The sequence below is a fragment of the Castanea sativa genome, chromosome 8 (assembly GCF_040712315.1).
Source record: "Castanea sativa cultivar Marrone di Chiusa Pesio chromosome 8, ASM4071231v1".
Taxonomy (NCBI): domain Eukaryota; kingdom Viridiplantae; phylum Streptophyta; class Magnoliopsida; order Fagales; family Fagaceae; genus Castanea; species Castanea sativa.
In genome coordinates, this window is record NC_134020.1 from 47,038,670 (window position 1) to 47,100,121 (window position 61,452).

At 33.2% G+C, this 61,452-nt stretch overlaps 4 protein-coding genes and 1 long non-coding RNA gene across 6 annotated transcripts; 2 read left to right on the plus strand and 3 right to left on the minus strand.

The window, feature by feature from the left end:
- Window positions 1-5,527: 5,527 nt before the first annotated feature.
- LOC142608415 (ruBisCO large subunit-binding protein subunit beta, chloroplastic) lies at window positions 5,528-11,203 on the minus strand. The gene is made up of 15 exons (XM_075780188.1): window positions 11,050-11,203; window positions 9,628-9,878; window positions 9,395-9,520; window positions 8,961-9,098; window positions 8,633-8,728; window positions 8,268-8,510; window positions 7,890-8,124; window positions 7,599-7,768; window positions 7,436-7,513; window positions 7,263-7,334; window positions 7,059-7,163; window positions 6,807-6,899; window positions 6,628-6,720; window positions 5,972-6,095; window positions 5,528-5,866 (listed from the first exon to the last, which is right to left on the minus strand). Exons 2-15 carry the CDS (start codon window positions 9,862-9,864, stop codon window positions 5,853-5,855), a joined length of 1,824 nt encoding a protein of 607 aa, XP_075636303.1. The 5' UTR covers window positions 9,865-9,878; window positions 11,050-11,203; the 3' UTR covers window positions 5,528-5,852.
- A 10,112-nt stretch (window positions 11,204-21,315) lies between these two features.
- On the minus strand, window positions 21,316-23,387 carry LOC142608030 (uncharacterized). The gene is made up of 3 exons (XR_012839412.1): window positions 23,215-23,387; window positions 22,089-22,220; window positions 21,316-21,759 (listed from the first exon to the last, which is right to left on the minus strand). It is a non-coding gene; the product is annotated as an uncharacterized LOC142608030 (long non-coding RNA).
- Window positions 23,388-33,034: 9,647 nt separating this feature from the next.
- LOC142608254 (putative serine/threonine-protein kinase PBL16) lies at window positions 33,035-37,127 on the minus strand. The gene is made up of 6 exons (XM_075779994.1): window positions 36,710-37,127; window positions 35,607-35,902; window positions 35,352-35,487; window positions 34,573-34,709; window positions 33,865-33,988; window positions 33,035-33,642 (listed from the first exon to the last, which is right to left on the minus strand). The coding sequence occupies exons 1-6, from the start codon at window positions 36,771-36,773 to the stop codon at window positions 33,254-33,256; spliced, it is 1,146 nt and encodes a 381-aa protein (XP_075636109.1). The 5' UTR covers window positions 36,774-37,127; the 3' UTR covers window positions 33,035-33,253.
- A 4,846-nt stretch (window positions 37,128-41,973) lies between these two features.
- LOC142607213 (subtilisin-like protease SBT3.18) lies at window positions 41,974-47,821 on the plus strand. Its single transcript, XM_075778639.1, has 10 exons — window positions 41,974-42,054; window positions 42,166-42,257; window positions 42,369-42,466; window positions 42,618-42,770; window positions 43,232-43,920; window positions 44,740-44,807; window positions 45,119-45,370; window positions 45,551-45,665; window positions 46,010-46,223; window positions 47,099-47,821. Exons 1-10 carry the CDS (start codon window positions 41,974-41,976, stop codon window positions 47,701-47,703), a joined length of 2,367 nt encoding a protein of 788 aa, XP_075634754.1. The 3' UTR covers window positions 47,704-47,821.
- Window positions 47,822-53,976: 6,155 nt separating this feature from the next.
- On the plus strand, window positions 53,977-59,083 carry LOC142607319 (YTH domain-containing protein ECT4-like). 2 transcript variants are annotated; one of them, XM_075778764.1, is made up of 9 exons: window positions 53,977-54,245; window positions 55,020-55,093; window positions 55,312-55,471; window positions 55,655-55,725; window positions 55,925-56,515; window positions 56,999-57,583; window positions 57,672-57,884; window positions 57,965-58,111; window positions 58,321-59,083. In XM_075778764.1, the coding sequence occupies exons 1-9, from the start codon at window positions 54,203-54,205 to the stop codon at window positions 58,561-58,563; spliced, it is 2,127 nt and encodes a 708-aa protein (XP_075634879.1). In that variant the 5' UTR covers window positions 53,977-54,202; the 3' UTR covers window positions 58,564-59,083. The 2 variants fall into 2 exon arrangements, with proteins under 2 accessions (XP_075634879.1, XP_075634878.1); XM_075778763.1 differs by having other exon boundaries at window positions 53,996-54,245; window positions 55,017-55,093.
- The last annotated feature ends 2,369 nt before the right edge of the window (window positions 59,084-61,452 follow it).

The window sequence follows — 61,452 nt, forward strand, 5'->3', positions numbered from 1 at the left end:
GACATATAGTTTATCTTGGTGCTGCTTTTCTCCATATTCTAAGCTTTTAAAGATAGAAAAGTAGGAGCAAATTTTAGTTACTACTGTGCAACGTAAAGAAAGCAGGCTCAAAGAGTCAAGACTCAAGACACAAGAATGCACATTAACATTGTTATGCTTATGCATCTAGAAATTAAATGGCATTAAGGGTCTGTTTGGCAGCACAGTTATAACACATTTTCACACATTTTAAATAATATTACACATATTTTTACATAGTTTTTCACCCATACGTATATCACAAACACCCAAACAACATAACTCAAACTACTCTCTCAAACACCCCCTAAGTTTTAAATGGTTTAAGGTCTAAAGGGACTGACATGATCATCTCAATAAGTTTAAATGCTTATTAACTTCACTCAGGAGACGATGACACAATAGTCAGGTTCATCATGTCTGACAAAATCAGAGAGAGAGAGAGAGAGAGAGAGAGAGAGAGAGAGAGCAAATTACATTTTAATTGCACAAGTTGAATGTTTTAGCTTAGCTAGTTTCAAATTGAATCCTAATCTTTTAAAATCTTACTATCATTATCAGTTTAAACCCCTATCAAATCCAAAAACAAACCACCGCATCATACTCAAAAGGTTCAAAATTTATGTTGACTTGATTTTACAATTCCAGAACTCAATTTGAAACTAACAAAACTATAAAATTTAACTTGTACCTATCTATCTTAAACTTCCACATTTAATTTGAAACTTTTGGAATTAAATAGTTTAGTTTAAAAAATTTTAAGTTGTAAGATTTATTTTGAAACCAAACCACCTTAAATCATAGGATTTAAAATATAATTGATTAAAAATAAAACCAATCAAACTACCTAGACAGTTGGGACATGCATTTATTACCTGGCAGATCACACAAGCTTAGAAATTAGAATAACAATTACAAATAGCAGCACATATCAACCAATCAATATTCAATATGTAGTGGGTTCTAGTTAACTCAACTGGTAAAGTTTCTGATGGTTGTATAAGAGATCTGAGGTTCAATCCCCGCCTACACTAAAAACTGATTGGTATCTTGGTCTGATAATAAAGAGCTATTATCAAGAGCGGAAGTCATAGGTTAAAACTCTCAAAAAAAAAATTCAATATGTACATGTAAACAGAAACCTCACGTGGGAGAGCATGAAGTTCTGTCAAGTGGCACATTCGTTGAGCCTCTCTCATTTACACTTTCACCTCATCAAAGTTTACATTTATATAAAACTTTTAGTTCATTAAATGTGTCAATAAAGTAAATACACATTAATTCTCTATAAGTATACACTAATTTATATACACTCACGCGCTCACGCCCGTACTCAGAGGTTCTTCTATTTTTTAGGTAATTTCAAAAACCAGAAAAAGTGTTAGCAATCTAAAATCACATTAAATATTAAGTTCTTAGACCAAAACAAAGAAGAATAATATATAAGTACCTGCACACATAAATAGAGAGAGTCTTGTTGACTTTGTCTGTGAGGCTCTCAAATCGAATCTTATCCAATACCTACACATATAAATGCAAAACCAATCGGTCTTAATTCTCATCCAAGTGGCTTAATTCCTTTAATAAAAATACTGTAAATTCCACACACAAAAAACCCAAAAAAAGAGTTTGTGTTTAATTCGAGGCCAAAATAAAAAGAAACAGCATTTACCAATATCCTTTTTCAAGCAACCAATTCAAGCACAAATCCTCCTATTTAAAATCTTGAAGTCAACCACGATAATAAGCCACTGTACCCTTGCAAAAGATAGAACCTGAAAAGTTGTTGGAGCCTCTGACAGTAATTATCTTCAATCTGAAGAAAAATAAAGAATGATGTAGAGCTAAACTAAATGTCTTTAATCTGAAGAAGAATGAGAGATAGAAAGTGAGATAGAAACTAACAGTGTACGTGAGTTTGAAGGTCTTAAAGTGTATGAGTTTTAATTTATATATTTATCTCCGTTGGTTGAAAACTTGTAAGTGAATATGATAAGGGTATTTTAGGCAATGTTTTAGTGAGAGTTAGATTCTTACCAGATTTTCCTTTAATTTTGTCTCTACTTAAACATTTTTTGGACTAAAAAAATGAATAATCCAAACAGAGAAAGCCCCCTTAAATAATAGTGTGTGTATATATATATATATATAAGAAAGAAAAAACATCATGTCAGAGACCATGTCATTCTGTCATATGGCACTTTGTAACAGTAATTTTTCTTTTAGCTTTACACCTCAACTTCTTTACATATTTTGGATTATAATAAAATTCTATTAATAGGATATCATTATTTTCACTAAATATTTAACTTACCACTATCATATTTCAATAACATAAATGTGACATCATAAATTTTAGATGATACTTCCATAAGCCAACTAAACATTTATAAGAAATTACAAATTTTTTATGCCTAACTCCAAGCCAATGTAGAAACTAAAATTATGATTAAAAATTTCAACAAAAAAATAAATGATTAAACAAACAATCAATTTATTACACCACATTTTTTTTCGAGAATATATTACACCACATAATAACTAATTTCTAATTTATATAACTTTTTCTCTATAATTTAAATTCTCCATCCCTTAATTTTGTATTATATAATTAATTTAACAAAAATCTCTTTATGTTATCGCCAATGTTCTAAATACTGTTCGGAACCTGTTTCGGTTTGTCAATTGAAATGAAATATTTCGATACCGGTCTATTTCGGTATGCCATTTCAAATTATAGCTATTTTTTATATATATATTGTAGGTTATTCATCAAAACCCATATAAATTTTTTAAAATTTTATAATTATAAGTTCATATTTCAACTAATATGTCAAACTTATTAAGCCCAAATCCCAAATATCACTCAATAATAATAAAAATTAATAATTATTTTTTAGATTATAACAAGAGTAGTGATAAAATTAAAATTAATAAAGGAAAATAAAAATAAAAATAAAAATGGTGAGACATAGGTTAGCCACATGGAGTAGGAGTGGCTAGCATTCTCATCAGATCTTAAAAAAAAGAAAGTCATTTGGACACATTAAACACCTACTTTATTATTTTACCACATCATTTTATAATATGTCATTTATCAAATGTTTTATACTTCTATTCTATAAATTAAAATAATATTTACTAAACATTAAAAACTATATTATCTCAAATCCCAGCCACTATACAAATACCCAACTCAGTGGCAGTTGCCACCAACCAACCAACAACCACCGCTACAACCACCACCAACAGCAAATCAACCGCCACAAACTACACTCACAATCACCGGATCCTCTTGACAAATTCCAAATCCAAAAATCTCAACAAAAGAGGAAAAAAAAAAATCAACCAACCAAAAAAAAAATAGAGAATAAAATGTCGACCCAAACTCAACCAACGATCGGTGACGGCTGTGGAGATCGGCGGCGTGATCAGCGGCGAGGACTAGCGAGATCGGCGGCGGCGCTGGTGAGACTAAAGGAGTAATCGGCGGCAAGTTCAGAGGAGAGATCGGACTATAGGAGACAAGCAGGGAGGACGGTGGCGGAGCTTGATTGGACGCTGGCGTGGTTTTGGTTCTTGATTTAGAGAGGCGTGTGTTAGGTCCGGGTTAGACCAAGACGCAGAGAGCAGAGGAGTGGTGGTGGTTCGTGGGTGTCACGGTGGAGCTTGAATGATGCTCCGATTCCGTTGAAACCGAGGTCTAGGAAGAAGGCAGGGTAGGCTTAGATCGGGTCTGAGTTTGAGGCATTTGAGGGATGAACCACCAATTGGAAGGATTGATGGAGAGGATGAGAGGCTGAGAGAGTGAATCAATTGGAAGGATTGATGGAGAGGATGAGAGGCTGAGAGAGTGAATCAATTGGAAGGAGGATTGATGGAGAGGAAGAGAGGATGAGAGAGTAAATCTGCTTGGCACGGTGAGAGAAGTGAGAAAGCTGAGTAAAAATAAATAAAATAAAATAAAAGGGGGTAAACTACATATTTAGTCTCTAGCCTTTGCACCATATTTTAATTTGGTCCTTAACCTTTTAATTGTGTCAATTTAGTCCTTAACCTTTTAATGTCGTGTTAATTTAGTCTTTGCCATTATATATTAGATGAAAATTGTTTACATAGCAAATAGCTAAAATAAAATTTTAGTTTATTATCGCATCAATAGAAGCTAATTTTTTATTTTGGTCATTAGACATGTCATTAATTTTCATCCAAAAGATAACTGTAAGGATTAAATTGACACGATAAAGAAAGGTTAGGGACCAAATTGACACAATTGAAAGGTTAGGGATCAAATTGAAATATGGTGTATAGGATAGGGATTAAATACGTAGTTTACCCTAATAAAAATATATAACACATGAGTCCGTACTGTGCCATAGATAGAAGCATACTGTAGCATATCTCAAAAATTTGAGACATTTAGCACACCTCATGATGCTTTGTTTTTGGTGTTTTAGTGTGTCAAATATCAAATATTTGACATTTGCCACATTTACCCTACCTAATGAGAGTGCTCTTAGAAGTCAACATAAATGACTAAGAATGGCTCACAAAACTAAAAGAAATTAAAGTACTAACTATTAAGGCTAAAATATAAAACTGACCCTCTAATTTTCTTTGGATTTCATTTCAACCTTCTAAATTTCAGATTTATTCAATTGAGTCTTTTCTATTAACTTTCGTAAAAAAAATTCTGAAAAAAAAAAATCTGAAAAATATTTTTCAATCATTAATTGAATTTTTTTTTCATTTAAAAAATTTGAAGAAAAGTTTATAAAATTGAAAAATTACACATAACATATAACAAAAGTTGATGGGAAAGTCTTAATTAAATAAACTTGAAAATTAGATGACCATAATGAACAAAAGCAAAATTAAAAGACTGAAATGAAATCTAAAGAAACTTAGAGAGTTAGTTTTACATTTTACCAAACTATTAAACAATAAATCAATGCAAGACAGTGAAGACAAACTACACACAAAGGACTAAAATAGAAGAAGAGAAAAAGCAGAAAACACAAAAACGCAGAAGAAGAAAAATAAAAACAGAGAAGCAGGTGAGTTCCTTCAAGAAACCAATGACGTGTTGGTGACTATTGCCACGGGATCTTCATTCAACAAAAACCGTTTAAAACGTAAAAAGTTATGGTTTTTTTTAGTACGCTTGGAATTGATATATCGGCCAAAATTCAATGAAATAGGCTGAAATGACCAAATCAGACCGTAATGAACCAAAATTCAATCGGAGGTGGAACGAAGGGGTGGTTCATACCGGCTAAGTGAATAGCACGAAATTTTCCTGCTGTTCTGGCGCAACATTACTTCATATTATTACTTTAAAATATTTTAAATATTCTATATAAGTTTTTTACATAACAGCTTAAAACATTATCCGCACATCATGTGAGACCATGGCTAGTTGTACATAAAAAAACACTGAGACCCCAAACATGAGAAAAGACACATAAGGAGAGATGTGAAAGTGTGCAAAAAACAATTGGACCCCAGGTTGAACAAAAAGGAGAATAGTTAGCATCGTCATGCTGGAAATCATTAATAAAAGTCCACACAAGTTGAAAGTATTTAGGGCACAAACACTGTTTATCTCATGGCATTACTCTCAAGCCTTGAAAAAATTCCAAACTACTGCAAGCTCACCTCACTACACTCTTTATGTCTTTTGCTGCCACATAATTAAATTTACAAAATTTTATAAATAAATAAAAAAAAGGAGTCAGCTACTATAAAACTACCCTGGTTCCACTCCTCTCCTCACTTTCCCCTCACATCTCACAAAGCCAAAGCCGCTTGAAATGCTCTATTGTCAATCAACCTTAGTAGCCATATCCTGATAAAAACAAGACAGAAAACAAAGGCATTTAGTTTAGTTTAGTATCTATTGTTGAACAACACAAGCAGAGGGCAGAGTTATATAATTTTTAGCACTACAGACCTGAGTTGTCCATGGGGTTGCCAGCAGGCATTGGTTCTGGCTCCTTGATTTCAACAACTACACAATCTGACATCAAGAATGTTTTTGCTACCGAGGATGCATGCTCAAGGCAACATCTAACCACCTGAAGTAAGAGAATGCAAATGTTTCAGTAAATAGCTTCAATAGTTAGCTGTCTTAGGAAAAAAAATGGTAAGTTATGATTCACATGATCGACATGCAGATTTGAACCGGGTAAACCCACATGCTTACTAAACCAAAAGAACTGTAGCCACAGATTAAGGGTCATTTCAATACTTGAACCATCTATATAGTAAACACTCTACAGCCAACAATTTTTCAGTCTAACAAGAAGGAATAACTGAATCCTTATTTTCAATTTCTATTGTTAATGATATACAAAAAAGAGATGAATGGAAAATAGAACCCATTCTCTTCAACAAAATTGGGTATTTGTACATGAACATGATTTTAAAAGAGAAAACCAGGCCTCCAAGACTCTGACACAAGGTTCTACCAGCACATCATACAATTGCACTTATAACACATTTGTATGATTCTGGCATGTATTTCATCATGCATTGCTTATAATTTCAACTACCAGCACCTTTAAAAATACATAACACAGAAAGCACATCAAAATTATCGTAACTCACCTTAGTTGGATCAATAATTCCAGCAGCCATTAAATCTTCATAATTTCCAGTGGCCGCATTATATCCATATTTAGGGTTGTCACTGGAAAGCACCTAAAAATAAAATAAAAAACTACATTCAGTGATACAACCTAAAAAAGACTAAAGACAGACCAAAATGATGAGAATAGTAAGAATACCTTCTCGCTAACCACACTTCCATTAACACCAGCATTCTTAGCAATCAATTTCAAAGGGTAACTCAAAGCTCTTTTGACAATATCTGCTCCAACCTGCAATTAATCCAAACAGGTTGAGCCTGTGCCTCATTTTGCAATTAACAAGATCTACAGATGGGAAGGATTTCAACCAAGTTTAGCACTTCTATTGCTTAGAAGTGACTTCTACAATTTTATCAATGCCAAGACTTGAACCTTCAGTAAATAGCTTACCTTTTCTTCATCATTGTCAAGGCTGTCCTTGATGGCATCCACCTTTGATGCAAGTCTAAGCAAGGTGCATCCACCTCCAACTACAATACCTTCCTCAACAGCAGCCTGAAACTCATTGAAATTGTAAACTGATAAGGACTTACCCCCAACATAAAACCTATTTGTGCAGGAATACTTTACAATTGTAACAATATAATATATTACCTTTGTTGCATTAAGAGCATCTTCGACTCTCAGTTTCTTTTCCTTGAGCTCTGTCTCAGTTTGTGCGCCAACCTTGTGTGAAGAAAGTCGATGAATTCAGATTTTCACTCAACCAAAACAAAAAAAAAACAAAAAACACACATCATAATTACAACCAGCTATTGGGAACCTACCTGGATAACAGCAACTCCACCTGACAATTTTGCAATCCTTTCATTCAGTTTTTCCCTCTCATAATCTTGCTCTGCAGCCTGCATGAGAATGTCAATTTAATTGGCCTAAAAACAATCAAAATGAATCCTGCACATACTGCTTCTTTACGTGAGAGATCGATACCTCAATAAGATTTCTAATCTGTGCAACCCTCTTGTTTACTGCTTCCTGTGTGCTTCCATCACCAACAATTGTTGTGGTATCCTTAGTAAGCACCACCTTTGAAGCAGTGCCAAGCACTTCCTTGTCAGCTTTGTCTAAGGTAAGCCCCACCTCATCCCTAATTACAGTTCCTGCAAGCCAGGCAGAAAATCTCTCAACATGTGACAACAATAGCACAGAATAAAAAACACTGAGACACTTGATAGTTAATACAGAACAGCCAGGAAAGAAGAGAACATGATGTCAACAGACCTCCAGTGAGAATAGCAATGTCATCAAGGTACTGGCTCTTGCGCTCTCCAAAACCAGGAGCTTTCAGTGCAGCAATCTTCAGAGCCCCCCTCAGCTTGTTCACAACCAAAGTTGCTAGAGCTTCTTGTTCAATGTCTTCTGCAATTATAATAATTGGGTATCCACCTCTGATAGCATCCTCCAAAACGTTAATAAGATCCCTTGCATTTGTTATCTTTTTATCAACAAGAAGCAGCTGCATTAAAATAAAAAAAAAACCACACACGCATCAATTCGCAAAACCAACAGATATTACTGTCAATCTTAACAGTTACAGGAGGGGAAAAAAATCAAAAATACAAAACGAAACAAAACAGGTCACTCTGACAGGATGCACACCTTGCAGTTTTCAAATTCAACTGCCATTTTCTCACTATCAGTGACAAAGTAAGGTGAGATGTAACCACGATCAAACTGCATTCCTTCAACAACATAGAGGCTGTTCTCAGCACTTTTTCCCTCTTCTAGGGTCACCACACCCTTACGACCCACCTTACTCATGGCTTCAGCTATCATATTTCCTACTTCATAGTTGTTTCCGGCACTAACTGCTGCTACATCGGCCAACTCACTGTCTTCAACCTGCAGTCCAATGCCATTGTTATTAAGTGACATATTAGAAATTGATTAATTCCAGAAAAAATAAAATTATGGTGAGGGCACAATCTTGATGCTTGAAACCAGAAAACTCAGACAAACATTACCTCCTTTGACATCAACTTAAGCTCAGACACAAGAGCTTTCGTGGTCTTCTCAATACCTCGAGTAATTAAAACAGGGTTTGAACCAGCTGCAACCACCTGGAATTGTAAATCATTTTCATGAGATTGGGAGATCATCGCTAATTAAAAAAGTTTGAAATTTTTTTCTGTTTTCTGTCTTTCTACTATCTTCCTAAATGAAGAGAGAGAAACAGAAAGCACGGCGCAGAGATCATATGAATTTCAGTTCATTATTGCCTCTTTTATGAAGTGATTAAAACAGGATTTTCATATTTTTGAACAACACAGTGCCATAAATCAAAATACAAACCTTGACACCCTCAGCAATAAGACCTTGTGCAAGAACAACAGATGTTGTTGTTCCATCACCAGCCAAATCATTAGTCTTGGCAGCCGCTTGTCTCACTAACTTAGCACCAATGTTCTCAACTGGGTCCTCCAACTCAACCTTAAAAGGGGAAAGACCAAAATGCATCAATATCTCACACAAGGTGGTATTGGTTCATAATAGGTTGAGCAAAAGAAGTATATACAAGGGAGAAATTTGTAAAAAGATTAATAGCATTGCAAAAAGAATTTATTCATCATAATTTTTCTGGGCAAATCAAGTTCATTTGATCCTTAGTTTCATCAATAATGGAAATCTAAGCATCTAACACCAAAACATTCCAACTAATGAAGACAACAGCTTTTTTGAAGATCAATAAACAACCTTGGCATTGTAAAAAATGAATAGAAACTAACCTCTTTTGCAACAGTAACACCATCATTAACAATTTTTGGAGAGCCATACTTGCTTTCCAGAACAACATTCCTGCCTTTTGGACCAAGAGTAACCCCAACTAAATCCGCAAGCTTGTTCACACCAGTCTGAAACAAACCAAGCAATTGATTAGAAACTAGAAAAAACAAATAACCAAAATCAAAACCCCACCACAATAATTCAACACCCAACATCATCTTAATCAAAGACTCACTTGCAGCTTCTTAATAGCTGAACCATCCTTGTTGAAATGCAATTCCTTTGCCATGGCACAAATCTTGGGAGAGCGATTTCTTTGTGACATCACATTCTGCCTCCTAGCAAATGAGAATGAAGAAATGGAAGCAGAAGATGACAACTTGTCTGAAGAAGCAAATTTCTTGTCCATAACACGGCAGCCTGGAGTAGCCAAGGAGCCAACTGAAGACATGGCTGTGAAAGTTGATGCCATCTACTTCTCAAAAGCTGAAAACAATGAACATCATTGTCTTAGTAATCTCAAACACATTAGATAAAGGTACTCAATCAAAAGACCAAAGGAGGTACTAAAACAGAACATAAGAGAGAAGGAAGGAAGCTACTGGGGAAAAAATGAAAGCAATTAATCAATTCAATAATACTGACCAAAAGCAGCTCACGTACAAACAAATGAGACAAATAATTCACGCATTATATCAAACCCAGTTTACACTTTTAACTTCTAACTTCACAATGAAACCGGATTTTGGAATATTAAGCAGGAGTATGTAGCTTGACAGGACGTGTACTTGTCATTTGGATAATAATATGATCTTAAAAAAGTTATCTTTTTTACAAATTTGTAACCACAAACTTTCCAAGCTCGAGTAAGTAATTTCAGACAAGAAAAGTTAAGATATTTGAATTGGTTCAAAGCTGAACCAGCAGTAATTGGCTAAAGCTGGCATGAAAATTTGAATTTCCCAGCTCAAAACAAACATAGCTGTGAACTCTAACAAATCTTAGAACGGACTCCAATTGTCCTAGAATATCTAACAACTGCAGCAACATCTCCAATACAACTTTTCATAGATGGCTTAGTTAAACGTTATAACTTAACCCACAATTAAAATACTTATCACATATTAACACAATTCTTCAACTTTATATCAAGAAACTGAAGCAAGTTTCTTCAAACCCAAATGGCAGTTAGTAACAAAAGTACATAGTAAAAGTTTAAGACCAATCATCAAGCTCAGTTATCCCCAAATCCAAAAAATGAAATGTCAGATATTTACAAGCCAAACTACTCAATCCCCAGAACACCTCCAGGAAATTCAAATGCAATCATAAACTAAACCAACAAAAATACCATATTTTTCCCCCTTGCTCCAAAACATTATCCAAATGAAGCCATAACAAAAGCAAAAAACACACGCACAAACCAAAAAATGATACACCTTTGCAATTCAACAACAAAAAAGCAATCTTTTCCACAAAACCAATAACCCCACCAAAAAACAAAAACACCCATATGCATTTCCCAAATATTTTGCACCATATGAAAGTATGAAACCAAAAAAAAAAAAAAAAAAAAACCCAGAAAACACACATGTTAGCTTTTCAACAACAAAGAAAAACCCAAAAAGAACAAAAGGGTAATCTGAAAGATGCTTACTTTTGGTGTGAGAGTGAGCTTTCTAGGGTTTAGTGGGGGGTTTTGGATAAGAAACAATGTGAGTGTGTAGCAGTAGTAGGTATATAGTTGGTTTTTTTTTTTTATCTCTCTCTTTGTGTGTTTCTCTCTCTCACTCTGACAACAATGATAAAATAAAGAAAAAAAGGGTAAACGTTACCCTTCAAGGATCTTGAAGCTTCGGTTTAATCTGGGCCGTCCGATGTAAACGAGCGCAATTCTGGTTGTCCTAACTTGGAACACTCTAGAACCTCTGTGATTTCACGGTTGTTCTAGTGTACAACTTAGTGTGTTTATTTGACATTGCCATCACACGTGTGAAGGAAGTACCAATTTCACAACTTAGTGTGTTTATTTGACATTGCCATCACACGTGTGAAGGAAGTACCAATTTCACTTTGGTTGTAACTAAAAATGGCACCCAATCATTGTTTGACACCTGTTTATTATTACTAAAATAGTCTAATAATTCATCATACTTCTTAAATTGGAGCTTTGGGCAAAAATTGTCCATGGCATTCTTTTTTTGGTGTGTTTTCAACCAGAAATGTCCAGAAAGTTTGTATTTTTTATTATTATTCAGGACTTGTTTGTTATTGTTGTTTTAATAATGATTTTCAATATTTAAATAACATTACACGTATTTTTACACACTTTTTCACTTACATATATTTTCAAAAATACAAATACCGTTACTAGAATAACATTATCAAATGGGCTCTCAATAATTTGAAAGACATGAAGGATTTTTTTTTTTTTTATTGTCTTAGAAGTTATGTGAAAAAAAGTCATGGATAATTATTTGAATGGTCATGAAATGAGTTATAATTGATTCCTCCAAAATTGATTTCATTGAAACTTTTTTTTTATTCTCTAGTTGGGTCACATTGGGTTGGATGGATTCTATAACATCAATTTTATATATATATATATATATATATATATATATATATATATAAAAGATATAAATTTTACTTTAGTTTAATCTATGTGTATATGTGTGTAAAACTCCCTCTTAGAGACATGAACTGACACTTGCCTCCTACATCTCACAAACACTTATACTTGTGAAGTGACCACCACACCAAGGATGCGTGGTGATAACATCAAATTCTTTTACTTGCAGGGAGTATTTGCTAGACATTAATCGAACATGCCTTCAATTAAATTGGTTTAATTATACATTCAGTTCTCAAACTTTTTGAAAAAATAAAAAAAAGGACCTTGTCATACTTTTCTACGTTAACAGAACATGCATGCAACTAAATTGGTTTAATTACACATCCAATTCTCAAACATTTGCTCCATATTTCAAATTAATCCATGTCATTTGAAATGTTTCATTTACAGTTCTTATAAATAAGTTTGTGTACAAATAGTTCATATCATTAATTCTTTGTTTTGATTTGAGTTGAGAATGTTTAGCAAAATCTCAAGGATTTTGATAGCAGTAAAGGAGAGAAGAAATTAGTTATTCGATTTATTTATTAATATTTGTTTGGAGATAGAAAAAATCAAAGCAACAACAAATTTTTTTAAAGACTAGAAAGACTAATGACACAGGGGACCTATAGCGGCAATTCTAAAAAGTGCGGCAGTAGGTGCCTCTAGCGGCAGAAATAGAAACCATCGAGAAAAAAAATGTCAGAATAGCCCATAAATTTTTTTTTTTTGTAAAATGAGTTTGGATTGCAAGTTTCAGCAGGCGTTCTGCCGTTGGGCGTTTGAAAGGTGGGTCTCATGGCAACTATGCATACATGGCACTGTTCATATTTAAACGCGGATTATATATTTTGCTGGGTTTCACACATCACTATTCATATTTAAAAATTATTTTGCTACTGTATTTTTAATAATAAATTTTTAGTTTTCAACAAATAAGCGGTATCGAAACAGACCCATAATGTTTTGACACAAATTTAAAACTATAAATACTATAAATATTTCAAAGGATGATGAACATATTAAATAATGGAACAAAGGTTTTTTTTTTTTTTTTTGAGGAACAAAAAAAAAAAAACCTTTGTTCCATTATTATATTAAAAAAGTCGGGGACTAAATGTTGTAATTAAACCAACTCTGGCCCAAATCACTAATTATACGGTGAAACAATTAAAGGCTTGGTGAGAGTACTATGGGCTGATTTCACTGATTAGATGGGCCTTGTAGAACCACAAGTATGTCTTTGCACTCTGCAGTGTGGCGAACTTCTTTGATGGATGTAGTATTAACCTAGGCCCATACCCAAGCCCAAGCCCAAGCCGGGTGAATAATATTTAGCCCAACTTAACTGGGCTTAAAAGCAGAGTTTTTTTTCTTAGGCATCACAAAGGTAGATATTTTTATCTTTCATTTTGTTAATGGTGGTATGGACTCGTAGGGTGTGCGCGGTTCGGTTGGAGCGGTTTTTTGTCAAATTTATTATTGAATTGATAAGGATCGATTTTCTCATAATTAGAATCGATACACACTGCTTAGGGTTGGTTTTCCGACCTATAGCGGTGCGGTTTTTTCATTTAATTTAATCGATTTGGGTCGGTTTAAAACATTAAAAAATATTTTTTTATTATAAAAAATTTGGGCTTTCAAGCCCAATATCAATATACAACATGTTAAGCAAAATGTCTATTTGACAAACCTTTCTCACAAACTTGTTCACACAAACCTGTTAAACATTTTTTTTTAGAGAACCTGTTAAACATTTAAATATGTTTTTTAAGAAAAAAAAAAAAAAAAAAAAAACCTTTTCAACGGCACCTGTGAAACTGAAACTGTGAAACATAATGTTGCATTGTTTTCTTCTTCAATACAAAGATAGAAACAAATCCCAAAATCATCCCCTTTTTGGTTTTATATCCTCAGTAACCAAACACACTAACACAGTCATAATGTTTAAAGCAATCAAACTTACTTTATCCTTTGGATTTCTCTACAATCAAACCATATCTACAAATACCCAGATCAAGTTTTAACAAAAATAATATTTAGTTACCTGGTGTCTACCGCTGTTTGGTGAGACTTGAGAGGAGAGTGTTAAGGTGAGAGGAAAAAAAGGAATATATAGTATCCTAGACCTAGCACAAAACGACCACGTTTGGTGCTTTTTTTTTCTTCAAAACCAAGAGAAACGACGTGGTTTGATGTATTTGTTTTTAAAAAAGAGTTGTTGCTACAGTAAAATGCGTTGCTGCATATCGGTCAGTTTGGTTTCAGTAGATTTCAATTTTGGATTTGAAAATCTGATTGCTCCACTGCACCAGCGTCGAACTTCCCTTAGCCCTCCGCTTGCCGACCTCGGCTCAGTTGGTCGGTCTCACCAGTGGTGCAGCTACATTGGCATCAGTTGGTCTTGTCGGCTCCAGTACAAGTTTACACACTCCTAATAGAGAATATCTCATGTGCCCGGCACACGAGACATCTCTCTCACTGATAGGTGGGCTCCATAGGTATGGGGCCCACTTGTCAGTGAGAGGGATGACTTATGTGCCAAGCACATACAAGATTTTTTCTATATATTATTATGTTATTGTTAGTGGTCCCCAATCCCCATTTTCTCCATGGTAGGTACCAACCCCAAAAGATCATAAATGTTATATTATAAAAGTTAGGTCATATGCTGCACAGTGTAAATGTTATATTGCTTTAATCATATGACTCAAAATTAAAAGTTACATTAAATCTAAACTCTCTAAAAAAAATTACATTAAATCTAGAGACATGTGTAACTTCACAACTTGATGAAATGAATAACTGTAAGTAATAGAAAAAAAAAAAGGTGTGGATCAATGTAAAAGTAATTGTTTATCATTCACATTTGACCAATTCTGATAAGTTGTGAAATTAAGTGTATCCTTTAAAAATACAAATATATATGACATTTGGTCCATAATAATTACTCTTTATCATCTAACTAAGATGTTTCTCAGAAAAAACTAAGACACCAATTAATTTTTAGTGTAAGTAGAGTTCAAACTACAAATTTCTTATTCAATGACAAGTGAATTTACATGTTAAGCTAATTGGAATCCACAAATATATACTATTTTGATTAAAACTCAATCACCAAGTTTGGAAAAACTTAAAAGATGCTTCATTTTTTATTTTCGGATTATTCTAATCATTTTTAATTTTCATAAAAACTCAGTGCAAATCAATATACTTCCACCATTTAACTTAAAAGGGGTTTTTTAAAATGAAGGGATTACTTGTACTTTCTCCTCCTTAACTATGTTGCAGTTGCAATGTTCCCTAAACTTCAAAATTAAGCAATAATCCGCCCCCTCAACTATTGATAATAAGCACCTTACCTCTACCGTTCAAATTTTCATCAAATTTAATGGAAAGAAATTATATCTATTTCACTTTCAACAATATTAATTAGTGAAATATTTTTAAATGACTTTGTTGCTAAACATGATTGTTATCACTTATATATCAGGACTTATGTACGCGTGAACTTTGATTATTAATTATTCTCTATAAAAAGCAACAGGCTAAATGCATTTTGAACGTGCCAAATTTCAAAAAATAAACATGTGCATTTTGAGCTGCGTTTTCTTTGGTCCAGAGGGCAGAACGACCTTTACAGCCCTGTTAGAGCCAATTAAAGTGGAAGTGGGTATGAAACGTGTGAAAATTTGCAAGAGCAATCTGGGTGGCCATGGGGGCACTGATTTGGCTTTCAGGAGACAGATTCATGAATATGCATTAATGTGATTCTTTAACATCGATAACGGCTGAACTTTTGACCAGCCAAATCCTATCTGATCAATCTCAAAATATCTTTTAAGACCAGGCTCTCACGTTTCTGTATCGATAACGGCTGGACATTTGGATCAGGTTTGCGTGTCTGCGGTTTTGCCTTTTTTTTTTTACTAGGGCTTACTGCACTGTTTATGGGACAAGAACAGTGCATTAAAACAAAACTACAGAATTTTTTTTTTTGTTGAAAAAACTACAGTATTTTTAGTAGTGATCAGTAACCCAAAAATAAATTTTTTATTATTTTCAACAATAAATTTTTAGTTTTCAACAAAATAAGCGATATCCAAATATACGTTTTGCATACATATTTTGCTAATAATCTGGTCGACATTGTGGTTCCGCAGGAGTCAAAGTGATACATGCATGAAAGGAAAAACAAAGAGTGTTCTACAATGGAAACATTACTAATAATCCAAGTCTTTGACTGGCAGGTACAATGTACGTACACAGTCAACAGGATAGGTAACTTGGCAGCGTGATGATAATCTGGTGGTAAATAGAAAAGAAGACAGAAACCTGATGAGGTTTGAAGAATTGGCAATAAGCACTGATAGTTAAACTTTATCCCATTATTTATCCATCACTAAGTGATGGATAAATGATGGGATAAAGTTTTGTAGCTAAATCAACAAATGGAATGAAAATATTTATAGGATATAAGCAAGATGAATGGCACTAAAATCAATCAAGGAAGGAGGGTTGGAATTCAAAAGATAATTGTACGTATTAGCTTTTTCTAGAGAAATTAGGCAATTTTGTTGCAAATAGAAAGCACTGGGTAGTGGCAGTGCTCTAAATTAAATATATATCTAGGTAGTTGAGATATATCTGTCATTTTTTTTAATGGATGGTGTCAAAATCGTATACATATATATATATATATATATGATTTTCTTATAATATTCAATAAATACAATAAGAAATAGAACGTCTTTGTTGGAGACACCAAGAGATACTAGTTGAATACTAAATGATATTTTAATATGAACAAATTAATAAAAATAAAACATATTCATTATTTTGTATTTATTTGTTAGGAATTTTATATATGAATAAATTGTGTTCTAATTTTTTTTTTTAATCAAAATTCCACTTGTAACACATGTCTAGATAAACTTCAAGTACACATTTAATTTTTGTAAAACTTATAAAATGATTAATTATAACAGTTTTAACTCATATTGTAGTTATTTGTGCATCAAAAACTTTATAGTTCAATTTTAAATCAATATAAAATTATGGTGTTTATTATATTATTATTTTAAAATTTTGTTACTTATACATCTAGTTTATAAATATTAATAAATAATCAAATAAATAATTTGAGATCTTAGTCTTAGCCCTTTTAAAGCTATTTTTTTATCTTCATATTTTTCATCTACAATTAAAAAACTTTTGACTCTTTATTTTTTTTTAACACTAGTTTTTATTTTATAAAATTTTAAAATTAGAAAACATGATAAAATATGAATAATTTTTTTTCTATATTTTAAAATTAAGTTTGACATATAAAAATTGTTACTTAGTATCAGCAATAGCTCTGAAAAGTATCTAAAAATATTAAATTTAGATTAATAAAATTAAAACAAGTAAAAAGAAAACTAAAAAAAATCTGTGTAAGAGCACTTGCAGCAGTGGAGCTAAATAGCTATATAGCTATTTTAGCTCCACAAAAACACAAAAAATACTCTTGCAGCAGTGGAGGTATAGGCAAAAAATTTTGCCTAACTGCTACAGTGCTCATGTATCAATACATGAGCACTGTAGCTCAAAGCTATAAAAAAAATATATAGTTTTTTATCCAGCCTCCGATCAAAATAATTTAAACAAAACGCCTCTCTCTCTCTCTATCTCTCTCTCTCAGTCACTCTCATCTCTTCACCACTGAAGCTCTCAACTCTCTCAACTTACTCAAGCTCACCGCCGCCGGCCCGTCACCGACCCACCAGCTGAGACCCACGCCGTCCGAAGCTCTCAACTCTCTCAAGCTCACCGCCGCCGAGACCCACCAGTTGAGACCCACCGTCACCGACCCACCAGCTGAGACCCACGCCATCCGAAGCTCTCAACTCTCTCAAGCTCACCGCCGCCGAGACCCACCGTCACCGACCCACCAGCTGAGACCCACCGCCGATCAACCCTCTCAGCCTCAGACCCACTCCGTCCCAAGCTCTCAAAACCCACGCCGTCACCGACCCTCCAAGCCGCCGATTAGCTTAGACCCACGCCGCCGATCCTTCTGAGTTTGATCTGGGTTTTTGGTTGAGTTTGACCGCCGATACTTCTGAGCTCATCGCCGATCCTTCTGGGTTTTGCTCCATTTTTTTTTCCTTTCTTTTATCACCGTGCCTCTCTCTGTCTCTCATTCAATTTCAGAAAGAAAAGTACAGAGGATTGAAGAAATGAAGCAAACATCGGAAAGAAAAGTACAGAAGAAACTTAAAGAAACTTAAATAATGGAGAAGGAAACTTAAATAACCATGGAACAAACTTAAAGAAACTGTGTGTGAGACAACATAGACTAACCAATAATGCCAATGATGAAGCTCAAGCTAGCCATGGAAAGAAAAGTACAGAGGATTGAAGAAATGAAGCGGTGGAGATGGGAGGTTATTGAATAATGGAGAAGGAGATGAGGAGAAAAAGTAACAAAAGATAAAACAATTAAAAAAAAAAAGGGTTGAAAGTTAAAAGGTGTGGCTGAGGGTGGAAGAAATTAAGAGGAGTACGTGTGTGGAGGAGAAAAACAAAGAGGGAAAAAAAAAGTGTATTTGGATGAAACCAACAAATAAAATAAATAAGAAAAATAAAATAAAGAATAATAAGAAATTAAAATTAAGAAATGTTCTATAATATTTTTGTAATAAATTTTAAGTGGTAGATTATTACTATTTAATATTGGTGAGAAAAAAATAATTTTTTTTATGGTGGCAGTTGCAGTGGTGGTGGCAGTTGCAATGGCGGTGGTGGTAGTGACAGTGGTGATAGTAGTGGCTGTGATTGTTGTTTATTGCAGATAATATATTATTCTATTACATGGCGGCGGTGGTGGTGGAAGAGTCGGTGGCAGCGGTGACGATGGGCGGCGGTAGCGATTACGGTGGCGGTGGAAGAGTCGGTGGCGGTGGCGGTAGTGGTAGTGATAGCGGTTGCGATTGCGGTTGGTTGTGATTGTTGTTTATTGTAATGAATATATTATTTTATTGTAGTAGATGTATTATTTTATTGTGAGGTTTATATTATTTTATTGTGTTGAAAGTTAAAATAGATCCACTGCTGTAGCATGTTTTGTAAAATGTATAGGTAAAATAGATAAAATAACTTTTTGTGAAGCTAAAAAGCTAAATTTTTAGCTCAACTGCTGTGGATACTCTAATAAGACAAAACGGGTGAGTTTTATTTGGTGAAACCAGGAGGCAACTCCCCTCCCAACTCTACCCTATATATGGGTCCTATGTAGTTGTGCATGTGACACACACAGCTGCAAGGTTCACCTACTGTTGACTATCAGAAACATACACAATATAATTCCTAAAAAGTATATATGTAAACACTAATGGGTCATGTAGTTCCTTATCCTTGTAAAACAAAACTATATACATAACAAATTTCATAATTTTTTTTTTCACAATTTATTAAAATGGCAAAATGTGATTATTAGTACAATATTATATATCAATCACAACCCACCATCCCAGTAGTTGTGTTAAAAAAATTGTGAAATTTATTGCGTGATTAAACTTATTGTTAATTATAAAAAAAATACTATGCTTGGCCATTTAAATACTAAAAAAAGGAAAATGAAAAAAAAAAAAAAAAATCTAAGGACACAACTTTTGTGCTAAACTATGATGTGGTCGACTTTAAGTGATGAATTTATTTGAAAATGATTGTTATCACTCACCAGAAAATATTGTATATGCAAAAAATTTCACAACAGTTAAATTGACAAATTTTTGTTAGTTTTTATTTGAGCTTACCACTGATATCACTATTTTACTTGTCACTAACAATCTGCGGCATCTTTTGATTGTGAATTTTTTGTAAAATTTGTTGTGTTTATAGACTTTCTCTATTCTCAAACATGTCATGTTTGAAAGCCATAAACTCTAATGGAGATGGACTTCGGAAACTTCTTGTTTGTTTGGAAAGCAAAACATGGCCACCTTATTGAATATTTGCTATTGCGGCGTGTTCCTCTAGTACTGGAAGACTTCAGCTGGAAAATCCTCCTAATTTGAAGCAGCCTGCTACTATTCTGTCAAGAATTGGTCCAAATTTGCGACATAAAATATGCCAATAATATGTTAGTCATAAAATTAGTATTTTTTAAGTTGCTTTAAAAAGAATTATATTCTTACAAACCTAATGTGAAAGTTCATTTGTTCAAACCATTATTTCAAGCATAATTTATGAGTTTCTTGATATACTTTTCAAATTTGTTCCTTTCAGGAAAATAGAATAACATTAATTAATATAATAAATATAATTGATCAAGATAAATCTTTTGTAAAACCTTTAATTTTATTCTTTCAAATAATAATATAATCGTCAAAACATGTTTAGAATTGGAGTACAAAAGTTTTTGAGCCCACTGCAAACTCGATTAAATACAAGTCTTACTTAGGGGCAGACCTAAGACGTAGTTTATGGTTTGGGGACCAATATAGGTCATGGCCTCCCTAACAAATTTCAAATTCTCCTTAGGTTACAAATACATTTTTTTAACAAAATATATAAAGACTTCTAAAAAAAAATTATATAAATAGTCCCTTCAAGATCACATAATTATATATATATATATATATATATATGTGTGTGTGTGTGCGCGCGCCTGAATAATCCTTCTTTATTTCACCTCTATTTTTTATTAAAAATAAAATTTTAGAAATATATAACAATTATAAAAGTCCAAAAAAAATTCATTAATTTGTCAACTCACCTACTTAAGGAAAATAAATATATGATTTCATGAATGAAACAAAATATTGGTGAAAAAAAATTCAACCAAAAGAATTTTCAATCAACTTTGTTAGATCTAAAAGAAAAATAGAAAAACACAATGAAATAGAATTGAACAAGATTATTTTTTGAAACCTTTTAATTCTTTTAAGTAATATACATCAAAACATATATATTTGGATTTGGAGTAATAATAAAGTTAAGAATGACCAATTGGACAAACTGTATTTTGTTGTAGAAGATCTAGATGATAATAAAACATATTACCCTTTTTCAAATGTATTTTTGTAATGTGGCTAATTCTAACATATGTTACAAACAACAAGAAGAAAGGATGTGAGATCATTTATCTTCATTTTATTCATTTAGGACAGACAAGTGATTAACAAGACAAAATTTACTATGGTTACCCTCAAAATAAATAAAATGAAATTTGTGGTTCCATCCAAACTCATAATCTTATGATATGGAGTATGAATTGAATGGCACCAAATCAAGTGTGACATGGTTAATTAATATGTAAAAAACTTGAATGCTAAAAAGACTGGAAAAAGGAGGATACTTTTATTAGGATATATATAAAAAATATTTACAAACTGATTGAAGAAAACCCATGTTCCAGTGAATTAAAATGAAATAAATTTAACCTTCATTGTTCTTAACTGGCAAGGCTTTCTCCAAGGGGGAAGAGAAAAAGGTCTAAGAAAGTACAGTAATAAGCAGAACTAGTACTTCAATTGTCTTGATAATTAATGAGCAGTTGATCGATCTCCAAAGACTTGTGTCAACAAGTCATATTGGTTGGCATTCGATGAAGTCCCTAGCTGGGAGGAGCCAGATTCTGATGCTGGTAAGGCATGGTTGTGCACCCCCTTATATACTATTTTAAGATTGTTGGGTTCTGAGGTTGACCACTCAGCTCTCTTTTTTGCAGAACAATTGCTCCTTTGGCACTTGAAATAACTTCTGAGCATATATAAATTATTGAAAGGCATGTAATGACATGCATGAGCATAGGTCATAGATCAATATATATACATATATAAAATTTGATTATTGAGAGAGAGAGGGATTTGAACTTTGGATTTTTTTTTTTTTTTGATAGAAACACAAGGTTCTTGGTGCTCATAGATCAATATATAGTTTAGAAAATATTGGATATTAAGTTGAATTCCTACTTGTTCATTTTAATCTCTGCACATACCAGCTAGCACTTCTTTGTAATTATTATGTATCTACAAAATAGTTCATTCAAAAATAAGATGAAATCATTCATAAGGAGATGATCCTCTTACCTCATTTTGCCAATATTCTTTATGAACTTTTGGCCATATTTCCGCCATTCGTATCCATCTTCAGGTAACACCAATCTATAGCCTCCTCGGTCCATATCTTGCTCTTCTATATATCCCTCCTCCAATATTTCCCTAGTGGAAGATCAAAAGGATCAGATTAACATATTCTCACATACAGTTACTGCATAAAATGACTACACACTTATTTTTATATATTGAATGCATAGGTATGAGCCTATAAGCATGTATATGTGTGAGAAAAGAGTGGAGGGAGAGGAAAAATCAAGTATTGGTTTCTCATATATCTAAGCAATTACGTATAAGTGAAAGATATATATGCTTTTCTTATCATACAAAACATTTAAGAATGCATCAAAGCATATATGCATATATATCATCATATAGGGCATGCGTATAATGAATTAGTAGCTGAAAAAAAAAAGAATGAATGAAGCCAAAAAGTAAAGCTGAAGTCCACATTGATGATGAAGACGATGATATATATATATGGTGTGCGTGGAAGAAGAGCCTATGTGGGGGCGGATCTGAGTTTAAAACTACAAAACCTTCCTAAGGAAACCTTGCAGTACACAAATGATTAATTTGTTTTTTACTTATCCTATACAAGTTGGATCCAAACAAGGAAACACAAAGTTGATCAAGGAGAGAAAAACAAAGTATGTGGTTCCAATAAATCAAGATCCGTGCACCAAAACCAACAAACTTGCATCGTAGGTACATTTCAAAGTACCTCCATACTTGTAGTACATCCTTATTACATGCACACATATATAGAGAGTTAGAAAGCAAAACTAAAAAGAACAAAAGGGAAAAGCTTGCAACCAAATTTCCATGATCCAAGATGCATTAGATCTAATGGATATATATATATATATATATATATATATATATATATATATATATATATATATATATATATATAAAACTCAGGAAAGATATAAAAAGTAAAAATATAAAAGATTTAAGGAAATTTCTCGGAAGATATAAGGAAAATGAAAAGAAAAACTATAGTAGAAATAATCTTTGCCCTTTTGACATTTTCTTTTTCTTTTCCTCCGACCTTCTAAGACTAAGAAAGTTAGAGAGAAAGGAGCAAGAAATGTACATGGAGTCTTGTCTAGTGTGGGAAGCTTCACTCATGGTAGCTGCTCTCACCCAGAAAGGGCCAAAAAGTATTCAGCCTATCACTACTTGCTGTTTTGTGGAAAAATGGGAGAGAAAGTGAGAGGAAAATGTTGTTCTCTTTCTATGATGATGGTAGTGATATCTCTTTCCTAGGGCCAGTCATATTTTCAATGGGAACAAACTTATAAAATAAAGAAAACTGTCAATCTCAGCAAACAAAAAAAAGAAATTTGTCAATGTCATTCTACAATAATAATATTTCTTGGGGTTAGTCATTTTTTCCATGGAGACAATATTACACAAATTAGAGAAAACTACAAATTCTATTAAGTAGGAGCCCATTTTTTCATGGGATTCCTATGACTGTGGTGAAACTTTTTCCACACTTTGATAGATCATTCGTCCAATGGAACTGAAGGATGTGGAACAACATGGCTCATTCCTATTGGACCACTTGTCATTCTTAAACGTAAGTGGCATGGAAACTTTGGAATACCATGGTGTGGCAATTACTTTGGAAGACCATGGTACACTATATCATTAAGAAAACAAAAAATGGTACAATATAGAGGTGAATGGATAGAGCCGATATCTTGATCATTCTTGACCAAACACTTGGAAAACTAATAACTGACGTCTCCTTGATGACGTCCGTACGAATTAATTTGTCACCAAACTTATAGTTTAGCACAAAAAAGTATAAAAAAAATTGTCACCAAACGGTCCAAACTTACAAATATATATATTTTTTCCTTTTGTTTTTAAAGGATTGTGTAAAAAATGTGATGAGTGCATGAAGTTTAAACTTTCTTTTTATGTCTCTCTCAATAAAAGAAAAAATAAAAATAAAACTTTCTTTTAATCAACACAAATGCTGCCGTGCCGATATTGTTTGGGTTTGGATTAACTTTTTCCTAATATATAAGTTGATGTATTAAAAATGAATAAAAGGTAGATTTATATTTGGAAAGATCGAGGTCATAAAATATTGTACATAAATAAATAAGTTAATAAATATTACCAAAAAGCAAAATCGAATCCAAAACATGCTTGGTGTGTAAGAATATAATTATTCTCTACCAAAAGGTATGTAATAGCTATTCTTTAAGTTATACATTAGCTTACTAAAAAAAAAAAAAAAGATTCTACAAAAATCATTAGTGATTTCGATTCCTTATAATGTATTAGTTCAAATTTCAAATATATATCAACTTCTTATTTAATATGAATCTATTATTATTACTTTAAAAAAGCTTGTTTAACATATTATCATTTTATTCAAGCATATAAATTTGTCATTTATTCGAATACATTTGCGGCAGATTTTTGAAATTTGGATTCAAATTTATTCAAGGCAATTAAGCTTAAGCTCAATTAATATTTAAAAATCATACGCTCCTTCAGTCTTAAATTGAAATAACTTAGGGAAAAAAGTGTACTAACTTCATATTGTACAATGAATAGCAAACAAAGATGACCATGATAAGGTCATTTTATGTATTAGAGTGCCTAGTCCTAGTGGCTTGGACAATGAAATCGAGGGACTCATTTAAGAGAATAAATTATGCATAAGAGGTTAGTCTTACAAAACAATATAAATTTTAAAAAACTATAAGAGGAATGGGGACTCAGAATTCCTAGGTTAGAATTTTCTCTTCTAAGAGTTACGACAAACAAGAAAGCATGCAAATAAGAATTATCGATATTCTAACTTATTTCCAAGGTTAACCTCAAAGTGCATGCTAGCAAAATAAATTGGTTTCATGAAAATTTTTTGATGCTTTCTAGTTTTCAAGTACTAATTTTCCTTGACCTTGATAAGTAATAATTATATGGAACCAATTACCAAGCCTATACAACTTCTTTTTGAGCAAGTACAAGACCTAAAATCAAAACTTGTTCACAAACTTACCAGGATTTGAATTTTGAAATAAACTATACAATTCTTGACTCATTCTTTTTGGATGAACTGGTAGCAAGTAACAATTAATAGAAATGTTATTTTTTATATATAGGTATTAGGTAGATAGAGAGTAAAGGAAATGTAGGGTTAAAAGTTTGAACTTTGAACCACATACATTATATACTAATTAAGGAGGTAAACCACATACATGGAAAATTATGAGAGATGTTATCATTGTTGGGTTATCACTTAAATTCCGAATAATGTTACAGATGCAAATTATTTTACAACATTTTTACAAACAGTTAATGTGTCAAACTTTTTACTGGATTTCATCTAGGCCTACTTCTAATATCACTTTTTCATTTACCAATAATCACTTATCATATCAGCAATTTATGAAAAAAAATTTGTAAAAAAAAATTACATCTCTAGCATTACTCTAAATTTTAATTCAATTAATTAGAATTAAGAGACAATCACATGATGATAAATCCTAGTGTTTGACCTTGAAATTAATTTATACGTTGAAGTTTTATTGCATCATTGAACACCTTATCATTATAAAATCAGTGTCATATGAACTTTTTAATTGAGTCTTTGTCCACTAAATATAACAAAAATTCTTGAGATCTTTTCATACATTGAAAAGACCCTTCATGTGAATGCTTCGGCTTAGCATTATATTAATACCAAAAAAGAACCCTACAAAACACAGTTTCTTATTATTTTTTTTAAGATTTTCCATGTAATTATGTTTGTTTTATGATACTTTTTAAGTCCCAAAATATAGTGTAAAGTCTAGGTAAAAATAGGCTATGTTCTAGATTTGTAAATTCCTTCTTTTATAGTGGATTCCCTTATTTGGGGTGTGTCACTTCGTAGTGGTTTTTGGTTTTTCACTTAAAAAAGCGTTCTCTACCGATTTTCTATTTCGATGTACAACATATCATTGTGTTGTCTGTTGCTCTACAGACACAATTGGTTTAATTAACAATAAAGTGACAAATCTGCTGCACAATGAATTTGGGGGCTAAACCGATCTTCTCAATTGATACAAGGGCAAGTAAAACCCATAGGAGTGTAAAGTAGACTATTTTTTTTTCTTTTTCTTTTCTTTTCTTTTCTTTTTTGTTTTTGAAAAAGAGTGTAAAGTAGACTAGGATACTGTGATGTAAAGCCTAAAGAGCCACATGGATTCTCATAAATGTGTGCACTTGAGGTCAGCTGGCGGAGTTACGTTGTGGCCAAGGGAGGCCTTGGCCCCCCCAATGTAAGCTAAAGAAAAATCTCACTAGCTTACTTTGGTATTGACCGTTGAAGGAGCCTATGTTTCACACAGTACTTTTTTTTTCTTTACCTTCAAAAAATTACGCCATTGGTGCCACTGCCATTAGATTTGCAGTTTATGTTGTCTCAGTTTTCTCTATCATCTCTCTGTCCCATTTGACTTTTCCTTCTCTTCTTTTACCTCAAGTAATTGATACTTAGATTAGTGCTATACAATTTACAGACTCCAAGACTTCTACGCTACTTTCTCTGATTCGAATACAATAAAGCTATTAAGAAATGACCACATGTATGGTTCAAAAACATACACCTCAAAAGCAAACTTGATATATCACTATAGTAGTTTAGTTTACTCCCAAGTGTGGTACGAAAAAAAAATATATTACAACAAATTTTCTTCATAACTATTTTGTTGCAAGACATGTGATTGGTAGAAAAAAAAAAATAGTGAGTCCATATATAAGTAATAGAAAACCACTCACAACCTGTCATGATAAAGTTGTGGAAAAAAATTGTAAAATAATTGTGGTTCTAGAACCAAGCTATTCTTTATTTTTTTTAATTGATAAATATATTTTATAACATATAAATAGACTAACTTATTATTAATTTTGACAAAATATATTACTAGATATTTTGATTCAATTTATTTTTATGCATTTCAATGATTGTTGTCTAATTTTTAGCTATCTTTTAACCTATTAATAAGATTTTTTTTTATCCTAATCACTATAATTAATGTGTTGTAATTTAACTTGAAAACCTAAGTTGATAGGCAAATTAAAAACTATATTGAGTTATAAATTAATCCACTTAACTGAATTATATATATGGATCACAAAAAAAACATGTATTGTATATTGAATTGTGTTTATGATACTACTATATATTTTAGATAATTGTACATAATATATATTAAGAAAAAAAACTATCCTCTAATTTATTACTTCCCTCCTCCCCCAACTACAAATTCTTAACTCCGCCACAATATCTGCCCCATGAATAATAATTTGGTGAGGTTGATGAAACTCAGGTTTGCTGTTTGCACTTCTTGGTGATGTTAGGCATATATCACCAACCTTTAAAATTTTGAGTAACAAGCAAATAACTCACGTCTTTCAAGAGGCCAATCAATGTACTGATGCGATGACCAAATTAGGTGCAAGTAGCTTAGACTCTTTTATTGTATTTTTGTACCCACCACCTATGGTGGAGAGTACTATAGCTTCTGACAAAGCTAACTTGCGATGTAACAGACTGATTAATTCCCAGTTTTTATACAATTTCCGTGATTGACCAAAAACAAAAAAATTGAGTAACACTTTATCACTTTACAATAAGGGGGCCGGGGACAATGTTTGGGTTACCAGTTACCACATCATGTTTTCTTATTTCGTTATCCTATGACATCATAACACTTAATTTTAAAATACACGAACCGCACATTCAATCATAATATTAAAATTTTCAGAAAAAATAAATCAATAATGATTAAAAAGATCACCTCCCAATATGGTATCCAACAAGGATTTGCCTACCCCAAAGTAATGGATTCCAGCCAGAATAATCTTCAATGAGTCCTTTGTTTAACTTGGACATCTCTAAAAAGAGAGGAGCTAAAGTAAACATATTACCCTGAGTTGACTATGCAATTGGCACTCTTGAGTCTTGACACAAATAAATCCACTAGGAGTAAACCTTGTTATTTACTTTGACAGTCTCTTTTTCTTTTTTTTCTTTTAAATATGGTAGAATTTCAGCGTATGGCCATTCCATAACCAAGATATCAATTGAATATTGGTGTAAGATTTAAACTTCAAATCTTTTACAATATTTAATAACTACCGAGTACAACCTAATCTTTTTCATGAGTTGTATTGTATCCATCTTGAGGTGTAAATATTAAGTACACATCACAAGATAGTATTTTGACTCTTCGCTTGGCAAAGTATTTGAAAGGCCCCAAAAAGGGACTAATCTAAGAAACACGAGGGATAGAAAATTTGGAAAAAGTAAGATCGTAAAATTCTACACTTCTTGTACATATGCAAAATGGAATCTCCTAGAAAGAGAAAGACAAGCAAGTAGTTTGGATTAGATCGAGCATTAGTATTGGTGGAGGCATTTTGCTAAGATGCTAAATTTACCATCAAAATATAGAGAAAGTGGGCTGCATCAGTGGAGCCAAGATGCTGTAAAAAAAGTTATATTAAAAGATGAATAATGCTAGAGATACAAACTATTTTACGAAAAAAATTTACAAACTGTTGATATAGCGAGTGATTATTGGTAAATGAAAAAATGATATTAATGGTGTGTTTAAATGAAAACCAATATATAATAGGTTGGTCACATCAATATTTTGTAAAAATATTGTAAAATGGTTTGTAGTTGTAGCATTACTCTTATAAGATATATTATTTTATTGTGTTGGTGGTTGTGGTTGTTGTCAGGGCCGACTAAACTATGAATGCAATTGATGCAATCGCCCAAAGCCCCCAAATAAAAAAAGGCCCCCACTTGTATTAAAATATATATAATAAATTTTAATTAAGGAAAAAATTTTAAGTCCTTTTATTGGCCAATAGAATAAATTAAAAATGTCTCATTGTATTCTAAAATATAGAAGATTAAAAAGGAAAAGAAGGCCCCAATTGTAAAAGAAAAAAGAAATATATATTTTTAATTAAGGAAAACAAAATTTTAAGTCCTTTAACTGGAAGTAGAATGCATTAAAAATGCACAGTTATATCCTAAAATGTAAAAGATTAAAAAGGGAATAAAATAGTCAAATTAGGCTTACACAATTAAATTATAGGAGACAGATTCATTAAATTATTCTTGAAATATGCTAAAATCAAAATGAATACAAGAAAAATTCATTAATAATACAACATAAATATCTTGAAATAAAAGATTATAAATTTCTAAAACAAAAGAAAAAAAAAATTTCTCAATCTCTGTATCTTCATGTCTCTCCATCTATATTCTCACCTTTCTTTTCTTCATCTTGAATCTTTTTTTTTTTTTTTTTATAAGCTTTCTCCTTCACTGTGAAATCAATCTGCAATAGCTTCACTACAGTGTTGTAGCCAGCCCTAGAGGTACCCTCTCTCTCTCTCTCTCTCTGAAATTTTCATAAAAGAGTACTAAACTATTGATTTGTGATGACTATTAGCTTTTTATTCAATATTTCAAAATAATAATAATAATCTGTACTACACAGCTGACAGGACAGATTACTGCACTACACATTGCACATAGCAAATATCAATATAGCACACCACAACCACATCCCATATGGCCCACACACTATCACTAAAGACACTAACCACCTATTGATCAGATGAGTTTTAACATTTCAATTTCAAGATTTTTGGATTTTAAGTTTTATTAACAAAACATTCTTATATTACCCACTGTATAATAAACACCTATACATGCATTAATTCTTGTACACATGCAAAATTGAATCTCTTGGAAAGAGAAAGACAAGCAAGTAGATTAGATTAGAGCATTAGCATTGGTGGAGGTATTTTGCTAAAATGCTAAATTTACCATCAAAATATAGCCAAAGTGGGCTGCATCAGTGGAGCCAAATCCATTTTTTTTTGCTGCAAAGCTATAGTGCAGTAGCTAAGATGGTGTAAAAAAAAAATTATATTAAAAGATGAATAATGCTAGAGATACAAACTATTTTACAAAAAAAATTATAAATTGTTGATGTGACGAGTGATTATTGGTAAATGAAAAAGTGATATTAATGGTGTGTTTAAATGAAAACCAATAATAGGTTGACTACATCAACATTTTGTAACAATATTGTAAAATAGTTTGTAGTTGTAGCATTACTCTTAAAAAATATATTATTTTATTGTGTTAGTGGTTGTGGTTGTGGTTGTTGTAAACTATGGATGCAATTGATGCAATTGACTAAGGCCCCTAAATAAAAATAAAAAAGGCCCCCACTTGTATTAAAAATATATATATAATAAATTTTAATTAAGGAAAAAAAATTTAAGTCCTTTTATTGGCCAATAGAATGAATTAAAAATGTCTCATTGTATCCTAAAATATAGAAGATTAAAAAGAAAAAGAAGGCCCCAATTGTAAAAGAAAAAGAAAAAAGAAAAATATATATATATATCTTTTAATTAAGGAAAAAAAAATTTAAGTCCTTTTATTGGTAGTAGAATGCATTAAAAATGCACAATTATATTCTAAAATACAAAAGAGTAAAAAGGGAATAAAATGGTCAAATTCAGCTAACAAAATTAAATTATTGGAGATAGATTCATTAAATTATTCTTGAAATATGCTAAAATCAAAATTAATTCCATAAAAATTCATTAATAATACAACATAAATATCTTGAAATAAGAGATTATAAATTTCTAAAACAAAAGAAAAAGAATCTCTCAATCTCTCTATCTTCATGTCTCTCCATCTATATTCTCACCTTTCTTTTCTTCATCTTGAATCTTTTTTTTTTTTTAATAAGCTTTCTTCCTTCGTTGTGAAATCAATTTGCAATAGCTTCACTTCAGTGGTGTAGCCGGCCCTAGAGGTACCTCTCTCTCTCTCTCTCTCTCCAAAATTTTCTTAAAAGATTACTTAACTATTGATTTGTGATGACTATTAGCTTTTTATTCAATATTTCAAAATAATAATAATAATCTGCACTACACAGCTGACAGGACAGATCACTACACTACACTTTGCACATAGCAAATATCACTGTTGCACACCACAGCCACATCCCATATGGCCCACACATTATCTCCAGAGACACTAACCACCTATTGATCAGATGAGTTTTAATTTAAAGTTTCAAGATTTTTTGGATTTTAAATTTTATTAACAAGACATTCTTATATCCACCCACTGTATAATAAACACCTATACACGCAATCTCTTTTTATCACCCTAATTGATAATTTGATGTATATCATATCAACCTATTTGTGTATTATGATGATACTAATTTTTTGAACCAATTAATAAATTTATTTTTATTTGTGCAGGACTGTAGGTTTAAACTTAAAATAATAAAGTGCCCACAACTTTAGAAAAGTTGCAATAACCAAGTTTTATTATTCTATACTTTAAATTTTATTTTTAGTTAAATTGTAATTTTTAATTATAAAATGTGGTTTATTTATTTATAAATATTTGCTCATTATAAATGTTTACTAGAAAAAAATTATCAGAATATGAAAAACTTCAACAAAAAAAAAGAAAAAAAAAAGAAAGAGGAAAATCGAAAAAGAAACTGAATCTCAAAAAGGATCGATAGAATTTAAATAAAAAATACCAAAATTCAATAAATATTATTTAGTTAATATTTAAATATAAAAAATCCCCACTTAAAATTTTTATTTAAGGCCCCCAAAGTTGTTGAGCCAGCCCTAGTTGTTATTTATTGTAGTAGATATATTATTTTATTGTGTTGTTTATATTATTTTATATTATTGTGTTGAATGTTAAACTAAAACCACTAATGTTAGATATTTTATTTTATAAGAAGAAATAGTAAAATAGAAAAAGTAGTTTTTTGTAGTGCCAAATTTTTAATTTTTTGGCACCACTGATGCAATCTTGTTAGAGGTCATGAAAGGCATTCCACTGAGTATTCGTATGTCAAGGAGACAAAATTATGTTGCCGGCAAATCAAATCTGAATGGCAGATTCCATGTTAAGAAAAGAGAGAATAAGAAACAGGGGCCTGAAATTTTGGACGTGACCATGGGAGATTGTCATGGTGGATGCTGGCTTCCGGCAATGAATTAAGGAGGAAGGAGGTACACATCCTTGTGAATGCAATTATTCAAACATGTTAAAAGGTAAAAGACACGAAACTTTTTACAACTATTGAGGTCGTAATTGGAGCAACATTACTTTCATGAGACCCGCCATACATTATCGACGCTATTTTTAATAGCACTAATCATAACATACTATTTCAATCGTTTTTAGAATTTTTGTGTCTTTAATGATGAAAAAATTTACAATTTTGATTAGTGCTTCTAAAAGTAAGTGTTTTTTTTTTGGGTGAGAATCTTATAAAAGTAAAAGTTGATTATTAAAGACACAAAAATTTAATGTTACGAGACCCACCATATACAAACTTATTTCAAAAGTGGGAAAAAGTTCACTGGTATTAGACTATATTAGCGAGTGTCATGAGAGTGTACTATAGTTTTTATTCTATGCTTAGCACTTAAACTCAAATCCTCACTCACCGTGTAGTGATGTGAGATGAAGTTTGAATGTGGAAAAAGTACCTTATGACTTAAGAGAAGGTCTCATCAGACCTCTCTTTTACAATACTCATAAATCTCACCCACTATGAAAGGATGGTCTTATGAGATATTCTCTCCTCATGAAGATGGGTACGGATCAACACGTACACATCATCCACTAATTTCTTTCATTCACTTAAAAGATAGTGTAGGTGAATTATTAAGGTATCCTTGGCATCTTGTGGAGCTCAACTAGGAATAAAGAAACCAAGGTTGGTAGGAAACTTATGTATGTATATATGAGCTGCGGACTTTAGGACTTAAATTTTAAAAGCCAGCTCAAGAAATCCTGGTGCAAGATGATATAATACAAAGCATATATCTGTTTAGATTAATATTTACTTACTGTTAAAATAATCCAATAGCAAGTAACTGCAACAAACATGTTATAGCCAAAGGAAAAAAATAACCAAGCATAAAATTTTCCTTCCAAATCCACATTAAAAAAAAGCTACCTAATGCAAAAACTCTCCCTCTAAACTGGAGAAGCTTCAATGAGAAAAACAAGGATCAATTTAGTTACTCTACGCATCTTCTTTTCTTTTTAATTCAGCATTTGGAATCTCAATAATTACAGTAGGCATAGTTTTTTCAGTTGAAACCTCAGTAGAAACCTGTAGAGGCTCCAAGGAGTCCACTATATCTCTCATTAGAGGCCTTGCCTTTGGATTCCGGTTTAAGCAATGATAAGCTAGCATGGCAGCCTTGTTAACTCCTTTAATGGGATAATCTCCTTCTAGTCTTGGATCAATGATATTGAGCAATTTTTTCTTCTCTTTAAGCAATGGTAGAGCCCAATCCGTTAGGTTCTGCTCTCGTGCTGGTCGTGACTTGTCTAAAGACTTTCTTCCAGTCAGAAGTTCAAGAAGAACAACACCATAACTATAAACATCACTTCTAGGAGTTAGATGGCCTGCACAGAAGAAAAGATGAATATGCATGTCAATTTGGAATTAACTTAAAAGAGAAACCAAATTCTAAGTCTTAAGAAACCCTCAAATGATGTCTAATGGCCTAGTCCATTTCATATGCTTAGTTGAATAACACAAACTTTCATGTGTTTTCCAGAAACCTCATAATACAGAAGGGTGCTTAACAGATGTGTTAGGAGATTCTAGTCAGAAAGATAACTTACCCGTCATAATATACTCAGGTGCAGCATATCCATATGTTCCCATTATGCGAGTAGAAACATGAGACTTGTCTCCCACTGGTCCATCTTTTGCAAGGCCAAAGTCAGAGAGCTTTGCATTGTAGTCCTGTTTGTAAAACATGTATACAAAAACCATAGTTGCAAATTTAAGCTACTGATTTGACTAGAACTTGACACAATAGCACCTTTATTGCATTAGAATAGATCAGTTAGACTCCAGATTATGCATGAATTTATATGACTATGTAGAGAAATTGTTTTCAGTTCAGGATCCAGGCTGAATTTCCAAGTGCAGACCAATCCATAACTGAGATTGCAGTTGGCATTTGGCAAGTGGATCGTGAAAATACCACCTCATTGCTTATCAATTGACTTTGGAGCACATAATCCATGTTATGCTGACCTCAATTGGTATGTGAAACAATTTTTTTAGGAGTTTGATATTTCCCCATGGTAGTACTTATTTTTTTAATAAATACTGTTCCACATAGTACTTGCCGATGTAATTCTTAATGTTTTACTTATAGACGTATTGAATTTTACCATTACCATCTACACAAGCCTTCATCCAACATAAATGAACACTCTCCTTTTTCTACAACTTTTTTGATATTAAATGAAAAGGAGGAAGACCAAATAAATCACTTGATTTATTTCCAAAGGAGACGAATAGGGATTCTGTATACTAACCAAGTCTAACAGAATATTAGATGTCTTAAAATCACGATAGATGACAGGTTTCTCAGCTTCATGGAGAAAGGCAAGTCCTTTTGCAGCACCAAATGCAATTTTCATTCTAATGGACCAAGGCAAAGGAAGCAACACTCCTGCAGAAAAAGAGTAATTAATTACATTAAATATCATAGAAAACTAAACAATAGGCCTCCCATGCCACCAACAAACCTTTAAAAAAGAAAATTCACTAGATTTAACAATAACAAGTTCAGAAATTATAGACACTGTATAAAAACAACTTCCCAATCAGTTTTTTGCCTCTATCACTAAAGATAAATTGGACTTAAGTCTTCAAAGTTCAATCACCTTAGTGAAAACTAACAATAGGCCCGCCTCACCCAAGTGCAAATCCTGAAACAAGTTAGTTATACTTATATCTAACAAGAAGTTCACAGCTAATAGGTTTTTCTTAAATAACCTGCCACCCTTACTTTTTCCCAAGAGAAATTAGACCTAGGCCTTTAAAATACCTTTCACTAGGGGTATAGTAGCAACTCACTAAATTTAAGCACCTCCTCTCCTTGCAAATAACATCTGATAGAAGGCTGTTAGACATCATTGTACCACCTTCCCAACTGCTTTACACCAATGGTGCATCCTTAACACATATTAAACCAACATCTTAAGATGGGAATCCAGGGTCCTAACCTATCATCATTTATAGCTTCAACTTTAAGAAACATCATTGAAAAGGGTATGGGAAAGGAATGCAAGAAGCAATAGGAAATTCTTACTTGAAAAAAGATTGTTTTCCACACTTCCCCGAGCCATATACTCATACACTAGTACCCGTTGTTGGTCTTCACAGCAATATCCAATCAATTTTACCAAATTTGGATGAGAAAGCTGCCCCAAAAATATGACTTCTGCCTAGAAACCCATAAAGCACTTCATCAACCTAATATAAGTTGCTAAATTTGAAATAAGTGTGCAGGTATATAAGCACCATAAATTTGAAAGAATGGAACAATAAAGAACATAGAGATCACCAGCCATTCTCTGTGGCCTTGATGACTATTGTCACCATCATGGACCTTGACAGCTACAGGAATGGGAGGAAGCCCTTCTCTTAGATCCTCAGAAATAAACCCTTTATAAACACTTCCAAATCCTCCTCCTCCTAACACTTGGTCTTGCCTAAAGTTTCCTGTGATTATCTTTAGTTCATTAAAGGTGAATGCAATTAATGGATTTGTTGCTGAATCACGGCGTAGGTCTTCTACTTCTTCTGGATTTGATGGTAACTTACTATCCTCCTTCCTCTCTCTCACTGATGGGCTTTGTTCTGCAAGATGAGAGAGCATTATACACATCCTCCAGGTGTAAAATTCATTCTATTTAACTTTCATGACAAAGCCTTAAAGAGAGAAAAATATGTATATAAAATTCTCACTACAGTGCAACAGCATAATTGGTGATTTATTCACACGTAAAAAAGTTATCTTTCCGAACTAATTTAATATCCTACGTTCAAAAGTTCTTCAAGATATTCAAAGTTCAGACTTGATATAATATATGGAGATGTAAGAAGCACACTAGGAGAGAATGTTAAAAGAAAAGAAAATTGTGTCTTGATTACAATGCTAAAAGAGTGCAGGAACATTTAAAAGCAGGATTCTAACTAGAATAAAATCTAGCTAAGTTCCCAAGAATTCACCAACTACAGTAACAAGAAAAAGAACCAACGCAAAAGGAAAAGGAGCAAACAGAGCATGAATTGAGTATTGTTAATTATTTTGGCAAACATAACATTCTTGAATATGCAAACCTTAATCCCTGATTTCATGGGATAACATTTTTTTTTTGGAGAATTTTTCATGGGATAACATAGATCAGCCAAGGAAGAAAATTTGTATAAATTTATCACTGATACAAAAGAAAAATCAAACGCACAGAAGTATCGCAAACAGAGGAAAAACAGAGTATGAATACTCAAATCCAAGTTGAACTCTAACATAACTAATTTCATTGAAAAAAAGAGAAAAAACAGAAACCCATCTGTGAAATCGGGTAGAATAAAAAATAATATCACATAAAATCAACCCAAACAGTTCCAAAAAAAAAAAAAAAAAAACTTCATTGAAAAACCAACCTGACTTTGCATTGGATGAGACTCTGTAAACAGAGGGTTCCCACCCACACCAGCAATTCCCCATCACACTAAATCCAGAAACAGACCAAGACCCACTTACTCACCAACCTCCCATTACCAAAGAAAAGATATATTACTCTTTTAGAAAGAAGATTTAGACCCAAATTAAGAGAGAAAAAAACAAAGAAACACTCTGTTTTAAGTGATGGATCATCTGGAAAATGAGAAATGTTGTTGGTAAGAATTGTGTTGTGGGTGCAATTGTTGATGAAAGCAAGAAAGAGTGCAAGAAAATTCTTGATGGCAATGATGTGATGAGTGTTGAGGTGGGTGCTGATTCTTGGTTATGGTGGAAATGGGCCCACAGAGTCAGGGGATGTTGTTTTGATTCAAATTGTGCCTTTGTGTGTTTCTTCTTAGTGCGCATGTAAGTGTAAGCGCATTCTAATCCCCACCAATCTTTTTCCATCACTCACCAACATGATCTCATTCTTTTCCTTCTGTGCCCATCTCTTTTTGTTTTGCCTCACGCATTCACACGAATCACACCAGAGTGTGTAGTTCCCCCAATTGAAGGAAACTTGTTTTTATCTTTTACTATGAAAAATAAAAATTGAGGGAAACTTGCAACTACCTTACCTAACAATTTATTATTTGAATTTATGTATAGTAATACCTTAGTTGATATTTGTGTGTGCATATTACACATTTGGAATAATATAGTGGGTGAATTATTTAATTCTCCCACAATCAATATGTTATAAATTGTATGTTGTAAATCCACTTAGCAAAAGAAACATGCACACACATACACATCGTGATCTTGCCATCATGGCCTTTAATCTGTAAATGTTTATACCATTGATTACGGGTGCATACAAATACAATAGCAGAGAATTCGCTTACTATTGCAGAAAAATCACTCTGGTAGGATCACATTGCAACTGCTATAGAAATTTTGAATTACTGATGTGAGTGACACACATGCATAGCATGTAGCGTGTGATTATTTTATCATACTTTGCTCTTTAGTCTTTAGCCAATATGAGACACAAATTGTGGCCTATTAGTACTGATGGACATTAATTAACTAAGAAGGAACTAGGAAGAAGATAAGCATGAAATAATTCACTGAATCGATTCACTCCACTATTCAAATAGCCTTAATGAACTGTACTTATTTTATATTTTCTAAAATTCATTTCATTTGGCAAGTAATTATATGCTCTCAAGAACGAAAAACAGTTGAACATAAAGTTTGTCTAAAAAAGTAAAATGGCCTACAAACTATAATGGGGAGGAACTTGTCAACTTAGAGTAGTGCTTAATGCTGAGTTGTCAGTGCAGTGTGTGCTGTCCTGTGTACGATGATTATGTGCTAAACAATCATGCTATCATTTTATTGATCCTCATATAAACCTATTCTGAAGCAGAAGTTAAGGCCACCCTTTTAAGCTTGCAACTTTTGACATTTGGTCCTGCACAGTTGTTAGCTAAAGCAAAAGAAAATTAATGAAGCTAAAGAGCTCAAAGTGTTCATTACCTTTATGTCGGTTTTTATCCATATTTAACATCCCTCTTCACCAAATAAATTTGGAAGATAAATAATGAAGGACAAAGAAATGCAGACACAAACACATTCAACTCATTTTTGTAAGAAAGTGCTTAAATGTAAAAAGTCAAGATGTACCTATTTTTTATTGTTGGAAATGGAAAGGATGTGATGTTTTTTGGAACTTTTAAAAACTTTATATCAGCAACTTTTGCAATCAGTGAGAAATGTTTAGCACCTGGAGGGAGCCTAAGAGTCAACATCTTAATGTGTAATCAGTGCTCTTCATTGGTTATTGATTTGTGTTGAAAAGAAAAAATTGGGACACAGAATTTAGTGCCAGGCAATATCATTTTGACTGTATAAAAGCTAAAATTTATTGGATTCCAGATGGTTCTTTTGATCAAAACATGCCTAGTGTAAGGATGATATTAATCTACATGTCGATTACATATATGGCTCATATATAACGACATTTTGACAGAAATGACAAGGCAAATATGGTCAGGGTAATAACCATTATCTAACATGATGTATGAAAAATCACTCAAGTTGTGCTAGCAACTAGATTAGAATAGCTTGCTTATTACTCATCGGCAGGTAAATTAAAGTATACTTATGTCCCATCCATGGTCAGCAGATAATTCAGTAACACTCATGTTTACCATGTTTGTCCTGATTATGTTTTTTTTTTTTTTCCTTTAATTATTCATCTAATGAGAGAAAAATTACTCTTTTTCTCTCTTTCTCTTTATCTACTAGTTGTATGTAACTTAAAATACTAAAGCAGCCTGGAAATTAGTGGACACATTACTTCAATGTCCCACCTTATCTCTGAGCTTGATATTCTCATTCATCTGAAAGTACTTCAGAATCACTTAACAGAGGAAGAATTCTAAGTGAAAGGGAATATGTTAGTGATGACTGGGGGGTCCAGTGGTCTCCCCTCCTTGTCATGTTATCTCTAGAAAGCCTGGAGATGACCACACGGTTTGACATGAGTGGAAAAAAGTTCACTAACCACCACTTTTTTTTTGGGAAATCCTCCTCTCTCTCTCTCTCTCTCTCTCTCTCTCTCTCTCTCTCTCTCTAACACATACACACGCCCACATCCACACTCAATGTCTTGATAATAATGGCTTATATAATGACCATTTATGCAGATAATTGGAGAATTATGTACATATATATTGTTTATCATAATCTAATATAACTGTTATAATGTTAATGTTAACTTAAGTGATAATAAACATGATGTGGTATATTGTGACCATAGATTTCAATTGTAAAGCACTTTTTATCAATAAAGTGCCTATATATAAAATCAATGACTTACATGTTACCTGCATCTAGTAACTACCATTGCTTAATTGAATGCTTCAATGAGACTTTGGTCCCACTTCTGCTAAGAAAACGGCATGCAAATTTGTCCTCAGTAATCATCAAGCTTGATCTGGGACCAAATGGTCATTTATTATAATTTTCCGTGAGTCGTTAGTTGAATTCCTAAAAGCCATGCAACTAAGGGTACTAGACCAGTTTCTGTATGCTATCAGACAACACAAAGGGTGGGATTTCAGAATTCAGAAACCTCATTTGCATGCACAATGCCTTAGATCATAGACCTCTCTAAGAACACACTTCCTGGCAGAAAAGAATTCAAATGATCACAATCCTGTGCCTGTAATCTTTTCAGTGAAAATTCTAATCTATAAGAACCTGCTAGAGGTAAGATGCTTCACAGGTGACCTTCAAAATAACCCTATTCTAGCCATCCTACATAGCAGATGATACTGTTTTCCTCCAGAATCATTTCATTAGTTTTATCTAATAGCCTATTGCAATCTGAATTATATTTATAAAATTCTAAGCTTGCTTAGCAGACACTATTTTATTTGATTCCAGTTAGAAAGTAACAAAATCTTGACAAACAGGGTGATTAGTGGGTTCACCCTATTGTCATGTGTCTTAAGACTTCTTATCCTTATATAAACTTCAAACAACAGATATAAATAACATATATGTTGGTTCTCATATAATCTAACAGTTAATCTTCTCTATCTTGCTAATAGGTACATTTATTAGTATGCCTCTTATCATTTTCTAATGCCATATTCATACATGAAGTGCACACTTGAAATTGTTACAAGTACAAAATGTATCTGAGCAATTTTACTCGATCATGTACTATAGTCCTAGAAGGTGAATTGAATTGGACCAAATAATTCAGCTTTTAAACTGTCCCAACAGAGATAAATCTTTAAGTTGTACTTGAAATTACTGCTTGTCAAAGCAAACTAGATAAATGCTTTCCTTCAATCAAATTATGATGCATGAAAATGCACTATAAGATTTCTATGACTGAAATATAATGCCAGTTGACAAAGCAAGTTCATAAGCATTTATATTGAGAAGGTTCAATGATGTGAAGTTTAACTTGGAAGGGTTAGACGTGTATCGAAAGTCTAAGGCCCTTGATTATAAACTTCTGATTACGCAACACGATTACACTCAATTCACGCAACGTGTTAGGAAAGCTTTAGCTATGCAATGATTCTCCTAATTAAGCCTAATATTGCATTTTTTTAATCAAGTTAGTATGTCTTTGTAGGTTGACAAGTGAGCATCGTATATATAATCCTTGATGTTCGAAAGTTGGTTTTCTTACATAAATGTACTCTTTAGGGCATAATAAATTTGTAGATTATAAGATAAAACTTAATTCATATAGTAATTAACAAGAATAGAGAAGCACTATGTAGCTTGGGGCAACACTAGGAATCCTCTGTTTATTAGATGTGATTATGCTTGTTTGTGAACTATTGTTTCTTATAGATGCAGCCTATAACCAAAATGGATCAATGCTAGCCAGGCTAAAGTATCAATCTTTAGTTAAGAATATTCAATTGCTTAAAGGAACAGTAGAACCTAAAACTAGGGTTGCAGACTTATAAATAACACTGTTGAATATTGTCATACCAATCTTGGTAAAAGCCAAGTTGTACAAAGCAACTTAAATTAGTATTCTCAATTGAGAAAGAACACTTGCACTAGCTCCCAGATTTAAAATTTAACTTCAAGTTTTTTCAATTACAATTTATTTTGATAAATAGAAGTTATTATAAAGATTAAATCATGTAGTGACTGACCCCCTAGGACATTGTTGAATTCATGTGCTCTCTCTCTTTAATTAAGTTTTGCAAGAAATGCCAGATATGAGCTTCAAGCAGCTAATAAGGTAATGCAGTTATCTTAGTCTAATTTTGTTTACGAGGGAAATGAGGATGAAAGGTATAAAAAGTTTTTAATGCAGTTATCTTAGTCAACTAATATTGTTTCCAAGGAAAAGGAGACTGAAAGGTCTTAAGCATGATGGTCACATGCATTTCTCTTTGTAGTATTCATGGCAGCTATGATGCAACTTTATTGAGGTAGTCCTAGGCTGTAATTGTACCTTAGGCACAATACTATACCAGCAAATATACCAGGAAAAAAAAATGGAGAGAGAGTGAGGAAAGGCTGGAGGTGGGTTGTCCTCATCTTTGTCAACTAGCTAGCTTCAAAGAGAAAATATCATCATGGACCCAAGAAGGAATGTCAGTGCTCTTGCAGCTTGGAAGACTTTGAATGCACGCTCTGGCAAATCATAAGTCTGCCCTGACCATAACACTATTTAATGGCAACCAACCATGTGGTTCTTCCATGAGAGACAATGGCTACTTATCTTCAGTGTTTTTGGGGCCTATCTCTCACACTTTCACTTTTTTTTATTCAGTCCACAGCCACACCTCATGTAACTTTATTACCTAAAAGTGCTTCAGCTTCTTTTGTCCCCTTCTCTAATAATGATCTCATGTCATCTTTATTTCTGATTTTTTTTTTTTTTTTTGTTGATTTCTCACAGGTTTATATAGTCTATTTAGGACTCAGCCATATTCATGATCCAACTCTCACTTCAAAACACCACCACCAACTGCTTTCCAATGTATTTGCAAGGTTTTTGTTTATATATTCTAAATCCTATGTTTTAATTTTTTAGAATTTGTCATGATGTACTCAATTATTATCTAATTTCTCACTTCTCTCATTGGATATATTATCCTTTAGTGAAGAAGATGCTAAGCAATCCATACTCTATAGCTACAAGCATAGCTTCTCAGGCTTTTCAGCAAAGCTCAATTCAACACAAGCAACTTCTTTAGCCAGTAATGAGCTAACCTTTCAGTTTTTTCTTCTTAATCTATGTCTTTTAAGATTTTTTGGAAATCATTAATTGTTTTGTTTTAGAGTTGAATAAGAACCTTATGCAAGCTTTAATTATCAAAAAAATATTAACGTGAGAAGAGGAATTTGCAGAGATGGAAGGAGTGATATCAGTGTTTAGGAGCAAGACACTGCAGTTGCACACAACAAGAAGTTGGGACTTTTTAGGCCTTACCTTGGACAGTAAAGTGACTCCATGGCAGCTAGCCTTCGGTGATGATATTGTTGTTGGGGTCTTTGATACAGGTTTTCCAATTAGTAACTCACCTTGTTCTATCTTTGGCCGAAAAGGCCTTAAAGCTAAGCTCATTGCCAATCCAAATAAGTTTCACTGGCAGTTCACTACTTGGGATCTTTCAAATTGCAAATTCTAAATGCGTTTTAGGGCAATACTGCTCACTAAATATAACAGGATTTGGTTAATTTCACATTATCTTTAGATTTTAGTATGACTCAATTAAGTTTTTTATGTTATACAACTATACAAGTTCTACCTCAATTTACAGATGGCATGATGATCAGCCTTCTGGTGACATGGGCAATCATGCTTAACAAAATGATTCCATATATATTTGTCACAAAGTGTCTCAATTCGAGTTTAAATTGTATTAATAATGAAACAATAAGAACAAATAATAAATTTTGATAATTGATTCACAAGTTCTTGATATATAACTTGATGTACATGCTTATTGTTTTGTGATAAGGTATATGGCCTGAATCTGAAAGTTTCCAAGAAGGGCCTTGCATGAGGCCAATTCCGCCAAATTGGAAAGGAGAATGTGTAAAAGGTGAAAGGTTTGACCCTGCAAAAGACTGCAACCGGAAGCTAATTGGTGCCCGTTACTACCTCAAAGGTTTTGAACATGATTATGGACCACTAAGTAAGAGTGGCAACCCAGAATATCGATCACCTCGGGACTTTCTTGGCCATGGTACACATACAGCTTCAACAGCTGTAGGATCCATAGTGAAAAATGCAAGTTTCTTTGGTTTAGGTCAGGGCATTGCCAGGGGTGGAGCACCTAGAGCTAGACTAGCAGTGTACAAAATATGTTGGGGAAAGAAATTTGTAGGCAAGTGCTCTGAAGCAGATATATTGGCAGCCTTTGATGATGCTTTGCATGATGGAGTTCATGTTATCTCAGCTTCATTTGGTGAAAGTCCACCTTTACGTCCTTTTTTTGCATCAAATGCTGCAATAGGTTCATTTCATGCCATGCAACTTGGTATTACTGTAGTATTCTCAGCAGGTAACAATGATAATGATGAGCCTGATCCGTCACTAGTACAAAATGTTCAACCATGGTCCATTTCAGTGGCTGCATCTTCTATTGATCGAATGTTTCCAACCCAGATACTCCTGGATAATACTCTCTCTACCATGGACCTCATGGTAATTAACTTCTGGCTAAGGGAAATCATTTTTTGTTGTTTTCAGAAGCAAATGTGCATATGATATAGGAACATGACATTTTTCAGTAATATATTACAAGATATGAAAAGCACCTTTTTCAGACGGAACTGATTTTCTGATGCATAATTTTCATGCATCGGAATAGGATCCCATTTCACGGTTAATATTTATTTCTTGCATCTAACAATGTCCATGGTGTCACATCATTTAAACGGGATATTTGATACACATTTAAATTTGTAATATTTTATTTGAACCATAAAATGGATCCATTTGAAATTGAGCGGATCCATTTCTGCCTAGTTCTATATATGGTGCAAAAGATCTCACTTGGCTATTACTTTATAAAGCAGGACAGACCGACAGAGGTGCCCTAGAAGACCAGTGTTTTATTTTCCGCTCTAAACTTGAAAGCTAAGTACATTAATGTTACATCATAAAATTTCACTGCATCATTTTCATAGGTTTCTGAAGATTGCATTGGGACCAAATATCCATCAAATTTGATTGGCTTTGGGCATTTCACCTTTTTCTCTAATTCTTAAACCAAGTCACAGTCAATCAATCATGTAGAAATCACATATGTTTCTTTAACATATAATAACCCAATAATTATGAAATGAAAGCATAGACATTGGTGGTGGTCGTTACTTCTTGACTTAATTAGGAGATATGTGATATATATTATGAGCACTGGTGGGTCATGACTCATGACAACAAGCATGCATGCAGTGTCTTAATTCACAGATGCTTAGAATATAAGCCGGAAGTTTAACTAGTAAACTCCTTTTTGTACAGGGAGAAAGCTTTATTACCACTGAGGTTAGGGGAAAATTGGCAGATTCAATCATATATTTTCAAGATGGGTTAGCTCCCTCTCTCTCTCTCTCTCTCTCTCTCTCTCTGATTTGATGTAAACTACCTTAATATTATTGGATACTTCATTCTTATGCGAAAGTCTGAAAGACTAAGTAATAGAGTACAAGGGTCTACCTTATATATAGGTAGACAATATGTGCTGTGCAAATAACCTACACCATGGGCCTAAGTCCATTGGGCTTATATTCTAACACTTTATGTGCATGCATGCATACAGCAGAGCTTCTTGCAAACACACAATGATAAAATCTTTCTTTCATGTCTGACATTGCTATTCTATGTTGCAATACTTTCCCAGGATTTGTGATCGGGACTATTATAATACTACACTAAACAAATCAGCTGCAGGCAAGATAGTCCTATGCTTCTCCACCATTGGATCAGAATTAAGTGGAGAAGCAGTAGCAGCAGTGAAGATGGCCAATGGGTTGGGCTTGATCTTTGCTGCACCTATGACTATGCAGATTCCTTATGTTGAAATCATCCCCACAGTTCTTGTCAACATTGAGCAAGGGACTAAACTTAAAGACTATCTTGCTCAATCTCCTAGGTAACTGAACATGATTGAAAGAAGTTGTTTGGTACTTACTGCACACTCTAGTTGGAAATGATAATAGCCACTATAGCATTTAAAAAACATGTTCAATATTTTGTAAACCTAAATGATTAATGTTATAACAAATAGTGGGAAAGGCTTTTGACATGCATATATTCTGGACCATATATGAAGGTTCCCTGCAGTGCAGATAAAACCAACTAAAACCATAATTGGAAAGACACCAGCACCTACAGTTGCAACCTTTTCTTCTAGAGGACCAAGCTCAATTACACCCGATATCCTCAAGGTATGTTGTGACGATTTAGAAATTTTGGAAAAGTATTCCATTTCCTTGAATAAAACCCCAGCTCTAGTACATCTTCTCAATTTTTTGTTTTGGGGTCTTGATCTTGTCTTCTTGTTTTCAGGATCCAATTTATATTATATTACTATGTTAAAATGAATTAAAGAGGATGCAAATGAATTCTAACTAATGCTATTTGATGTCGCATTTGTGCATGTGCATCCAACTTGAAAATGACAAGTGCATTTGGTCACCAAATGTGAATTTGTACTTTCATCATCAAAGATAATAAGAAATTTTTTTTGTATACATACAATAACTTCATTCTCTTCTTTCTTTGTTAATAGCCGGATGTTAGTGCTCCAGGAGTAAATATACTAGCAGCATGGCCTACTGATACTTCACCAACATTGTCACTAAGCGATAAACGTTCTGTGAAGTGGAATTTTCAGTCAGGAACATCAATGTCATGCCCTCATGTGTCTGGTGTTGTGGCCCTTATCAAATCAGCACATCCAAACTGGTCCCCATCTGCCATTAGATCTGCTCTCATGACAACAGGCAAGAAGAAATTGACTTCAACCATTGAATAGTGTTAGAAAAATGGTTAAAACTTAAAAGATTACTTTATTACTTCTTAGAAAACTTAAATTTTTGAGACAGATAGTAATTTATCAGGATATCATAACAAGTGGTCCCTGCTAGCAAGTTTAATCTTTTGGGAAGAAACAGCTTTTACGTCACATTGCCATGCATGTTATTGTCAGGCTATGGACCATGGCAAAAAGAGCATTGGGCCTAACTAAAATGTGAACTAACTTGTCCTTCTACTTTTCTTTAAATCCGAAAGATAAGGCTACATTGATAGGGTACTCCACTCAACCACATGGAAAGAGGGATCTTAGCTAGGAAAGCCCACATTCTTGGTCAACTATCAATTGGCTTATAGCTAAAAGCCTAAAATCTAACAAAAATGTGTTCCTAGTCAGTGCAAAAGGAGGGGATGCTTCCATGACGAGTACCGAAAGCATGACAATACATGAATGCTTTCAAAATAAGATGGTGACGCAAAAAGGAAGTATGAGTCACCACAAGGCACTTTAGTCCTATGGAAAAAATGGGGGCAAAGAAATGAAGAATACCTTTCTTTTATAAACGTTACAAGAAATTCACCTTATTTGGTAGTATTATCATGGATCTTCTAAACTAAATGATAGGCAAAAGATGCATAATATTGGGTTTAAGTTATAGCCTAGTAGTAGTGACATCCTTTGTGATGCCTGATATTTGTGGTTTGAACCCACCTCCCCCTCTTGCACTATCTATCTATCAAAGAAAAAAAATGCCTAATATGTTCTGCTTTTACATTCTACTTGTAAATGATCTTGACAAACAAGTACACATCTCTTACTTACTTCTTGTGCTCCTCATCACAGCTTACACTAGGGACACAACCTTTGACAGCATTCTAGCTGGTGGATCGATGAAAGTTTCTGATCCCTTTGACATTGGCGCTGGTCACATTGACCCCTTCAAAGCAATGGATCCAGGGCTAGTTTACGACATGAAAACCAGCGATTACATTCTCTTCCTTTGCAATGTGGGTTACACCCAAGAAGACATAGAGAGTATTGTTCTTCCCTCCGCTGGATTGGAAACATGCTGTCCAAAGGTACATAAAACCAACACAAACATAAATTACCCCTCAATCACAGTTTCAAATCTAGAATCAACAATGACAATCAAAAGGACTGTTCGAAACGTGGGACAAAACAGGAATGCCATTTACTTTGCCAACATTGTTAAGCCTAATGGAGTTGAGGTAGTTATATGGCCTAGAATTTTATTCTTCTCATGGTTCAATGAAGAAAACTCTTATTATGTGACTCTCAAACCGCTGAAGAAGTCTCAAGGGAGGTATGATTTTGGAGAGATAGTTTGGTCAGATGGCTTCCATCAAGTAAGGAGTCCATTGGTTGTACTGGTTAACACTACTACTGTTGATTATAGTGATTCCATAACACAAGCTAGCACAATTTAGCTCAATTGTTACTCAAGTGAAGCTTTTGCTATGTAAGTTTGCAAATTTACACATTTGGCTGTTTTGCCATCTATCTTAATAACCGTGACAAAGTCTCATGGCTTCGTCTTCTTGGAAATCTAATGTATATCTTCATAAAAGCTTATTATGCTCTTGTTAATTGTAATACATACACGAACAAGGTATTGGGTATATACGCGTGAGTGGAAGTTCCATATGGATGGAAAATAAAGAACTTCAGATATTACTATAACATAATTGGACCAAAACCATTTGGGATGAAATTGAACCTTTACTTCAATACTTCAATAGTGCATTTAGTAAAAAAGGGATTCCATAAAGTGGATTGTGCTGTTGAAAGCTCCAGCCTTTTGAACTTATTCACCTCAATTAAAATGCTTGGAACTTACTATTTGTGGAATCAACACTTAGAGGCTAGGCTGGGGATAGGGAGAGGGATCAACGAGTTATTGAAAATTGTGTTTCTATAAGAATTTGTTCAAAACTATCTCGAAAAATCTATGAAGATCGAATTAGGTCTCTCAACAGGGGAGTAAAAGTTTTATATTGGACGAAGGAATTGTCATTATAAACTATAAAGGCAACTGCCGCAACTCTAGTAGCTACTGCAATGTCACATTGAAAATGTACCCACTATTGACTATACCATAGATGGTGTACCAATTTTAATTATAAGCCGAACTGGGGATGAAAGATACCTTTCTTCTACAGCCATCTGAGTTATAAACTAGAACAAAATGGTAGATGCCTCTTGTGGTTGAAAATAAATACTCAAATTAATGCAACAACATGCAATGAAATTGTCTCTTTTTTTCTTTTCTTTTTTTCCTTTTTTGTGCAAATTCAATGGGTAATTCAAATAAATTAGCCAAGTACAATAGCTAATATAAATAAAAATTCAGCAACAACCCAAAATTAAAACACCAAATTTTTACATGGAAAACCCTCTAATGAGAAGAGAAAAATTACAGTCTTCCACTGTAGAATAATGGGTTCAAAACAAATGCTAAGGGCTACCAAAAACATCATGAACTCACTATTTTTAGATTACAACAAATATTCATCGCAGAAAGGTGAATTTCAACAATAACAACAACAAAATAATATCACCAACTGGGCTAATCAATCGAAATTTCTATTAACAACAGTCAACGCAAACTCTTTTTTGTCAGGAATAACATACCCAATTTTCATCCAAATCAGAGTTGAAATAATCTTCCAAATTTTGACTTGAAATTGACAGGTTTGGTAGAGAAATTTCAAATTTCTGAAATTTGTTTTTGTCTCTCTCTAAAATTAATATCTTATTAGGATTAGTGTTTTTCACGTAATAACCAAAAAAAAAAAAAGACTGTTACCAAAAAGTTACCGTAACATAGTTTTTTTTATAAAAAAAAAATAAAAAAATTAATATGTGTGGGGTGTCCCTCACATAGGAAGGACCGCCAAACATTTGTTGCACCCAATTTTGAAGCGATAGAACCAATAGTCACGTTACGCACGGAGTTGACTCATTTATTTTATTTAGAGTAACATTCACAATTTATTTTATAATATTTTTACAGTAAAAGGTTAATAGCTAATTAGCTATAGTAAAGTCACTGGTTTAAAATTTGTTTTTAACATTTTTTTATTAAAAAAATTAATTAATTAATTTTTAAAAAAAATTTCTTCTTCTTATAAAAATTGTATTAAAACTTTTTTCAAAACTTTCATTAACAAATATCTTAAGAGCATTCATTAATTAGACAATTTTTACAAATTTTTGCTATGATATCACATTTTCAGGCATCAATAATATCCCATTACATCAACAATTTGTTAAAAGTAGTTGTTGACAATTAAAAATCTCCATAAATCAAGTTAACGAAGAAGAAGAGAGAGATAAGTAGATGAAAGTGAAACTTGTGCTCCATATCCTTATTTTTTTCTATTAACTTAAAACATTTTTCATTCTCAAAAAAAAAAAAAAACTTATAACATTTTTTGTGGTCTGCAAAAAACAAACGCCATAGAGCAAAAAAAATTTCCTACACTTGTAACTTTTCTCTATTTTCTCCCCTCTCTCCTCATAAATGAAGGAAGGAAAACGTCAATGAATGCTTTAAAGATATTGAAAATGGTATCAAAACTTCTAAGAGCACCCGTTAATCGGAAGTAATTAACTATAAATTGTCTTTAACTAATTGTTTGATTTTTTGAAATAAATTTTTTTTTTTTTTGCTCAAACAATTATTTTTTCCTCTAATTTTTGGGTACATTCAAATGGCTCAAAATATAGAAAATATTTTCCAACTTGGGTTTTGTTTCGAGAATGAAAGTTTTTGTTCATATAATTATGTGGAATTGGAAGATATGTTAGTTATTTCCTTGACAGCCAAACAACAACAACAACAAAAAATGATAATAAAAGGATAATGCATTAACTAAGAGATAGTAAGCCTATTAATAGGATTAACCCTCCATATTTACTATTTAGAGTTAAGAAATTCCCTACCACAGACAATGAGTTATTAAATAAAACGTAAGTATATGATTGAGAGGTTCCAAGCTTCGCAAGGCCATCCACACATCAATTAGCATCCAGAAAGATGTGCTCAATCTTCGGGGCAGCCATTTGATTGGGTAATGCAATTAGAGAGAAGAAATTTCAAAGAGTTATTTGCAGTTGAATTGTTTAGGAGGTGCACCACAGATAAGGAATCAAGTTCCCCAATAAAAATGGTGATGCTAAAGGCCTTGGCTAACTTATTTTTAAACTTAAAAAGTCTGCATTGAAACAAGTCAATTTCTTAGAAAATGAATTATTTTTCCAAAATTTAAAAAAAAAAAAAAAAAATTGTTGGTTCCAAATTCATCACAAAGTAAGTTATCTAGATAACTGGATTGGATGACTACATAATTTAACAGTAAAAAACTACTACTTCTTTTACGTTGTCTTTAATATGGGGAAGGAAGTAAAAGCCCTGTTATCTACTTTGACATTCACCTCACTCCTCAGTATAGTGAAGTCCATGTCATCTGCCTCAACCTACAAGTGTGACCAAAACGCAGCTAAATGTTCATGGCAGACTGGTAGTAACCTACCAAATTAGATTTTGTGCACCAAATGTGTGGCACATGTAATTTCTAAGTGTATGTAATTCGTATGCACAAAAATTGTTCTCGTTGTATAAGACATGTGGTGGACTGTAGGGTGACTTGTTTCCTGGTTTGCAGCATAGCCTGCAAAGATAAAAGTCATTTCCTTCTCATTTGAAATGTGTCAAATTATTTCTGTGGTCTATTATGATTTTCCTCCCTTTTACAAAAAGTTATTTACAAAATGACAATATAGTATATAACAATGTCTTGTCAATTATTTTTATTAGCCATTTTTCAAATAGAATTCAATTGAGTATATGTATATCCTTATTTCATTTAACTACTAAATACTAATGAGAAAAAAAAAACTATTCTTAGTAATTTCAAATAATTGTTTGAACAAAGACACCCTAGTGGGAAGACTTTTTTCATAACCCTAAATGGAAAATAGAAAATAAATTCGGAAATTAAGCACGAAAGCGACTGATTAGAGAAAAACAAATGTCATGTAGAAAAAATTTAACCATTAATCAACAATTAGTCAAAAATTGATATGCAGAGAGAAAAAGGAGACGAAAAGAGAAGCTATAATTAGAAGAGTTTGTTATGATTGTGGATTTTATTATAGTATAGGTCCACTCAAGAGGGGATCTCATACGTAACAAAATGTCAAAACCCACCTATTGGTAGCATCCTTTCTTCACCAAAGCGTTTGTAAGCTTGTTCCATTTTCTATGCAACTGCTCAATGATGCATTGGGAAACATGGGCAGTAACTTCCTACGTTCATAGATAAAATCAATCAGCAATTTATTAGTTTAGTGTGAGTTCTTAAATAGATTGATATAAAAGGTATCCAATTCCATGTGAATTATTTGGATTCCAACATTAAGAGCAAGTGTAAGTCCATTTATCAGCCCAAAGTTCATGTCAATATTGACTCATTGAGGGGGTTTAACCAATTTGATATGCACATGCACCTCATTGTGGGAGGGATTACTTAATGAAGGTTCGTGCAATGGAAAATGATGTGACTCCTATGGTTCCATAGGGACAAGATTGCCATTGCAAACACACCATTACAAGGGAATGAGTCAAGGTGAAAGATTACTGGAGATGTATAATGGATTTGAGCCTATTTTGAAAAGAACATAAGACGAGTAATGCTAAGAACACAACTCTTTTCACACCCAACTTATGTATTAGCTTTTGATTGAATTTCAACACTTTCACACAGGTCCACTATATATACTTGAAAAAACTAAAATCCAATCAATAGTTAACAAATAACAAACGTGTAGATTTACGTATAAAAAGGAATGTGTCCCTAACATTACTCATATAAGGAGGAGATAGGGAGATCACGAGAACATTCTGGCAAAGCTACAATGAACATCTCTAAAAAGATGGATTATAGACTTTGAAGATCCCTCAGAAGGGAAACGTGAGGTGTATAAGAGGATTTGACACCTTAGTTAATTAGGTCGTATTTGATGTATTTTTGTTTATTTATTTGTTTGTTACACTATTATTGTCATAGGGATGGCTTATTCACTAATTGTACATGTAAGTGATATGCTCATGTATTCACGAGCTATTATGCTTATTTCTTGAAATAAAAAGAACAAATTAAAATCTTCCCATTGCTAAAAAACAGTCTCGAAAACTTATATCTAAATATTTAGGATTAATTAAAATGGTTTAGCTTTAAATACAATTCTAAAGATTTTAAATTATATTCTTAACTGGTTGGAAACCTATGTAATGCACATGAATGTATAACAAAATGTAATTTTCTCTCTTTTATAACAAATGTATTCGATTTTATATATATTACAAATTGTAGATGTTTCTTAATATTTTCACTAATCCAAACAAAATTTCTTAAGACATTCAAAAATTCTTTAGATTTATTATAGTGGTAGTCCAAAATTTCTATAATATGTCATCCCAAACTACTATTTATTACAAATGGACAGTTTTGACGGAGCATTGTGTTGCACGTAGCATGCTCACTTTTTTTATTTTTTATTTTTATATCAGTAAAGCAACAATATAACATTTATTTATTCATAATCATTTTTATAATGAAAAAATAGAAATGAAAAAGAGGAAGACAAACAATGATCTTTTCATTTTCATTAGTAGCACAATTAAATTTTAAAGGAACACTAAAAATATAAAATGACTTGGAAGCTCTCACAAATAAACAAAACATCTTCTAGCATCCAAGCCACCTCTAAGGGACAAATTTGATATGAATTTAGCAATTTTATTAACTCACTAAAACTAAAAATGCTCTCTACATGCTCACTGTCACTTATAAAGTATGATTTGAGCATGATAAAATGATTGGACTAACACATGTTGGCGAATTCTAATACGTTCGTTAAGGATTCTTAGTATATTCTACAATTTTGATACTAATATAATAATATATTTATTATTGGTGGTGTTGTACAAATCAATGCATTATTCATGTACTATAAATTTTCTCCCCTATAATAATAATAATAATATAAAGTAAGGCAATTGGAAAGAATAGTAGTATTTTGGAATCTTTAAAAAACCCTTTAAAAAAAATTCAAAATTCAAAAATATCATAGATTTCACCATACTAAAAAAAGCATGAAAATGAAAAGGTGAAATGTCTTGAAGATACCTTTGTTTTTTTGTCTTCTTCGTCATTTTTGGTGTGTTCACATCTCTTGAAGATACCACATTTGCAGTTCCATCACAAAAAAAGGCCCATAGTACAAAGGCCCCTTCAAAGTAAAGCCCAATTTTTATATATTTTATTTTTCTTGGTTGCCATTGGACAAGTAAACCCAAGGTAAAGGTTAATTGCATGACTAACAAAACAGGGACAGCTGTGTCCTTTTCTAATTAGGGTTTCCAACTTTTGGCCAAGGGGCACACAACTCTTTCACAATTTGAGAGATTGAAAATTAAGGGCTTTTAAGGCACCCCAGCGTGTGCACCCACCTGTCTTCCAAATCTACCTCACAGACCAATCAAACTCCACGTCCTCGGCCACTTCCAACACTTCAAACCCACTCAACTCCCGCCACGTGTACAACTGTCCAATCAGAGAGCTCGAACTCCCTCACCCGCGGGTGACCGAATAAGGAGCGTGTAAAAAGAGAGCCGTGGTGCTATTTGAATCACCGCTTTAGGATCAACAAAACCCTCTCTCTTCCAAAACCCACAAACCCTTGGCGGCTGTGTGTGTGTGTGTGAGATACCACAGTGTGTGACCCGTTGTTCCCTCCTAATCTCTCTCTCTCTCTCTCTTAGGGTTTCTCTCTCTAAAACCCTTTATTTGGGGATTTTTAGATTTATTTAGGGTTTTGAAACCTATTTTTTTCAACGAGATCTATCCAGAAATATCGGTTATGGCCACCGTTGCTCCAGCTCCTTCTCCTCCTACCGCAGATCGTATCCTTTTTTGCGATTTTCTCATCTGGGTCTGTCTTGTTTTCTCGTTTTTTAGCGTTTTCTCCATCTGGGTCTGATTGTGTTTATGAGGTTTTTTTGTGCTGATCTGCGTTTGTGTGACTCGGGTTTGGTTTGGATCCATTTGGGTGTTTCGTTTTATGGGGTTTTATTGGTCTTTGTGGAAGATTATGTGTACGGATCGGGTTAAGAATTGAGATGTGTTTGTTTGGCTTGGATTTTGATGTCTAGGGTTTGTTTCTGCTGTGATTTGTTCATTTGTTGTGTGTTACATATGTTGCAGCTGTTCTTGATTTATTTGGGGGTTTTTTCTTATAAGAATTAATGGGGTATTTGATTTTCATGACGCTCTCGTTGAAATTATGATTGAATTGACAATTTTGATGGGTTATTTGTATTGGTTGTTGTTGTTTTTCTTAATGACATGCCTATTTGTTGAGTAATTTTGTTGGTTATCTGTAAGATCTGGATTGTTTGCAATTTAAAACTTGGGTGTTTGGTGGGTAATTCTACTTTGGATTGGTTTGAGGAGAGATTGGTTTATATTTTGGTGAAATTATATGATTTGAATATTTGTTATCTGTGAATTATAGGAGACAATAATTTGGAATCAGGCTTTGGAAACAATTGTGTTTGTCTGATTTGTTTTATTTATGCTTTTGAAAGATGGATTATATAGAGGATATATTGTGATCAATGTGTTTCTTCAGTTTATGAAAGTATGTATTTCCTTTACTTTTCTTCTTTCTATAGAAGCTACAGATTTGCTGCAGAAATTGTCTTTGGATTCTCAGACGAAGACTCTGGAAATTCCCGAGCCTACCAAGAAGGTAATTTTCACTCTGCGTTTTGTGTGATTGATTAGTTAATTGCATCTCGCTTCGTGTTTATTGGAATCCAAATTTCACATGTAAAGATATTTGATACGCTAAAGCCAACAAAAAGCATTGAGTTGCAAGGAAAAATCAGTAACAGTGTAAATTATTCTGGCCTTATGTTATACCAAATATACTGAAAGTGTCTTAAGATTGATTGTGTCTTGACGCAGCCTTCAACTAATCAATATGGATCGGTTGATTCGGGCAATGTTATGAATGGTCAGATCCCAGCATTTGAGCGGTCTGTGACTCCAATACTAACTGATTTCATGGATCCTAACGTGTGCTATCTTCCCAATACTTATCCATCCACTGCCTATTACTATGGAGGTAAATTAATAAGTGAACTAACTGAATGAGCTTGTACAATGTTGGTTAGGAGATAAAGTAGTCCTATTTACTATTCAAATGTCTTATTATAAATGATTCACTGTCTTTATGGATATTTTTTACAAAATAATGTTTGCCAGGCTCTGTTTAGATTGTACTTATGTGCATTAGAACCTTTTGTAGGCTATGATGGGACTGGTAATGAGTGGGATGACTACTCAAGATATGTGAATGATGGAGTTGAGATGCCTTCTGTAAGTTGTGCTTTATCATTGGTGCTTTTTTTGACTTCTTTTTAAGCTTGGTCAATCAAGTGAATTTGTGATTGGTTGTACATGTCAGTTATCATGTTTTAAATTTGTTACGAGCCTGCATACATTTTGCTGGTTATGTATATCAATGGTTCTGATTTATTCTAATGTTGTCTTTTAACGTGCTGTTTCATATATTCAGGGAGTTTACGGGGATAACGGGTCTGTTATGTATCACCATGGATATGGATATGCACCATATGGTCCATATTCACCAGCAGCTTCTCCAGTCCCAACTATGGGTAATGATGGTCAGTTATATGGGCCTCAGCATTACCAGTATCCTTTCTTTCAGCCGATGACTCCAACTAGTGGGCCATATAACCCTAGTCCTGCTGCCCCTCAAACTGATGTTTCCACCTCTGTAGCTGCTGATCAAAAGCCTCTTCCTGTGGAAACGACCAATGGGAATTCTAATGGCATTACAAATGGTGGAGGCATCAAAGGGAATAATGCTTCAGCTCCCTTAAAACCTGCTCATCAGAATTCGTTTGTCTCTAATGGTTCATATGGAAGGGGCGCTGTGCCAGGGCGCGGTCCTACTTCCAATTATCAGGATGGAAGATTTAATTTTGATATGTTGAGGTCTCCGTTCCCATTGTTAGATGGCCCGCTACTTTCAGATGGGCAGCCTAGGCCTGTGAGCGGCACAACAATTCCTTCTTCATATTCAAATGGCAATAGCCTTCAATCTTCTAGGAATCAAAGTTTCCGTCCGAATACTAATTACATGGTATGCATGAGTCAGCATATTATTTTATTTGGTTTTTATAGTTTTAATGTTCTATATTGTAATTGAACAGGTAGTTTGATTGCCAGTGCTTTCCTGCTATGGGAACTGTTGAAAGATGAATTAGATTTCCTGCTGTTTGGATTAAGTTATGGACATTGTGCAGACAGTTTAAATCCATAGGTTACAAGAAATGTGTGATTAGATATCTTTTGTTGGTTCCACTTGTGGGCTGATTCTAAACTTCAGTTTCCATCAATAAAGGTTTACTGGCTTGTTGAAATGTTTGGACGTGCATACTGTTTTGTCTGCCGTTCCAGTGAACATATAATGTGATGATAAAATTGATCTTAGAAATTCTCTTATGATTGTTGTCATACACAGATTTATTATGACTTCACTGGAGGATCTAATTTTTTTTGTTGTTGTTGTTGATAAGGTTTCTTTTTACATGTTGCTTATTGAAGGGTTTGTTTTATCTTACAGGGTTTGCACCATCCAAGACCGATGCCTGGAATGAGTACTCCTGGGTTTATGGGTAGGGTGTACCAACCAAGCAAGTTATATGGTCAGTATGGGAATACTGTTAGATCTGGTATGGGCTTTGGATCTCATGGATATGATTCGAGAGCAAATGGACGTCCATGGTTGGTGTTTGATAGTAAGCATAAACCAAGAGGACGATTTGGCTATGGTAATGAGAACTCAGATGGTTTGAATGAACTGAACAAAGGACCTAGATTTAAGGGTGGCCCCAAAAACCATAAGGGTTTTTCACCCAATGTCTTGGCAGCAAAGGGTCAGAATGAGACAATAAATTCAACTAGTGATGAGGAGAAGGATAAGACAAGTGTTGTTCCAGATCGTGAACAGTACAACAGACCAGATTTCCCAGAGGAGTATTCTGATGCTAAATTTTATATTATAAAGTCATACAGTGAGGATGATGTCCATAAGAGCATTAAGTATAATGTTTGGGCCAGCACACAAAATGGCAATAAGAAGCTTCATGCAGCATACCAGGAGGCTCAGGAGAAATCTGGGGATTGCCCCGTGTTTCTTTTCTTCTCGGTGAGAATATGGATGCAAGAATTTAATGGGTTTATTTCTTTTAATTCCTTGCTTGCTCCTTAGCATTGTCTTTTGAATTCTTGTTTAGGTCAATACAAGTGGGCAGTTTGTTGGCCTTGCGGAAATGGTTGGACCAGTTGATTTTGAGAAGAGTTTGGAGTATTGGCAACAAGATAAGTGGAACGGCTGTTTCCCTGTTAAGTGGCACATTGTCAAGGATGTTCCTAACAGTTTGTTGAAGCACATTACCCTTGATAACAATGAGAACAAACCTGTGACGAACAGTAGGGACACTCAAGAGGTAATATTAGTTCTTGCTTTTGTTGTTGCCTGGTTTTCTTTGTGTTTCCTTTTTAAACAGATATGAATGTCCTTGTGCAGGTCAAGTTAGAGCCAGGGCTTAAATTGATTAAAATATTCAAGGAGCATTCCAGCAAAACATGCATTTTGGATGACTTTGGGTTTTATGAGGCCCGCCAGAAAACAATTCAGGAGAAGAAGGCTAAGCAATTGCAGTTTCCAAAACAGGCAAGACTCTTAACTCTTAAGCCTTCTCTTCCTTGTTATAACCTTTTCGTACTCATTATGTCCTTTGTAGTAACAATGAATTTCTTACTAGATATATCCTAATAATTGCCCTTAAATTGGTTTTCTTTATATTTTGTAGACAAGATTCGCCATTGTTTGCCATGCAAGGTTAAAATATTATTGTATACTTACTGATCTTGTGAATGCAGGTATGGGAAGGAAAGCACACTGATGAGAAGAAAGAAAGGGTAAATGGTGAACTGAAAACCCAAAATTCGGTGGAGGCTGCCTCAGATTCGTTCAAGGAGCCTATCCCGTCTGTGCAGGCTAATGAGGACCCCAAGATTTTGGATAATGGTTCAGTTGCAAAAACTGGAGATGCACCTAAGGGAGCTAAGCCAGTTGTGTCAGAGAAGAGGATTCTAGCTAACGGTGTTGCAAATGGTTGCTAGTCTCTGCCTCACACAATGGTGGCCCATGTGCACTGAAGTTTCTCATGAGAAACTTAGCCAAGTGGTGTGTTGGTTTTTGTGTAATATGCAGAACTAACTACTGGCATGGTTTCCATAACTTATGGGCCACCATCTCGCATTTGTCTTGCTCAAGCGAAAAATTGAGCAATAGAATGTCATCTTTAGTGTTTTTTCAAAGCTATGGTGAAGGCAACGAGAGCTTGTCTGGGTCTGTTTTAAAGTGGTAGCTCCTAACAGGTTTTGATTCGCTAGGATTTTGGGTTTAGGGGGTTTATGTATTAGTGGCTTTTATATTGTTATCTTCATGTTTTCTTTTCTTTTTTTCTCTTTTCTTTTTGGGTTTTCCTTTTTCTTGGCAATTTCCTATCTTGTAAATCTAGATCTACTTTGTTGAGGGGCAGCTTTACTTTTGTATTTGTAAGAGAGCTAGAAGCAAGGTGGGAAAATACTGCACAATATAGTCAGAGTTTAAGAAGATTTCCTTTATATTTTGCAATTATTTCTGTTGTTATCATTGTCCTCTGTTTTACTATGGTATTGTCTGCTTTGTTTTCAAATTTTGGTCAATTTTTTGTTGAAAGAAAATAATATCATTTAGGGGGTCTGCATAACATTATGATTATGTTCTTTCTACAAAGGACACCTCGTGTATGTGCTTGAAGTAGAAAGTGTTTACTAATCAAGGAAAAAAATAGAAAAGTAAAAAGCTTTTACCGGTAAAACTGTTTCCTGATAATAACTTGGAAATCATTCATCAGAGTGGCAGTTCTATCATTCTATGCATTATTGCTGTTGGACTTTTCTCATCTTTGGATGAAAAGGCAATGTTAGTAGTATTTATTCTTTGATGTCATAATGGGCAAGTAGCGTTCACATGCACATTGAGTGAAAAAGTCAAAAATCTTGAATGGCAATAAATGCTATTTGCAGCACAAGAAAAAACAACTGAGTGTCTGTGGCTTTTCTTCTGGACTTTTGGGTACAATATGCAATGAAAAAAAAAATACGTGCGGTAAAACATAACTCATGGACTATATGGGTCAATAATAGTTTTACTTTTATAAACAATGCTAAAATTTAAATGAGCTATAGATGGATCGCTGAGTCAGAGGAGGCGTTTTTTACTGAGCACAAGTATAAAAAGAACCAAAAAAAAAAAAAAAAAATCTATTATATTAATTGAAGATAAATAAAAAAGGGATAAAGTAATATTTGTTTGAATAAAGTAATTTTTGTAGGGATGTAACTCATACAAGAAATATCACTTTATCTCTATTTTTTTTATTATCTTATTATCTTTATTTAGCTCAAATAAAAAAATTGTCAACGTTGTATTAGTTGAACTTATCATATTAAAAATTAGGATTTCAATTCAATAAGATTTCCAATAAAGTTTTCCAACGTTGTATAAGTTGAACTTATTGGATTAGTTTATTTTATTTTATTTGAGGGTACTTATTGGATTAGTTTGAGATTGTTTTTAATCTTATGTGAAATAAATAATTAGATAATATAAATATCATCTATACTATTTGTGGGGAGTAAAGATACCTTGATGGGAATATGGGCCGATGGGTCATGCTAAGGAAGGCCGACCTGCTCTTGGGTTTAGGGCCTGTTAGTATTACGGGTCGGCCCATAAGCCGAGGATCCGAAGATCCAGCCGAGGATGTTTTTCCCCTCGTACTGACACCAGAGAACCCGGGACTTCATGGTAAAGGTTAGGGAATGACACGGTCAAGACCAATGGTTAAAGGAGGTGAACCCTTGAATGTCCTAGAAGCACTGATGTGGGAAAAATGTCAAAGGTAAAGGCTGCTACCTCCACATTAAAGACCCTGCACCTACCACCCTGGCCGCATTAATGAGGAAGTGACACTTGAACAGTGGAAGGGAAACTTCTAGTTACTGTTCAAAGGCAGTAAGAAAAGAAATATCTAGGCTAAGGGAGGAGTTGGGGCAACACGTGTATAAAGTATTAAAAAGAGGAGTATTTAAGAAGAAACCTATAACAGAAACGGGACGGAACTTTTTGTAACCTAAAAAGAAAAAAGACAAAGAGAGAGATATAATATAAGAACAGCTCTCGGCTTACATCCGAGGAGGCCTATTTACATTATTCCTTGTTGTTTCCAGGTACTGGCAATCTTTAGTTTGTCATTTAATCCCCACACACTTCTAACCTAGGTTTAAAGCCCACACTCTACAAATTCGTATTGTTTAAGGCTCATTGGGCCTGAGCCCATAACTGTTCTTGGGTCCAGGTGCAATTGTGCACTTACACTATTAATAAGAATATTCTCCTATTTGGTCTTCAATTTTTGATGTACCAAAATATCTCCATACAAATTCTGAAATAATATACCCTTTAGTTTAAATTTTTTTTCCCTACAAAAAAAGCAAAAAGGTTAAAATAGTAATATTATCTCACATACAAAAGGGGAAAAAAAACCGTTTGTATTCAAATGTCTGATTCCTATTTGTATTTATTATCTATTTGAATTCAAATACTTTAATTATCTTTATAAAAAAAAATAATACAAAATTACTTATTCCCAAAAAAAATCTACCATAAAAACTACTCATTCTTATCTCGAAATTTCAATAGTTTTTAATTTAATTCTTTAAAACATTCCAAAATTTTTGTTATCCAAATTCTATATAGTTATCACAAATCATCATCCATCCATGCTAGTGTATAACTGTATATGATATTTCTTTTGCTTAAATCTCAAATTTTTTTACTTATCGCAATTCTTATCCCAATAAATAAATTCAAATGTTCCATTAGGTTTCAACTTCTTACGATTCTCTATCACATATTTAAATATTATTTCACTTTACCTTACCACATTATAACACTAAACC

Excerpts from the sequence above, each read along its gene's own strand:
- LOC142608254 (XM_075779994.1), bottom strand. The coding sequence starts at position 36,773 with ATGGGGAATTGCTGGTGTGGGTGGGAACCCTCTGTTTACAGAGTCTCA. Across the intron at positions 35,903-36,709 it reads CTCATCCAATGCAAAGTCAG|AACAAAGCCCATCAGTGAGA; the intron begins GTTGGTTTTTCA and ends CTCATCTTGCAG. Across the intron at positions 33,989-34,572 it reads CTAATATTCTGTTAGACTTG|GACTACAATGCAAAGCTCTC; the intron begins GTTAGTATACAG and ends TTTTACAAACAG.
- LOC142607213 (XM_075778639.1), top strand. The coding sequence starts at position 41,974 with ATGGCTACTTATCTTCAGTGTTTTTGGGGCCTATCTCTCACACTTTCA. Across the intron at positions 42,771-43,231 it reads TGTTGGGGTCTTTGATACAG|GTATATGGCCTGAATCTGAA; the intron begins GTTTTCCAATTA and ends TTTTGTGATAAG. Across the intron at positions 46,224-47,098 it reads ATCTGCTCTCATGACAACAG|CTTACACTAGGGACACAACC; the intron begins GCAAGAAGAAAT and ends TCCTCATCACAG.
- LOC142607319 (XM_075778763.1), top strand. The coding sequence starts at position 54,203 with ATGGCCACCGTTGCTCCAGCTCCTTCTCCTCCTACCGCAGATC. Across the intron at positions 54,246-55,016 it reads TTCTCCTCCTACCGCAGATC|AAGCTACAGATTTGCTGCAG; the intron begins GTATCCTTTTTT and ends TTCTTTCTATAG. Across the intron at positions 57,885-57,964 it reads ACAGTAGGGACACTCAAGAG|GTCAAGTTAGAGCCAGGGCT; the intron begins GTAATATTAGTT and ends GTCCTTGTGCAG.
- LOC142608415 (XM_075780188.1), bottom strand. The coding sequence starts at position 9,864 with ATGGCATCAACTTTCACAGCCATGTCTTCAGTTGGCTCCTTGGCTACT. Across the intron at positions 6,721-6,806 it reads GAAGTGTGGTTAGCGAGAAG|GTGCTTTCCAGTGACAACCC; the intron begins GTATTCTTACTA and ends TTTTATTTTTAG. Across the intron at positions 6,096-6,627 it reads GAATTATTGATCCAACTAAG|GTGGTTAGATGTTGCCTTGA; the intron begins GTGAGTTACGAT and ends CTCTTACTTCAG.